Raw genomic sequence first — 72089 nt, forward strand, 5'->3', positions numbered from 1 at the left:
ATTTTTTTATCTGCTAGTGAGAGGTTTTATGTGTGCACCTGGTGCAAAGAGCTCCTGACTCTCAGAGAATGAGTCTGATCTCTAGAGTGGCAGTCCTGGAGGAGCACAGGCATAGAGAGAGTTAAATAGATGAGAACTTCAGGGACATAGTAACCAACGCTAGTCTGGCAGCCTTGATGCTTCCTTGGAGGAGGAAGGTCTCCTGGTTGGAAAGTATTACCCTGGTGAAACAGGAAGTGATCCTATAGCAAGAACCTACTCTCCAGGTAATGCATTGTCCTCTTGCACTGAGGACTAGTGATGTAGCCAGAAATGAATTTTTTTGGGGGGCCCAAGGTTAAAATGGGTGGGCAGTTGAAATACAAGTCTAGGCCCTACTATTTGTACTTTTATCAATAAATAATGCCTTAGAGTGCATCTGACAAGGGATTTCTAAGTAGTTTTATCATGAGTGATGGTTTAAAATATTTTAATTCTATTATTTCAAGCACTTGCAAACATTAAAAATACATTATTAATCCATATTAACTTATTTTATATTTTTTGCAGTTTATAAATACACATCATGCACAAATAACAGAAGTTTAACAGAACATCAGATCCAATAACATAATAAAATAAATATCATTGTATTCGTTTATGAATTCACTTTCCAAAAATGCAGAGAATATCATAACTACAATAAAACCACAATATTCATAATAATCATCATAAGAACTTAAGATTTGCAACATGTGCAGAACAGAGCTAGAACATGCAAAAAAAATATTCAAATGCTGGTGCCACATCAATGACAGCAAAACAAACTCCCTCCCATGCCAAACACTTTGTGAAGTCAGACAAATTCCTACAAAAAAAAAAAAAAGAAAACATCTAGAACCTTCCCATGCTATACCATAATAGCAGTAATTCTCAGGACTCAAAACAGCAGGAACTTTATCTACAAAAAGGCAGCAAAGGCAAACATTACCCCAAGCCCTAGAACACTAATACACTACGTAGTAAGCATACAGAACAATCCAAACTGCTATAAATTCCTACTGGAAACTACACACTAGCCAAATCACTGCACTTCTGTCACACATGTGCAACACAGACAGAGCCTTATATAATACAGAATAAGGGACTACAAATTAGAAACAAACATGCAGACACAACTGAAATGGAAAGCCTGAGAAACCAGCCTCAGCCTCTGTGAACACTGGAATACTGAAGAAACAGCAAAATACAAATATATAAGAAATGCACATTCCCAAAGATGGCATACTCCAATTACTGAAAGTCAAAATTTTTTTTTACCTTTGTTGTCTGATCTTATTTTTCTAATCAATTGCCCAGTCTCTTTGTTCCCCTTGTCTATCTTTTCCTAATTCCTTTTTCAGGATCTCTTTTATTCTGTTTCTTCTCTCTCCTCTTGTCTTCTCTCCTTCCTCCTTCATACACACACAGATTCTCTATCACATGCACTCTCTAAAACACATGCTTTCTCTCACACAGGCTCCCACTCTTGCATGCTCTCACTGTCACATGCAAGCTCTCACTCACAGGTTCCCACTCTCTCACACACACACACACATACACACAGGCTTGCGCTCTCACAGCCAGGTTCCCATTCCCCCTCACAGACACATTTAAGCTCTCATTCTTATATTCTCTTTCATACACAGGTTCACATTCCCACATAAACATACAGGCCTGGAGTTGCAAAGCATGCCCTCAGGCCTGGTTAGGAGCTCGGAGGCATGGTCCCATCTAAGGTAGGATGTGAGCCCTTGGGCTGTGGCACGGCTCAGGGAAGAGCCCCAAGACACACCGAGGGAGGTGAGCTGGTACGAGCACAGGTCGAACAGAAGCGTGGCTGGAGAGAATACAAGGCGAGGATTATCCGGAACAGGAACTAGGCAGGATCAGCCCTCCACTGGACCTACACGCACCAATGAGATCCAGCAATGCAGTGCTGATCTCGAGTAGCCCTCCGGCCACTCAATAACCTTTCTGGACCTGTCGCTAGGGAACGACGAGTGCGTGAGGCCAGACGGAGGCTGAGGGCAGAAACAAGACTTGCACGAAGAATCAGGATACTCGGAGGATTCAGACGTAGACTTGGATACTCAAACAAGGACTCAGGATACTTAGAAGACTCGGAGGACTCAGCCAAGGATTCAGGATACTCAGGAGACTCGGACAAGGATTCAAAATACTCAGAAGACTCAGACAAGGATTCAGGCAACTCAGACGTTTCAGGCAAGGATTCAAGAGCACACCCTACACAGCCGCCCATGGCTGGTTGCGGACCACGATGAACGCGAAGTAGACACCAGGCGAAGATGTGGAACTTGAGACTGGAACATGGCGAAGATTCAGTAGAGGCCTGCACCGGGGCATGCCCTACACAGCCGCCTGTGGCTGGTCGCAGACCACGCTGGAGCAGAGAAGTTTCTGGCAGAGTCTTAGGCATGGATGGATGCAGGCACAAGGGAACTCCGTAGATTGGGAACAAGATACTCAGGAACAAGGCTTTAAAAACAGAAGTCTCCCGGAGGCTTGGGCTACAGATGAGAAGAAGGCCTTGTAACACAAGGCGCCCTACACAGCCATTCCATGGGTTGGTCACGGACCACGAAATGCCACACCAAGAGAGGTAGGGGGACAAGAGACCTGGGAACTGGAAGAAGAGCTGAAGATGAGATGGTGTTGCATTCATGCCTATTCTTGCCCTCGCTTCACCCTCTCTACCTTAGAGGCGACTCCCTTCGGGTCTGACGGACAGATGCTGCCACGGCTTCTCCTCGCCATTCTTCCTGGAATCCCCGGGCTGGTCTGTCGCTGCGGATCCGCCATGTTGCTGGTGACATAAGGGCGCGCGCGAGCACGCGCTCCAGAGTTTGTAACGGCAAGGGTGCAAACCTTGGGGGCGTCCCCCCGTAGTGACGTCATCCGCTTCCACCTTACAAGGTCTTTGCTTGCAACTACGAAGCAACTACGAATTGAGTTAGCAAGGGGTTTGATTGTGGGGATCATTCCGACCTGCTTCATCCTCTGCTGCTCTGCCTCCACCACCTTACCTAGGGGTACCCGCTCCTCGGGGGCCCCCGCTCTCTCTTCTTGATTTCAGATTGCTAAGACGGGATCCGCTACTCGCTCCACGAGGGCCTACGACCCTGAATGCTCAGAAGACTCCTTACTACCTGGAAGCGATCGCAGACATGAATACTGTGAGTTCTATTACAGATAGGAACCGGTACTCGCTCCACGAGGGCCTATGTTCCTAATCTCCGAAGAATCCCTTCTGTCTAAGATGTTATCGCAGGTACGGAAATCGGGAGTCATTATTATAGATTGCAGATAGGAACCGGTACTCACTCCACGAGGGCCCATGTTCCTAAATCCTTTCTCAACTCTCTTCTATATCAGAAGATGGCTTTCTCCCTTCCAAGGCCGCTCCAAAATCGGAGCAGTCTTGGAGGGAACCTTTTTTAGCTCCCCCCCATTTTCCCTCCCTTCCCCTATCTAACCCACCCCCCAGCCCTACCTAAATCCCCCCCTACCTTATTTCGCCGAGTTACACCTGCCTCTGGCTCTGGCAGGCTTAACTTGCGTGCGCCCGCCAGCTGCTGGCGCACGAACCTCCAGCAGGAGGACTCGGGAATGCCCTGGACGGCCCCACCCATTTTTGAAAGCCCCGGGACATATGCTCGTCCCGGGGCTTGTGCGCGCCGCAGAGCCTATGTAAAATAGGCTTGGCACGTGCAGGGGTAGGTTTTCGGGGGTTACGCGCGTATATTACGCATGTAACCTTTTGAAAATTTACCCCTTAGAGAATAGCCGCTGCTATTACTGGCATCAGTAGCATGGGATCTACTTAGTGTTTGGGTACTTGCCAGGTACTTGTATCCTGGATTGCCAAGTGTTGGAAACAGGATGCTGGGCTTGATGGACCCTTGGTCTGACCCAGTCATGGCAATTTGTTATGAATTCATTGCCAAAAGATGTGGTTAAGGCAGTTAGTGTAGTTGAGTTTAAAAAAGGTTTTGGATAGGGATGTGAATCGTTTTTCAACGATTAAAATTATCGTCCGATAATGTTTATATCGTCTTAAATCGTTATAGAACACGATACAATAGAAATTCTAACGATTTATCGTTAAAAATCGTTAAATCGTGTTAGTGCGCACTAACTCGAGTTAGTGCGCACTAACTCCCCGTTAGTGCGCACTAACTCGATTTAGTGCGCACTAACTGAAAATGATACAAATAAACACTTTCCAGGTCACTGAAGGTCAGTTAGGAATGAATATGTGTTCCTATTGGCTGGCTGCCCTCTTATCTATTGATGTTACCACTGAGGTGATGGTTGGGGGATGGGAAATGGAACTGGAAACTAACGAACACCAACAGAAAATGAAACAGTGTTCACACTTCCCAGGTCAGTAAAGGTCACTTAGGAATGAATATGTATGTATGTATTCCTATTGGCTGGCTGTGCTCTTATCTATTGATGTTACCAATATGGTTGGGGGGATGTGAAATGGAAACAGTTGGAAGCTTGACAAAAAAAGTAATGTAATGATCAGCACTCACCTGACTAGAACTTGTTTGTTTATTATTTTTGTTAGCAGGCACCTGAAATGCTAGTGCATGTTGAATTTGCCAATCACTGTGCATTTTAGAAAGGTGGTCCTGGCTGGAACTGTACACAGTTCAAATATATGTAATTGATTGTTGGTAAGTGTATTTTTTAAGTAGCCACACTGGCACCAGTATGTTTACTTTTCCTCCTACTTAACTCACTAGCTCAGCTTTGTAAGAAGGGCTTCTCTGCTTGTGTGTTGTTTTTGTTTGGTGTGAGGAGAGCAGAAACATCAGATCTTTATTCAATCTACTACAGTCATCTCTTACAGTGCCCTATCCCTATTAATACCAGGAGTGTTGTGATCTTCCTGCACACAGTGCCCTAACCCTGATACCAGTCTGAGACAGCTCCCTCCCTGCATTACTAGTGAGAGGCTGGCTTCACAGACAGGGGGGAGCTGCCTGACCCTCACTCCTGACTTCCCCCATGTCCCAGCTAGTGAATGGGGTGTGGGTGAGGGGGGGGGGGGAGGATGGTGAAGTCTGAGACAGCTCCCTCCCTGCATTACTAGTGAGAGGCTGGCTTCACAGACAGGGGGGGAGCTGCCTGACCCTCACTCCTGACTTCCCCCATGTCCCAGCTAGTGAATGGTGTGTGGGTGAGGGGGGGGGGGGAGGATGGTGAAGTCTGAGACAGCTCCCTCCCTGCATTACTAGTGAGAGGCTGGCTTCACAGACAGGGGGGAGCTGCCTGACCCTCACTCCTGACTTCCCCCATGTCCCAGCTAGTGAATGGTGTGTGGGTGGGGGGGGGGGGGGGAGGATGGTGAAGTCTGAGACAGCTCCCTCCCTGCATTACTAGTGAGAGGCTGGCTTCACAGACAGGGGGGAGCTGCCTGACCCTCACTCCTGACTTCCCCCATGTCCCAGCTAGTGAATGGTGTGTGGGTGAGGGGGGGGGGGGGGAGGATGGTGAAGTCTGAGACAGCTCCCTCCCTGCATTACTAGTGAGAGGCTGGCTTCACAGACAGGGGGGAGCTGCCTGACCCTCACTCCTGACTTCCCCCATGTCCCAGCTAGTGAATGGTGTGTGGGTGAGGGGGGGGGGTGGATGGTGAAGTCTGAGACAGCTCCCTCCCTGCATTACTAGTGAGAGGCTGGCTTCACAGACAGGGGGGAGCTGCCTGACCCTCACTCCTGACTTCCCCCATGTCCCAGCTAGTGAATGGTGTGTGGGTGAGGGGGGGGAGGATGGTGAAGTCTGAGACAGCTCCCTCCCTGCATTACTAGTGAGAGGCTGGCTTCACAGACAGGGGGGAGCTGCCTGACCCTCACTCCTGACTTCCCCCATGTCCCAGCTAGTGAATGGTGTGTGGGTGAGGGGGGGGGGAGGATGGTGAAGTCTGAGACAGCTCCCTCCCTGCATTACTAGTGAGAGGCTGGCTTCACAGACAGGGGGGAGCTGCCTGACCCTCACTCCTGACTTCCCCCATGTCCCAGCTAGTGAATGGTGTGTGGGTGAGGGGGGGGGGGTGGATGGTGAAGTCTGAGACAGCTCCCTCCCTGCATTACTAGTGAGAGGCTGGCTTCACAGACAGGGGGGAGCTGCCTGACCCTCACTCCTGACTTCCCCCATGTCCCAGCTAGTGAATGGTGTGTGGGTGAGGGGGGGGGGGAGGATGGTGAAGTCTGAGACAGCTCCCTCCCTGCATTACTAGTGAGAGGCTGGCTTCACAGACAGGGGGGAGCTGCCTGTCCCTCACTCCTGACTTCCCCCATGTCCCAGCTAGTGAATGGTGTGTGGGTGAGGGGGGGGGGGGGTGGATGGTGAAGTCTGAGACAGCTCCCTCCCTGCATTACTAGTGAGAGGCTGGCTTCACAGACAGGGGGGAGCTGCCTGACCCTCACTCCTCCGGGGTATTGTGATCTTCCTGCACACAGTGCCCTATCCCTGATACCAGGGGTGTTGTGATCTTCCTGCATGCAGTGCCCTATCCCTATTAATACCAGGAGTGTTGTGATCTTCCTGCATGCAGTGCCCTATCCCTATTAATACCAGGAGTGTTGTGATCTTCCTGCATGCAGTGCCCTATCCCTGATACCAGGATGTGTGCAAGAAGATCACAACACCCCCGGTATCAGGAATAGGGCACTGTGTGCAGGAAGATCACAACACCCCCAGTATCAGGAATAGGGCACTGTGTGCAGGAAGATCACAACACCCCTGGTATTAGGGATAGGGCACTGTGTGCAGGAAGATCACAACACTCCTGGTATTAATAGGGATAGGGCACTGTGTGCAGGAAGATCACAATACCCCTGGTATCAGGGTTAGGGCACAAGTTCTAGTCACATTGACTGATCACATTACTTGTTTTGTCAAGCTACCAACTGTTTCCATTTCCCATCCCCCATATACTGTCAGTAGGAAACTTGGTAACATGAATAAATAAGAGGGCAGCCAATAGGAATACATATTCATTCCTAAACTGACCTTAACTGACCTGAAAAGTGTCAAATTGTATCATTTTCAGTTAGTGCGCACTAACTCCCAGTTAGTGCGCACTAATCGGAAAAAACGATTTTTAACGATTTTTTAACTAAAAAATCGTGCCTAAGACGATTTTCTTGCCCTGCCACACGATTTCTATCGTTAAGACGATATGGAAAACGATTCACATCCCTAGTTTTGGATAAATTCCTGATGTACAAGCCCGTAAACTGCTATTAATCAAGTAAACTTAAGGGAATCACCATTGCTTATTAGGGGTGTGCAGACAAAATAATTTGTTTTCATTTTTTGATTCATTTTCAGTCAGATTTTCCCTTGAATTTCGATTCATGAAATGTTTGGTTCATTCCATTTGTGTGAAAAAAAACCAAAATGAGCATTAATAAAAAGTAAACCCCAAAATGGACAAATTGAAAAAGAGTCTTCCCAGGGCCTCTGTTCCCTCCCTCCCAACCATCCTGAAATTTCTGGGGCCAGTATCCCCCCAGCCTCCATTTACCCACTCTGGGTGGGGGATCTGCCAGTGAGGCCTAGGCACAGGCTGAAGCCTTGGCCTTGCATAGGTAGCGGATGAGGTAGATCGCTGTGACTTCAGCCTCAGCCTATGCAGGGCAGGACACCTTGGTCTAGGCCAGAGCCCAAGCACAGGTTCAATGCAACTCCCCAGCTTAGACTATGGGTCCTGATACTGGGGGCTAGGCCCGACACCGGGGCCTTGCCAAGGCCTGAAGCAGCTTTGACAATGTCTTCTTCTTTCTTCTTTTCTTCAACTGACACCATCCACTGGGGTCACACCAGAGTTAATTAACACTGGTGATTTCACCATAGTGGATGGTGCCATTTTGATCTATGGCATTATATAGCAATGTCGTACATCAAAATGGCACCATAAGCTGTGGTGAAACTCTGGCACAATCCCAGCAAAAGGCGTCAGTTGAAGAAAAAAAGAAGAAAGAAGAGGACATCGTCAAAACTCCTCCAAGTCCTGGGCCTGACCCTAAGTTGAGGCTCTTGTGTTGGACCTGAGTCAGGACACGGCATCATGCCTGGGCCCAGGCTGCAGCCTAGGCAGAGGTCCAGGCATTGGGACCTGGCCTCCGGGCTGGGCCCTGGCATCGGGCCTAGGTCCTGGTTGAGGCACAGGTGTTGGAATCCAGCCTCCAGGCCAGGCCTTGGCTTCAGGCCTCAGTCTAGATCGAAGCCCCGGAGTAAGGACTTGGCCTCTGGGCCTGGCTGTGGTGTTATGACTGGGCCCAGGCTCTGGCTGGACTGAAGCCCAGGCATTGAGACCTGGCCTCTGGGTGGAAGCCCCGGCATCAGGACCTGGCCTGGCTGCTTCCGCAGATACCAGACGAATCAGGTTAGTGATTGCTCTGGGGGTCTCAGGTCTCAGCAGAGACCCTGGAGTCATGGTAAGGCCTAGTCCATGGCCCCTGCTTTGGGCTTCAGCCTATGCCCTAGGTGAGGCCTGAGCTTCGGGCCTAGGCCAAGGCTGGCATCATCCTTGGGTGTAGCTCATGATTTCTGCTTTGGTCCTCAGCCTATGTCCTAGGTGAGGCCCCGGCATTGGGCCTATACATAGAAACATAGAAATGACGACAGAAAAAGATCAAACAGCCCATCTAGTCTGCCCAGCAAGCTCCCACACATTTTCCCATACTTATCACAATGGTCCAATGCATTCCTTTAAAACAAATGCAATAAATAAAGTTTTTTTCATTCGGGAGGACCCTCATAGAAACATAGAAACATAGAAATGACGGCAGAAGAAGACCGAACGGCCCATCTAGTCTGCCCAGCAAGCTACGCACTTTATCCATTTTTTTCCCCCTTTTTTTTCTCTCCCACCTGTTACTATTGGCTTCCAGTACCCTCCAGCCCTAATTCCCCTCCACCCCACCACCAATTTAGAGAGCAGCGCCGTATCTGCATCCAAGTGAACGTCCAGCTCAATGAGGGGTAGCAACCGCTGTAACAAGCAGGCCACACCCTTACCCCATACTCTTACCCACCCCTGTTTTATTTTTTTTGTTTGTTTTTTGGGTTTTTGGGTTTTTTGGGGATAGCAGCCCTCCATCCTTCCGCTCCGTGAAGGTGGAACACCAACTACTGGCCACTGGCATCCTGCTCCGTGAATGCCTCTGTGGCTACTGCCGCTCCGTGCAGTGTTTGAATGCCTCTGTGGCTACTGCCGGTCCATGCAGTGTTTTGCTGCCTCCTCTTTATTCACGCCCTCTAGACTTGATGGATCCACAGTGTTTATCCCACGCCCCTTTGAAGTCATTCACAGTTTTAGACTTTACCACTTCCTCCGGAAGGGCATTCCAGGCATCCACCACCCTTTCCGTGAGGAAATACTTCCTGATATTGGTTCTTAGTCTTCCTCCCTGGAGCCTCAGCTCGTGACCTCTGGTTCTGCTGATTTTTTTCTGACGGAAAAGGTTTGTCGTTGTCTTTGGATCATTAAAGTTTTTCAAGTATCTGAAAGTCTGAATCATATCACCCCTGCTCCTCCTTTCCTCCAGGGTGTACATATTTAGATTGTTCAATCTCTCCTCGTATGTCATCCGATGAAGACCCTCCACCTTCCTGGTCGCCCTTCTCTGTACCGCCTCCATCTTGTCCTTGTCTCTTTGTAGATACGGTCTCCAGAACTGAACACAGTACTCCAGGTGAGGCCTCACCAAGGACCTGTACAAGGGGATAATCACTTCCCTTTTCTTACTCGATATTCCTCTCTCTATGCAGCCCAGCATTCTTCTGGCTTTTGCTATCGCCTTGTCGCATTGTTTCGCAGACTTCATATCGTTAGACACTATCACCCCAAGGTCTCTCTCCTGCTCCGTGCACATCAGCCCTTCTCCCCCCATTTTTATAAAATATGGAATATACGATTCATTTCAGCCCCCCCCCCCCCCAGAATGAAACAATATTTCCCTTATTCATCATGTTGTGCGCATTTGTTGTAAATGAATGCATATCCCTATTATTTGTTACCAACTTTAGTAGCATGGGATCTATTTAATGTGTGGGTAATTGCCAAGTACTTGTAGCTTGTATTGGCAAGTACCCAAACAGGATGTGTTGGAAACAGGATGCTGGGCTTGGACTCTTGATCTGACCTAGTATGGCAACATCTTATGCTCTTATGTACTTAAAGATAATTTTCAAAATTTTACACACAAAAATTAACATATACATGCATAAGTAACCTTAACTCGTATATTCCATATTTTATAAAAATCCAAAACACGCACAGATTTTCACTTTTGTGTGCACATATAAACATGTAAAAAAGAAGCAGTCTCGGGATGAGCCAACAGTTTCACGTGTAAATTGCTATTTTAAAAGGCATTTGTGCATATACACTTTCCAACCTACATATTTTTATACCTGCTAATTATCTGATGTAAGTGATATGTGTTTATTGTATGTATAGTACTGACTGAGAGGAAGGTGTGGGGGTAGTACAAGCTGAAGAACCAGAGAGTCAATGCACTGCAGAAGGATTGGGTGGACTGGTGGACTAATTAATAAAATTGGTAATTTCACTGACATGCGCATGTTATAAAATACAGCAATTTATGCGCGTAAATGGGAACTTACAGAGGTAAATTCTACTTTACTTGCACAATGGGTATGTAAAGTATGTGGTATCGATGCAGAGCATGCATTCATGCGTAAGCCTCTATATTCATGTATTTTGCAGGGTAGAGATATGCATATTTTATAAAACGTGTATATATTTGTGTGTCTTAAAATACTATGGTAAATCTACGTGCAGCCATATACGCCATTGCACGCAGTTGTTTGAAAGTTATCCTCCCTCTTTCTAAAATCAAAAACATGCGCATAATTATAATTTGTGAACATGTGTGTGCATCTACTCCCATTCAGGCATCAATGTACACATGTATGTCATGCAAGGTTTCACATGCTCCGAATAATTTTCAAAGTGGACCTAGGGGTGTAAATCTGCTTTGAAAATTATGGCTGATGTCTTTGGGTACTTTATACACGTGGACTTCAGCCCTAAGCACCATGTTATGAAATTGGGTTCTTGCAGGTTGGTACTATAGAGAAATGTGATAGTGATTCACAGTGCCATTATAATGCACCAGGGCCATTCAGTGATTTGATTGGCTGGATGGCCCTGGTGCATTATAAAGGCAAGATCTATTGGTCAGGTAACAACGTAGTACTGATAATATATTTATAAAGTTAAACTCTGTTTTCTCAGCCATAGGAACCTGCACTAGTGTATGACCTATATCTAGTAAAACATAGGGAAATTATTATTTGCCCTGCCTAATGATTTTTTGATGAAATGTGAATGAAAAAGTAGGGAGAAGTTATGCAGTTTGTGATAAAAATACATTTAGATGACTGAATCATATTTTTTTACCATCATTTTCTATCCATAGCTCAGTGAGAACATTTTATTGATGATTCATACATAAATGTGTCCAATTTATGCAAGTTATCAGCATGTGGGCAAGTTACCGTGCATGCAAATTTACACATGGCATTGAAATGTGTACTTGCAGATTGCACTCTTCCTGGCCAAATGAAAGGCTATTAAATCTTAATGTGCACAGAAAATGAAAAATGCGACAATGAACCCTGAACTTAAAAATAAAAGTGTGGGCTGCATTTTCCATATCTGGGAATCATAGTGTTAATGACGCTTCTGAATATGCCACAGTTTGTGTATAATGTGACAGTGAATTTGCTTTGAAATTTCTCAGGAGAATTGCAAAGTGATTCCACCTACAAATCTCATCCACATTTGTTTTAATCAAAATTGTAGACTCCTCAGGGATTCTGCAATTTGCAACTTTTCATACAAGGTTTTAATGAATGCCCAGAAAAGCTTCATGCATTTTTGTGGGAGGATTGCCTACTATTATATCTCTTTTAATTGGTTGTGTGTGAGAGGGTATGTCTACTAATATTTGGCATGGCCCCCATTATTTAATGGGAGCTATTCACTAATAACACAGCTTGATATACGTTAACATGTAGTAATGCATGTTGGGGGCTGATAAATAGATCCCTAGGATAGTTGGGAACAGTCTGAAAATACCCATCTATACAGGGGTCAGAACTATAGGGGGAGGATATTATAACATTTTTTTAACTTATGTATTTTTTAGCACAGCATTACAATGCCTCTAAGAAGAAAGCCATATATACTTTTGTGAAGTTTGCATGGTGTTTTCTGTCTTTATTTTCATGAGAGCTTCTTCTATTCAGTCTCTATGGCAAAGATAATTTGAAAATTGGACTGTGTTTTATGATGGCATCAAGAGAGGCCTGCATTCAAAGATACTCCAACAGGAACTACTGTATCAAAAGGGCCGTAGCATTTTCATTATTGCTAAAGAACAGTGCAGAGTGCCTTGATCAAATAAAGCTTTTAGATGCATCGCATTTCAGAGCAGCGGTGCAATTACCTCCTGACCGAAGGGTGATGAATGACTACCTGGCCTGTCGGAAGATGTTAAAAAAGACATTGTTTGCTGAGACTTTTAGCTGAATGGGTTTTAAAGATGTATTTTTATCATCTGGTTTTATAGTCTGTTTATTGCCTACATTAGGCTGATTTTAACTGCTTTCTATTGTTAGACAGATAATATGACTTCCTTACTAAGGGCAATTTTCAAAGACTTTCATAGGGTTTGAGCATATAAAATGGGCTTTTGTGCATGGTAAGCGAATATTCAGAAGAGCAGGAATACACATGAATAATAGCTATCACATGGAAAAGGATATGCATTCAAAGAGGGCATTTTGAGGGCATTCCAGAGCATGGTTTGAAAGTACGCACGCATTTCCATATTTTAGAAATGGACTACACTCATCCATCATCAGATATGTGCACATGTTTTATAGCTGCTAATCAGGTTGCAGACATTAAATCTGACTTCACTTTTGTCTACAGTTTTTGGTAGGGGTTTGGTGGAAGATGTGGGTGAACTTTGGAGAGTGTGGGTATACAGGTAAAGGTCAGGGTTAACGAATGGAAATCTCGATGAACTGGTGAGACCGCACCTTGAATACTGTGTACAATTCTGGTCGCCGCATCTCAAAAAAGATATAGTTGTGATGGAAAAAGTACAGAGAAGGGCGACCAAAATGATAAAGGGGATGGAACAGCTCCCCTATGAGGAAAGATTAAAGAGGTTAGAGCTGTTCAGCTTGGAGAAGAGATGGCTGAGGAGGGATATGATAGAGGTCTTTAAGATCATGAGTGGTGTTGATCGAGATGTGAATCAGTTATTTACATTTTCGGATAATAGAAGGACTAGGGGGCATTCCATGAAGTTAGCAAGTAGCACATTTAAGACTAATCGGAGAAAATTATTTTTCACTCAATGCACAATTAAGCTCTGGAATTTGTTGTCAGTGGATGTGGTTAGTGCAGTTAGTGTAGCTGGGTTCAAAAAAGGTTTGGATAAGTTCTTGGAGGAGAAGTCCATTAACTGCTATTAATCAAGTTTACTTAGGGAATGTCCTCTGCTATTACTGGCATCAGTAGCATGGGATCTTCTTGGTGTTTGGGTACTTGCCAGGTTCTTGTGGCCTGGTTTGGCCTTTGTTGGAAACAGGATGTTGGGCTTGATGTACCCTTGGTCTGATCCAGCATGGCAATTTCTTATGTTCTTAAAATTGACATGTGGAGAGTATTTTCAATAGTGTACATAACATAGCACATACACTCATGGAGTAATTTCAAAAGGATTTATTATTGCGACTGTCACTGCTCGATGTTTCCACTCCACCCTCCTTATCTCCTTGGCGACTTCCTCTTGCTCAAATGGAAGGTTGGCTGCCGCAGCGTCATTCTGCCGACTCCCTCCGGCGTCCCCGGAGCGGCTCGACGCTGCAAACTGCCATGATTCACAAGAGCCTAAGGGTGTGCACACGGCGCGGCCCCGACTGATGTATCAGCAGTGGCGCGAACCTCAGGGGCGTTCCCCTGAGATGACGTCATCCGTACCGGATATATAAGGTCTCAGAAATTGCTAACTAATTGAGTTAGCAAGGGTTACTCTACCTAAGCTGCTCTGCTTCCTCGGACTTACCAGGGGTACCCGCTCCTCGGGGGCCTTGCTCTCTCTTTGTTTTTCAGGTCACAGGTCTAGAACGGGTAGATGTGAATTGGTTATTTACTCTTTCACATAATAGAAAGACTAGGTGGCACTCCATGAAGTTAGCTTGTGGCACATTTAAAACTAATTGGAGAAAGTTCTTTTTCACTCAACGCACAATTAAACTCTGGAATTTGTTGCCAGAGGATGTGGTTAGTGCAGTTAGTATAGCTGTGTTTAAAAAAGGATTGGATAAGTTCTTGGAGGAGAAGTCCATTACCTGCTATTAATTAAGCTGACTTGGAAAATAGCCACTGCTATTACTAGCAACAGTAACAAGGAATAGACTTAGTTTTTGGGTACTTGCCATGTTCTTATGGCCTGGATTGACCACTGTTGGACACAGGATGCTGGGTTGATAGACCCTTGGTCTGACCCAGTATGGCATGTTCTTATGTTCTTATGTCTTTCATGTGTGTATGAAGAAATGCTGTCAGTATTTATAATGGCCTAATAAAGTGGAATGTTTAAGTTGTAGTTGCATAGCCTGTATATTAAAAAGCATAAGGGATGTTCTTTGTTAGGGCCTATCTAGGGTGACCATATAGCTCCATGAGAAAAGCAAGATTATTGCACTGGCTGCTTTAAAAATTACCTTTGCATATATGACTAAGTAGCTCCTTGTCAATGGAAAATAAAATGAACCAGGTTCTGGCTTACCCCAATGCATGCAATGAGACATAGTTCTGCTTTTCTTAGGGAAATCAATAGAGAAATCAGAACAATATTTCTATGAATGCAATGGGGTAAAACCAGGACTGGATTGGCTTGTCCCTGGTTACCCTAGGCTTATCTCCTCTGCCACTTTCCACTTCAACAAGTCCCCACAGATAGGAAATGTGTCTTGTGTCCCAGCAGTGCAAATAACATTTGAGGTCTCTTGGTGTTTTTTATGTTTCTAGCCACTTTCATTATTCTTCAAAGGATAGGGCCTTGTGTTTGTGTCAGTGGTAAACTGTGACCCAAATACATGCAGCATAGTCAAAGTGCTCTGTCTCCTTAGAAATTTATAATCCCTTGTTATACCACTGGCCGCGGCCGTCCGCAGCAGGCTCAAATCACCTCATGCCTATCTGGCCCTCCACTTCTGGTGCTCTTGCAGCGGTGGCCAGTCACCACCGCCGCGTTTCTCCCGGCTCTCTGCACTCCAAGTGGCGACCGGGACGCCGCCGACCAGCGCTCCGATCCTGGACCTCTCTAGGTGCGCATGCGTGCTACCTGCCCTGCTTTTAAAGGGACCATGGTGGGAACTCCGGATTCGTCCCCACCTGATGACATCATTGACCTGGGATATTTAAGCCTCAACTGTAGCCTCCACTAACTGACTTGGCAACGAGTTCCATGGTTCCTATTGGTGCCATACTTTCTCCATGGACCGATTGTTCTTGTCATCGGACCTCTGCGCTTTTCCTTCCATGTCCCTGTCTCAGTGCTTCCCGCTTCAAGGGCCCTAGCTCAGCACAACCTAACTGGACTCCTTCTCAGCGCTTCCCGCTCCTCTGAGCCAGGCTCAGTGCAACCTTACCCGGACTCTCTCTCCGCACTTCCCGCTCCGCGGGCCCTGGCTCAGTGCAATCCAACTGGACTCTTTCTCAGCACTTCTCGCTCCACGGGCCCCGGTTCAGCGCAACCTAACGGGACTCTCTCTCTCAGCGCTTCCTGCTCTGCAGGTCCTGGCTCAGCGCAACCTAACCTGGACTCTCTCTCAGCGCTTCCCGCTCCTTGGGGGCCAGACTACTTGTGAGTTCCAACAGCAGTGCCCGCTGCTCCTGTGAATCCCCATGGTACTTCCCCTTCGTTATAAGACCTTCTCTCTCCAGGAGTTGGCTCAGTGCAGTACACCTTCAGACTGTGTCTTGGAGCCCCGCTCCTTGGAGCAGTCCTCTATGCTGCTACTCTAGAAGATCTTGTCACCAGCTGGCTCAGCGCAACCTAACCTGGACTCTCTCTCAGCGCTTCCCGCTCCTTGGGGCCTGTCTACTTGTGAGTTCCAACAGCAGTGCCCGCTGCTCCTGTGAATCCCCATGGTACTTCCCCTTCGTTATAGGACCTTCTCTCTCCAGGAGTTGGCTCAGTGCAGTACACCTTCAGACTGTGTCTTGGAGCCCCGCTCCTTGGAGCAGTCCTCTATGCTACTACTCTAGAAGATCTTGTCACCAGCTTTCCATGTCCCAGGCAGTACCCCTGCACTGTTACTCTCCAGGCACCAGCTACAGCGGGTTACCCGCTCTAGTCCTTATCCAGCGTATTACAGTTCGTGTCTCCGCATCTGCACCTCCTCTCCTCGAGGCCACTCCCATGTGGTCCTGCTGTACTCCCTTAAGAGCTGCAGTGGCCTTGCATTTCCTGAGACTCTTTCTCCTCCTCCCTCCAAGAGTGCTCCTGTCTCAAACTGTGCCTAACCTCTCTGACACTCGCTGCACTCACTCGCCTACCCTCTCCAGGACCAGCCACACAGGGGCGCTCCTAAATCCTATCTGCCCCAGCACCCAAGGGCTCAACCTACAGAGGACGAGGATCGGCACAGGTGAAGTTCCAGCTTGCTTCTGTTCCTGGCCAGCCTTACCTCCCGATAGTGGGGACCTGTGGGGCCCAACCCTTCAGGTAGCAACAACCCCACTTCAGTCCAAGGGTCCACAATTCCTAACAGATTGCCTAGTCCATGGACCCAGCAGAGGCCTCAGCGATTCAGGCCATTCCCAGCCTGGCACAAAAGATTATCGAACAGCAAAAGATCCTGGAAACCTTAGCAGCTACAGTAGAGAATTTAAGTAACCGACTGGACACCGCTGCAGTGGTGACTACACTGTCCTCCAAACCTAATACCTTGGCCTCCATGCCGATTACACGGCCAACGGTTCCTTTACCGGCACCTCCTCGATTCTCTGGGAACCCCCTGTTGTGCAGCGGATTCCTAATTCAATGTAATATGCATTTTTGCCTGCAACCTGCCTCCTTCCAAGATGTCATTACAAAAACCACTTATATCCTCTCCCTTCTGGATGGCAAGGCCTTGGCCTGGGCTTTGCCTCTTTGGGAGCGAGCGGACCTGGTCCTCTGAGATCTGCCCGGGTTTCTTGCCTTGCTCTGCTCCATGTTCAACAACTCTGGTAGATACTCTGCCTCTGGTTCCACGCTTCTACATCTCCGGCAAGGTGCCTGGTTCTTAGCTGACTATGTCATAGAGTTCCGCACTCTGGCTTCCGAGCTCCATTGGGACCTTGATTGCCTTCGAGCCATCTTTCTGGAGGGTTTAAACCCCCGTATCAAAGACGAGTTGGCGGCCCATGAGTTGTCTTCATTCTTTGATTCCCTAATTGACCTCGCTGGTCGTATCGATCAGCATCTCCAGGAGTGTTCACAAGAAGCCCAAGCAACCAAAAAGCCTACGGCAAGCTTGCACCGTGCTCAATGCTCTCCATTTCTCAGGGTGAACTCGCTTCCCCAAAATAAGACAGGAGAGGAGCCTATGCAAATGGGTCGGGGTAAGCTCTCACTCGAAGAACGACGCCGACGCCAACGGTCGGGCCTTTGTCTTTACTGCGGTAACTCCGGACACGCTCTACCCGCCTGTCTCATGCGTCCGGGAAACTCACGGGCCTAGGTTCAGCAGGAGGACTTACCTCAACTCCACTTCTGGTGCTCTCGCAGTGATGGCCAGTCATCACCGCCACATTGATCCAGGCTCTCTGCACTCCACGTGGCGGTCAGGACGCTGCCGACCAGCCCTCTGATTTTGGGCCTCTCTAGGCATGTGCGTGCACTACCTGCCCTGCTTATAAAGAGACCATGGTGGGAACTCCAGGTTCGTCCCCGCCTGATGACATCATTGACCCGGGATATTTAAACCTCAACTGTAGCCTCCACTAACCGACTTGGCAATGAGTTTCATAGTCCCTATTGGTGCCATACTTTCTCCACAGACCGATTGTTCCTGTCATCGGACCTCTGCACTTCTCCTTCCGGGTATCTCTCTCAGCTCTTCCCGCTCCATGGGCCCTGGCTCTGCACAAGCTAACTGGACTCTTTCTCAGCGCTTCCTGCTCCTCAGGGTCTGGATCAGCGCAACCTTACCCGGACTCTCTCTCTGCCCATTCCGCGGGCCCTGGCTCAGTACAAGCTAACTGGACTCTTTCTCAGCGCTTCCCGCTCCGTTCGCCCCGGTTCAGCACAATCTAACGGGACTCTCTCTCTCTCTGCGCTTCCTGCTCTGCGGTCCTGGTTCAGCCCAACCTAACCTGGACTCTCTCCCAGCGCTTCCAGCTCCTCAGGGCCAGACTCACAAGTCTACTTGTGAGTTACAAAGGCAGTGCCCGCTGCTCCTGGGAATCCCCACAGTACTTCTCCTTGAGGACTTTTGCTACAGTGCCTTCTCTCTCTGGGAGTTGGCTCAGCGCAGTGCACCTACAGACTCGGCCTCGGAGCCCCGCTCCTCAGGGGAACCCTCTACGCTGTTACTCCAGAAGATCTTGTCATCGGCTTGCCGTGTCCCAGGCAGTACCCCTGCACTGCTACTCTCCAGGCACCGGTACAGTGGGTTCCCCGCTCTAGCCCTTATCCAGTGTATTACAGTTCGTGTCTCCACATCTGCACCTCCTCTCCTCAAGGCTACTCCCACGTGATCCTGCTCTACTCCCTTCAGAACTGCAATGGCCTTGCACTCCCTCTCTCTCCTCCTCCCTTCGAGAGTGCTTCTGTCTCGAACTGTGCCTAATCTCTCTGACACTCTCTGCACGCACTGCCTACCCTCTCCGGTACCAGCCATACAGGGGCGCTCCTAAGTCCTACTGGCCCCGGCACCCAAGGGCTCAACCTGCGGGGAACGAGGGTCAGCACAGGTGAAGTTCCTGTTGCCTCTGTTCCCGGCCAGCCTCACCTCCCAACGGTGGGGACCTGTGGGGCCCAACCCTTCAAGTAGCAACAATCCCACCTCTGGCCAAGGGCCCACCATTCCTAACATCCTCAAGCACTCTGCAGCCTGGCTTAAGCCCTCCCTCTGCCAAAAGGAATTCCAGCTGGAGTGTAAAGCAGGTTCTGGCTATATAGAATGCTAGGGCCATTAATATCTCAGTACCACAAACTAGTAATTAGGTCTATCTAGTGTAACATGCATCCCATATGAACCAAAGTACAGAACACACTGATTGTCAGTGTTTGATATTGTTTCATTTCTTTTTGTAGAGGAGCCAGATGATGAGCATCCTGGACCTGCACCTAGATGACCCTCAAAGGCAGTACCAGCATCTGCAGGTAATTCCTGACTCCTCGGATGAGGAGGAAGGGGGAGCCCATGAACAGCTGGAACAGCCTGAAGAGGAAGAGGAGCAGCAGTGGCAGGAAGAGGAGCCGGAGGACACACTGGCTGATTGCTCGCAGGACAGCAGTGCTTCTGACCAGCCTGAACCTGAACTGGTTGCCAGTCAGGCTGAGAGACTGTTATTACAGCAAAGCTCCAGCCTCTTGGATGCTATCTCAGGCCTGCCTGATGTGGTGAGGCAGGAAGCAGAGTTTCTCCATGACACCATCAGGGAGGAATCACAAGCCCTCTGTGATACCATCAGAGAGGAAGGAAGGGGGATTCAGCAGGGGATACGGGACTTTTGCCAGGCAACAGATGAACAAACTGCAGTGTGGAGGGAGATGCTGCAGAGGATGCTGCCTGTGCAGCTGCAGCCACCAGTGGCCCCATGGCCTGTCATGGTGCCCTGGATACATTACCCTCTACCTTATGGGCCACATTTCCCATGGATGGTACCTGCCCGTGCTGAAGAGCCCGCTGTGGGACAGCCACCTGCCCCTCATCCTGCAGCAGGCTATCCATGGATGGCACCACCACCCCCGCCTGCACCACCTGCCATGCTTCCCCCACCACCACCAGAGCCGCTGCAGCCTTCCGCTGTATCTTTCTGCAGCCATGAACTAGAACTGCCCCATCCTCCTTTGCCCTCTGAGGGTAGCATGAGCAGTGGCAGGAGTCCACTGCGCAGGAGCTCCAGGTTAGGGCCGCCTAAGCTTCCTGAAGCCAGAAAAAGAGGATGGCCAAGGAAGTGATATTTTAGTTTCTTATCCTTTATTAATCTGCATGTTTATGTAAATGCACTTTTTTAACATAAGCACTTTATTGTAAATAAATCCACTATCACCTTCTGAAATGGCTTTCTATGAGAGTGTTGTATAGCCTGCCTTTGACTCAAGCGATGGATTTTTTGCAATTCATCCTGAGTCAGATGCTCTTCCTCCTCCTCATTCTCTTGATGGGCCTCCTCTGGAGAAGGCATGTGTCTGATAAGTGCAAAGTTATGTAGCATACAGCAGGCTAGAAAGATCTTGCACAATTTAGGAGAGCTTTAAAGAAGGCATCCGCCAGATATTTCTAGACAGCGGAAGCGTGATTTAAGTAAGCCAGATGTTCACTCTATGACAGCCCTGGTCTTACGGTGTGCCCTGTTGTAGCAACACTCAGCGGCAGTTGCAGTGGTGGCAATGGGGATCATGAACCAGGTTTTCAGTAGATGGCCTCTGTCACCTGTACGATAAGACACAGAAAATCTGAGTTACATATGGCTTCTGGGCTTCAATGTGGCACAGCTCACAGGGCTAGTTTAGAGGAGCCCTGCAGTGGCACCCTAACTATAAGGGTGACAAAAAGAAAGCAGGGAACTATGTATGTTAGGTGGGTAGCTTATAACCTAGAAGCCATCCCCAGTGATGTGTCCTTGCTGGAAGTGGTCATGAATTCTGGATTGTGATAGAATGTAGGCATCGTGAGTGGATCCTGGAAAGCGGGGCACCACATTGGTGATGATGCCCTTGTGTTGCAGACCACTTGCATGTTTAGAGAGTGGAATCCCTTGCTGTTGCGGTACGTGGCCTCATCTCTTCCTGGTGCCCTATGGGCAAGTGAGTGCAATCTATAGCTCCCAAGACTGAGAGGAAGCATGTAATTTGATAGAAATCAGTCATTATTTGTTGTTGTTGTTCCTGTCTTCTGGAGGGGAAGGAGATAAAGTGTCTTGTTTTCCTGAGCAAGGCAGCCAGGACCTGCTCTAGACACCTTGAGGTGACAGACTGGGTGATTCCAGATGTTATTCCTAGCGGTGTTTGGAAGATGCCAGTAGCAAAAAAGGCCAAGGTGTTAGTCACCTTGATGTTTACTGGCAAGTCGGGATGTGAATCGTGTGCCCGATCGTCTTAACGATCGGGTTCGGCTGGAGGGAGAAAAAAATCTGATCGGTGGAGATGTGAATCGGAATCGGTTCTGATTCACATCGTTAATTTTTTTTTTAGTGAGGCCCGACCCTTTAAAATTGACCCCTTACCTTCCCCCACCCTCCTGAACCCCCCCAAAACTTTTTATGACTACCTGGTGGTCCAGTGGAGGCGCGGGGACCGATCTCCCGCTCTTGGGCCATCGGCACCATTTTGGCTGCCACTCAAAAATGGCGCCGATGGCCCGATAAAAAAAAAACCCACCCGACCCTTTAAAAATGACCCCTTAGCTTCCCCCACCCTCCCGATCCCCCCAAAACATTTTAAAATTACCTGGTGGTCCAGTGGTGGTCCCGAGAGTGATCTCCCGTTCTCGGGCTGTTGGCTGCCACTCATAAAGATGGCGCCGATGGCCCTTTGCCTTACCATGTGACAGGGTATCCATGCCATTGGCCGGCTCCTGTCACATGGTAGGAGCACTGGATGGCGGCAGCCATTTTCCCAAGGGAAGTGAGAGGAGCCGTGAACAAGGTGAGGCAAACGGAGCAAAGCCATCTAGCGCCGACGGATGCAACAAGGTGCAAAGGTCCACAGATAGATTAGATGTGTAAGTAATGTCTTTAGACCTGTGTGTAATAGGGATGTGCAGCAGGGACGGATTCATCCCATTCGGTATTCGTATTCATCAGGACCCAAATCCGTTGCATCCATTCTCGGGGGACTCTGATCCGTTCATTAGTTACATATATATTCATTTCCCAAAAAACCCCATCCCAACCCTTTAAATTTAATTAACTACAACCCCCCACCCTCCTGACCCCTCCCCCCCAAGACTTGTCAAATTTCTCTGGTGGTCCAGTGGGGGTCCTGGAGCGATTTCCTGCACTCGGGCCTTTGGCTGCTGGTATTCAAAATGGCGCCGATAGCCTTTACCCTCACTATGTCACAGGGGCTACCGGTGCCATTGGTTGGACCCTGTCACATGGTAGGAGCACAAGATGGCACCAGCCATCCATTACTCCTACCATGTGACAGGCACCGACCAATGGCACCGGTAGCCCCTGTGACATAGTGAGGGCAAAGGTTATCGGTGCCATTTTGAATACCTGCAGCCGACAGCCCGACTGCAGGAGATCGCTCCAGGAACCCCACTGGACCCCCAGGGACTTTTGGAAAGTCTTGGGGAGGTCAGGAGGGTGGGGGTTTATTCGTTAGTGATACATTGTATTCGTGGGGGTTCGCCATACGTTTCGTGACCCCCACGAATACAATGAATATGGCATATACATTGCTGATTGCCAATACTTTGCAAACGAATGCACACCCCTAGTGTGTAATATCTTATTTATTTATTTATTTATTTTTAACTTTTCTATACCGATGCTCCTGTACAGGATACATATCGCACCGGTTTACATGGAACTGAAAACCGTCGCCGGAAGGCGTATAGGGATGTGAATCGTTTTTTGACGATTTAAAATATCGTCCGATATATTTTAAATCGTCAAAAATTGTTAGAGTCGATATTTAATAGGAATTCCCCCGATTTATCGTCAAAAATCGTAAATCGGGGGAAGGGGGAGGGGAAGGGGGAGGGCGGGAAAACCGGCACACTAAAACATCCCTAAAACCCACCCCGACCCTTTAAAATAAATCCCCCACCCTCCTGAACCCCCCCCCCCCAAATGTCTTAAATTACCTGGGGTCCAGTGGGGGGGTCCCGTTGTGACCTTCAACTCTCGGGCCACGGGTGCGTTGATAGAAAAATGGCGCCGGCGCTACCTTTGCCCTGTCATATGACGCTACCTTTGCCCTGTCATATGACAGGGCAAAGGTAGCGTCAAGATGCCATTTTGCCATACGGCAATATGGCGCCGGCCGTACGGCAACACGATTCGAGTGCAGGAGGTAGTTCCCGGACCCCCACTGGACTTTTGGCAAGTCTTGTGGGGGTCAGGATGCCCCCCCAAGCTGGCCAAAAGTCCCTGGGGGTCCAGCGGGGGTCCGGGAGCGATCTCCTACGCTCGTGACGTCGGGGGATAGGAACCAAAATGGCGCCGGCGCTACCTTTGCCCTGTCATTTATTTATTTATTTATTTATTTATTTATTTATAGATTCTTTTATACCGCGGTACGTATAGACATACATCACCTCGGTTTACAGTGAAACAATAAATTAGCAACAGGCTTTATATGTAACAGTTTAAAAAACAGTAAAACATTTAACAGCAACAGGCTTTACAGAAACAAGGGTTTTAAAGATAATATGCATACATCATTAAATATCAAACAATAAAATATAAATAACCATGTATTCGCAGGAGCAAATTAACTGTCAGCAGCGAGACCAATGTCACATTGAATACAATAGCCTAAATTGAGTAACAGTGGGGGGTATGGAATAGCAGAATGTAAATACAAAATGCGAGGAAAAGAACTTGGAGTCAGTGAGGAATAATAAGGGATAGCTGAATTTTTAGGTTAGATGAGATTCATAGAGTGAATGCTTGTTCAAACAACCATGTTTTAAGGTTTTGTTTGAAGGTTTTGTGACAGGATTCAAGACGCAGGTCCAACGGCATATTGTTCCAGATTTTGATACCCGCTATGGAGAATGATCGGTCTATGGTGGAAACGTGTTTGATGTGTTTTAGTGGATGGACAGCTAATTTCGCTTGGTGAATATTTCTAATTGGTCTGTTGGAGGTGCGAAAAATGAGCTGATCAGAGAACCATTGCATCTCTTGGTTGTGAATTGATTTGTGGATGAGTGAGAGAACTTTAAAAGTAATTCTGAAGGATACGGGATACCTTTGCCCTGTCATATGACAGGGCAAAGGTAGCGCCGGCGCCATTTTTCTATCAACGCACCCGTGGCCCGAGAGTGGAAGGTCACAACGGGACCCCCCCACTGGACCCCAGGTAATTTAAGACATTTGGGGGGGGGGGCTCGGGAGGGTGGGGGATTTATTTTAAAGGGTCGGGGTGGGTTTTAGGGATGTTTTAGTGTGCCGGTTTTCCCGCCCTCCCCGATTTACGATTTACACGATATTTACAGAAACAAAACCGCGACGATTCGATTCCCTCCCCCCCCCCAGCCGAAATCGATCGTTAAGACGATCGATCACACGATACACATCTCTAGTATACAATGAAACATAGGAACCAAGAACGTGCCAATACCAATATGCGTATACGATGAAACATAGGAACCAAGCACGTGCGGGGAAAATAAAGCAGATATGTGAAAAACTTTAGCAACATAAGAGAATACACTATCATATAATGTGGTAGATATAACATAATATTAAAATGAGTAAATTTAATAATAATAAGAATGGGAACGAGGCCTATATCTTATATAATATGTCATTTTAACTGTGCCAGTGATATTCATTATTTCATGTGGACTATTCATGAGAGCTGTACCAGTAACATATACCATTGTACACTGTCTTGGATGAAAGTTTATTTTCAAAAAGGCAGTTAATAAATTATTTGCCTCTCAAATCTCCTACATTTTTTTTGAAGGGGTGAATAAACATATGGACAAAATAAACCGATGGATGTGGTGTATTTGAGAGGTTTCTAAGAAAACTAAAAAGTCATGGGATAGGAGGTGAAGTCCTTCTGTGGATTGCAAGTTGGTTAAAAGACAGGAAACAGAGAGTAGGATTAAATGGTCAGTATTCACAGTGGAAAAAGGTAAAAAGTGGAGTGCCTCAAGGATTCGTACAACGAGTGAGGTGATCAAATTTGCTGATGACACAAAATTATGCAAAGTAGTTAAATCTCAAACGGATTATGAGGATTTGCAGGAGAATCTTGCGAGACTGGAAGATTGGGCTTCTAAATGGCAGATGAAATTTAATGTGGACAAATGCAAAGAGATGCATAAAAGGAAAAATAACCCTTGCTGTATTACACAATGATAGGTTCTATCTTAGGAGTTACCACCCAGGAAAGACATCTAGGCATCATAGTAGATAATACAATGAAATCGTCGGCCCATTGTGCTGTGGCAATCATAAAAGCAAACAGAATGTTAGGAATTATTAAGAACGGAAGGGAAAATAAAACAGAGGATGTTATAATGCCTCTGTATTGCTCCATGGTGAAGACTGCACCTTTAATACTGTGTGCAGTTCTGGTCAGCACATTTCAAAAAGGCTATAGCTGCACTGGAGAAAGTGCAGAGAAAGGCGACCAAAATGATAAGGGGCATGGAATGGCTGCCCTATGAGGAGGATAGACTAAAGAGATTAGGGCTGTTCAGTTTGGAGAAGAGACAACTGAGGGGGGATATGATAGAAGTCTACAAAATCATGAAAGAACAAGTTAATGTAAATCGGTTATTTACTCTCTCAGATAATAGAAGGACCAAGGAGTATTCCATGAAGTTAGCAAGTAGCTCATTTAAAACAAATTGAAGTAAATTATTTCATTCAGTTCATAGCTACTGCATAGCTACCAGAGGATGTGGTTACAGCAGTTAGTGTGACTGGGTTTAAAATAGGTTTGGATAAGTTCCTAGAGGATAAATCCATAAACTGCTATGATGATAATTAATAAGCCATAGTAGCTTGTGATGTATATAATGTTTGGGTACTTGCCAAGTACTTGTGACTTGGATTGGCCAATGTTGGAAACAGGATACTGGGCTTGATGGACCCTTGATCTGACCCAATATGGCATATCTTATGTTCTTATGTTCTTATATAAAATACCCATGGCATGTTTCAAAGTGAAAGAGCACATATACTTTCACCAAGAAAACTGATGCAAAGTCCCACCAATGCGGACAGTCTGAAAATTGACCCCTTAAATTGTGACAGGATGCTTATTAAATATAGCCTTATTAGAGCATACATACTAATGTCTTTCTATTGTCAATGAATAAAAATCTATATATAATAGTTGTTAATTCAATGGCAGTCAATATTCAAAAGATTTTGGTGTCTAACCTATGAAGTTAAGCACCAAAATCTTCCTAAATGAAAATACCCCCTCATAAGCATCTATGTTTAGGTGCCTAAATTAACAAGATCCCTAACTTTAGGTCCTTAAAAGTGAGAGACAAGTTGGTAGAGTTAGGAAGAAAATTTAGGCATCTAGTGCTGATCTTCAGGACTAATTGATGAAGCCAAAATTAGAGATAGTTGCCCCCAATATAGGTGCTCTCCCTGTGCCCAGTGATCAGCTTCTCTTACACCCTCTCCCTGAGATAGGATGACCACCCTCCCACCCTCATACTTAATAATCTACCCTATAATTATTATCAAAAATGTGGTATTCGCTTAGTGGATAATTTTCAAAGGAGTTACATGTGTAAATATAACATACTATCATAGCAACTTTCAAAAACCATTTCCTCGAATAAAGTGCACTTACATGAGTAAATCCTATGAAAAATTCAATGGTATATAATGTAGCAATTTTCAGAAGCCCACTTACTCAAGTAAAGTGCATTTACTCGAGTAAAACCTGTTGTATGGGTGGCCTCGAAAGGCCTTGCATTCTGTTACAAAGGGAGTGTTTTAGTGTGCCCTTGGGCCTCAGCCCGACCCCAGACGGATCCAGGACAGAACCGAGGGTTGGCGTCATGTCCCAGGATGGCAGAGACACGGTCTTACCCTCTGCCGGGCCTGCAAGTTCCCAGCGCCAACAACAAGATGATGTTGGTAGGTGAATGGTCCTCCAATCGTTCCGAGCCCTTTCAGACCTGCCGCTTGGATCGGCATGGAGCAGCAGGCCTTCCTGAAAATGAGGGCAGACGGAGGCCTTGACACGAAGACATAACACCAAGGCTGTTGTGAAGACATGACACCAAAGCTATTGAAGACATGACACCAAGGCTGTTGGGATGGCATCAGAGACGAGCCTGAGGAGGCTGGTCACGGACTACGAGGAGAGCAACACGAGCGCAGGAAAGGATCCAGTCGAGGCGGGACTTCGACGACAGAGCTGGTGTCACCCGAAGCACCACAAAGGCTGGCAGCACAGGACAGCTCAAGAGCACAGGACAACAGTCCACTGCCGGCATCTCCCAAGACGGAGAAGCGTCACCCAGAGATCCACGACCGGCAGAACAGAAGGCTCCAGAGCACTGGAACAAGGACACCAAGGAATCAGGAACATCAGGAAGCGGGACGTCAGATGACGAGACACCAGGGCATCTGGATGGGGACCTCAGGCAAAGAAGACATGGCGAGGCGAGACGAAACGAAGAGCTCCACGGAAAAGACAAGGACCTGTCGGAGTGCTGGCAGGCAGGAGCCTCCAGGGCTAAAGAACTCTGATGCAAGGCCACGAGGAAATGCAGGAACAGCCCTTTTATAGGGCTGAAGCAGGAAACAGTCTCAAGGTGGGGCCCAGGGCATATCTGGCCATGGGCCCTTTAAATATAGCAGAGAGGCGCAGCCGCGCACCTAGAGGGAAGCAGGAAGCTGTGCAGGACCGTGGACAGAGGTCCTGCACCGACGTCGACGTCAGAAGCAGCAGGGCTGGGCCTGAAAGCAGGCCCCGACAATGGCAACGGCTCCTGCCACTGCAGGAGGCCCCGAGGGCAGCTCCAGCTGCCAATCCAGCTCGGGGCTCCGGCCTTCAGCCCCCCAAAGATGACCAGACGTCAGCAGCGGCTCCCGCCATGATGGCAAACATCGGCGGCTCCGCTCCCCACCAAAGCAGGGCAGGATAGGCGGCCTCCAGGCCACAAGAGAAAACATAGTCCGCGGCTCCGGCCGTGAGGGAGGCCCAATGTCAACGGTGACCAGCCACGTCGGGAAGGCAGCAGCACGGAGGTAAGGAGCCTGCTCGCGGGGAGTAGCCCCGCTGGCAGGGTTCATAACAAAACCCAGTTTTACTCGAGTAATGCTTTCTAAAACCAGGCCCTCATACTGTACTGTTCATGCCAAGTTACATTAAAACATACACAAGTTGAAAAACAGACTCAGAAACAGACAATGATCCGACCAGCACCCACATCTCCCTGCCACCCATCCAGATTCTGCAGAGGGTCTTAATTCTTTGAAGGCAGGGACAACATAATTTCGATATCCTCCTGCTGGCACTGCTGGCCAATGTTGAATGAAGTCATTTGCCAACAAGTAGCACCATTCAGCATAGCATCAGCGATGCCAGTATGAGGGAGATAATCTCCATCCTGCTACCAAAAAACTAAAAGCCTCTGGAATCATGAGTGGAATGCAACAGGGCAGTAGGTGGGTAGAGGACCAGGATCTTCATGGTCTGGATGGAATAGCTGGAAGGCTATCCACCCATTTTATGTATTGGCCAGCTTAGGGAAGGAGATCAAGGCTTGGGGGAAGGGTGCTCACAATTCAAAGGGTTGGGTTTTACATATTGGGGTTTGAGTTGGAGGGACTTTCAGAGGGGAGGGACAGTCAGATGCCCATTTTGAGCATGGCTAAGCATCCTAATTTTAGGTGGCTAGATCTAAATGAGTTTTCAGCCAAACCTAGATGCCTAGTTTGGGGGCTGATAAATCACCTAAATCTCAGTGACCTAGGTTAGACACTCACTCTTTAAACATGGTGCGGGCCATCCAGTGCTCCTACCATGTGACAGGGGCTGGCCAATGGCACGGATACCCTGTCACATGGTAAGGGCAAAGGGTCATCGGTGCCATTTTGATTAGTAGCAGCCGACGGCCCGTGAGATCGCTCCCAGGACCCCCATTGGACCACCAGGTACTTTTAAAAAGTTTTTTTTGGGGTGGGGGAAGCTAAAGGATGTGTTTTAAAGGGTCAGGGTGGGTTTTTTGTTTATCGGCTCGGGCACAGCCGATAAAAAAAAACCCAATCGGACCGCACGAAAAAGATTTCACTGTATTCTCCGAACCCGGAATCAGAACCAATTCCGGTTCCGATTCACATCTCTATTGAAAAGTATTATTGTATGTTAGGTGTTGGGAGTTCAGATAATGTCAGTATATAAATAGATTACCATACGATGCACTTATGACTGCATATTTACCACATCAGATGAGGAAATCATGCTGTCAAATGGCCCAAGAAACACATTGTACCTTCGTTGCCAAGGTTTCCTAGTGAGTCACATTAAAATGAAGCTGTGAGAAAATTACTCGCTGCTATTTTGACCTTCGCCTGTTGCAATGATTTGGTATTTGGCGGGGAAAGACTTATGTTTCTCACACAAGTTTCTGAGCAATGGGGTTACAGGGGGAGTTTAATTTGGACACGACCATCTGCAAATGAAGCACCGTTTGTTGGTTCTGTTCGACGTTTCTTTTTGACATTCCTGATAACGTGCACTGAAGGAAGGGCCTGAGCAGGAAGCATTCTGGCACTAATGCTGTGCATCTACGACAGTTATCACACAGTTCACAGTCAACTCTATAAATAATGAGCTGCCTGCATGGGAGAAAAATTTCCATGACGTAAAATAAAGGCCGGCATACCAAAGACTGAGCAGAGTGCTTCATGCTATCAAAACTATTGGGAAGCATATCAAAAACACGTGCCCTGTGCTGCATCCAGTGGATCACGATTCTTCTTTACTTCTTATGCATACATAACACCAGCCTTTTTTTGTTTATTATTATTATTTATGGCCTCTATTCTGTGAAATTCAAAATTTGTGCAAAAAATATTGGAGTAAATCTCAGAATGACAGTGCTGAATAGTCCCCAGCCCTCTTCAATATAGTTTTTGGCAGCATCATTAAAAAAAAAATGCATCAGGCCTTATTGCGTCGAGTATTCGGCCATTTGCGCAGCTCCGCCATTCTGCAGTGCATAGATTTGTTTAGGTTGCAGTTATTTGTGCACACATTCTACAATGAAGACAACAGCTCAAAGATGTTCCTGCTCAAATTGATTTTAAATGTCTTTTGCAGAAAAATGTTTCATTTTACCTGAGCTTTTTACCTGACTGAACTGTTGTCAATCCCAATGCTTCAAAAATCATGAGATTTTCACATTTTGTCTTTGTAATTTTGTAACTGTGATCAATCCTAAATTTTCAGGGAATTTCAAATAAGTGTCACTGCTAAAGATGCCTCTGCTGCCTGATCTTGAATAGGTTTCTTATCTTTCTTTTACTCACATATCATAAACTCTTGGAAGCAGGAACCTTAAATCCAGGTTAGTTATCTTTCATAGCACTGTGCAGAGCTATATAAACAGAATTATTATTGCAGCAGTGTCAATATTAATATTAGTAGTATAATATAATACAGCAGCTATACCATAAAACACATAATAGAAATTAAAATGTGTAAATATACAACATATGCATGGAACAGTAGCATTTCAATTACCTTCCACTACACTGAATTACAACAGCTGACTGGAACAGCACAGGAAAGATGCTGCTGTTTGTTTTACAATTCATAATTATTTTCAGTTTGGCTCAGACTTGTAACACCACTACAGTTTGTCTTTCACACTATCAGTGCTCTTAACAAGTCACTGCGCGTTGTGCATTTGATACAGTTTTCTATCCTCATATGGCTGAAACATCTTTAGGCAGCAGCGTTAGTTGCCAGGTGGTGCATGAGTGATACACATGGGAGGGAATTACAGAACCTAAAATGTCATTTACTCTGCTTAATATGGAATTATGCTTGCTAATGAGTGAAAGGGAAGTCGAGTCACCCGTCTCTGTGGAATCAAAATGGCAGGTCAGTGCAGCACATTATACATAGAGTGATGGTAACTGCGAATTACACAAGTCGTGACTCTACTAGTGACGTTTGGTAATTCAGTTAGCATGGCACTAATGAAGATTGAGTGGATTTCTGAAATGACCACCTAATGATTTATTGGCCATGAAAATGTTGATTTGTGTGCATGACCTTCCTGTCTAGTATCCTGATTTGTTACTTGGGACTGCTTGGCATATATGCTGTATAATGCAGTGCCAGGCGTTTTAGTGAAATCAGTTTCACTCGAGCTGCATTACAGGAGTGAGCAGTGGATATGGTATACCTCTAGGTATACCATATCCACCATATCTAACTCAGTCAACCCAAGATGGTTGACTGAGTTAGAAAGTGGTTGCGTAATAGCCAGGAGTAATGGTAAATGGAGTTCACACCAAGGAAAAGGCAGCTCTTAGTGGAGTGCCTCAGCAATGTCCTGAAGTCAGGTGGCTTCAAAATGTTCATGTGTGATATTACTGAGGGATTAATAGGAAAGACATTCCTGTTCTCAGACGATACTAAATCTGCAATACAGTAGACACATCAGATGCAGCAGACAAAATGAGGAATGATATAGGAAATCTTCAAGAGAGGTTCAGTGCTTGGAAGCTAAGATTTAATTAGAGAAAGTTCCCCTTCTATCAAACCCTACAAGCTCATCTATACAATGAATAGAGCATTCTCCCTCGCCGCCCCCACTCTTTGGAACTCCCTCCCTCCAGATCTCCGCACAGAAACATCCACACCAAAATTCAAAAAGAAACTAAAAATATTGCTCTTTCAACAAGCCTACCCTCACTCTACTCCCTCCATATGATATATGAAAACCATTTGTCCATATGACTGTTGACTCTCTTGTAAATATATTGTACATTAGTTCACAATTATTATTAATTTGTTTACCTTGTCTCTTGTAATACCCATTAACTTTAATTGTATAGTTACTGTTCCATGTAAAGGCTCCGCCTATTAGTTCTGAGCTAAATGTACACTGATATGATGTGCAAACGGTTGTCGGTATATAAAAAATGTTAAATAAATAAATAAATAAGGGGCAATTGTCAAAATGCCCGCATTAATGCAAAATCTAAAGGTACTTTTTACTCAATTTTTGCATCAATTTTCAAAAGAAAAGAATGCACTTACTTTTACTTTGAAAACTGCCTAAGGGAAACGTATTTTAGGATTGTCTGAGAACTGTGCATATCTCTGTTGCTGAGATTTGCATCTTCTTGTTCCAGCCAAAACTATATGCAACATTTTGAAAATCCAAAACTATGAGGAGAACTTTTAAACAAATGCACAAGGCAGTATATATGCATGTATATGGCCACATGTAGTTTTAGCATAGCATTTTATAACCCATGCATATGATATCTGTGCATTTTATAAAATGCATATCTTTTCTCTTCAACAGACTTGTGTATATAGGCTTACGTGTGAACCCATGTGTAACCCTTGAAGTTCAATTTTCTTTATGACTTCTTGTGTCTGAAACCTGCACTTTGATTCCCAACCCAGTATCAGAAATGAATCCACACGCTCTTTAGTGAGTAACAGTTTTATCTTTACTGGAATGAATGACTGAAATAAATCTGTTCACTTCCTAAGCATCTGCATTTGTCATATAAACACATGTATATAGTACAAGAGAAAACTCAACTTTGTCATAAACTCATGTTAAGTATTTCAACCAGAATCAGCATGTGATATAGCACCCGACCTTAAGCAGTCTCTGAACAAGCAAAGTCCCAGATTGTATCCTACTGTGTGTCCATTTGAATTTAGAGCTGAAGAGAGCGTCAGTACTGCTGCTTCAACTGCCAAATCCACAATACAGCAGCCTCTATCCGAAAGAAGAGCTTCAAATCCTGACAGGGCACAGTTCAACTACTCCCAAGTCGTCACAGCAGGGTTCCAGAAAAGAGAACCTTAATCAGTACAGATAATATTTATTAATTCAGAGCAGGGCAGGAACTCTGTTCAAGCTGAGCAGTGATCTGTTTGCACATGCTCAGACAATCCAATTTTTATAAATCTCTTTAGGTAAAGTAAAAACAACTTCAATACATCTCAAAACAATGTTAACTAACATAAATACATTACACATGAATACAATTATAGAGGGCTGCTCACCTTAATCAGTACAGATAATATTTATTAATTCAGAGCAGGGCAGGAACTCTGTTCAAGCTGAGCAGTGATCTGTTTGCACATGCTCAGACAATCCAATTTTGAATCTCCTTTCCCCCCCCAGCTCTTAAAGAGACAGCACTCTATTGTCAGTCTTTTCATGTCACAATGATGATTCAACATTTCTCTGCCCTAGTTCCTAGAGGTATGTTACATGGTCCCCTCCTAAAACCTGACGTCCCCGGCAGGTATTTATGTCCACAGCTTATATATTAACTCTGTTTGTTTGCTCAATATCTCTTGCATCATACTACTTAGTTGCTGCATGGATATACACGTCTCCAATGGATTCCTTGAATATGACTGTCTCAATATGTTGTGGCTGTGCAACCCCTTGGGCAATTGCACTTCAAAGTCATCGAATCTACTAGGCAGTCTCCTTGGTCTCTGCGATCTTTGAGGTAACGGTAGAAGTCCTATTTTGGTCATTGATTCATCAAGAGTTTTCCTCTTCCCCGAGGAGGATGCACTCTGTTCTTCATTGACTGAGCTGTTCAAATCGCATGAATTGTTATGATTTACTGGTATACTAACTTCCACAGGATCCTCTTCCCATGACTCTGGATGAAACTCCTCCGCATTAGGATTTAATGTTCCATTTGACTGAATTTCACCAGTAATTGGACTCTCTTCCAGTTCAGCTGGATCTGAACTTCCGCTCTCCATGATAGAGCCATCCATACTATCCTCAGCGTCCTCCTTCTGCTTTTTCATCAATTGCTTGGTACTATTGAATGGTTCACAGTGAATATCAGCCTCTTCTCTTCCAGAAATAAATCCACAGGGGCGCAGTAGATCCCTGTGTAACGTCCTTTCGGGTCCATCCCCTGTTTCTGGCTCACCACATAGACTGGTATACCTTCAATTTGTTTTACCACAATATACACTGAAGACTCCCACCGATCAGCCAATTGTGCTTGCCCCTCAACTTCACATTCTTGACCAATACTCTATCACCCTCTTCCACTGAGGATGGCATTACTTTCGCATCCCATCTGCGTTTGTTGGCTAGTTGATGTTTCTCAGCTTCCTGAGTAGCCAGCTCGTATGCATACTTCAACCTCTGACGTAACTCTCGTACATATTGGTGATGAGTTTTTAGCGTTATGACCCACTGGACTGATGCCGAAGCATAAGTCTATTGGAAGTCGAGGTTCTCTTCCAAACATGAGAAAAAACGGAGAAATTCCAGTACTGTCATTCCGAATACAATTATAGGCATTGTACTAGTGGCCGAACATATTTTCTCCAATGTTCCTTACGCTTATCCTCTAATGTACCCAACATTTCTATTAAGGTTCTATTGAAGCGTTCTACTGATTTCCTCGAGGGTGATATGGAGTGGTTCTGGATTTTAGTGCCGCTATTTACATAGCTTCTGAAATGAGTTCAGATTCAAAATTGGCTCCTTGGTCACTATGGATTCGTTTTGGAAATCCATAGTGGCAGATGAAATTCTCCCACGGGTAACAGCAACAGTTCTTGCAGTCTGATCTCTAGTGGGATATGCCTGAGCATACTTAGTAAAAGTGATCCGTGACTACCAAAACATTTCGTGTATCCTTGTCGTCAGGCTCTAAGGTAAGGAAGTCAATGCAAACTAGCTCCATGGGGGCGGTAAGCTTTTATATTTACCAAGGGGGCTGCTTTTTCTGCTCTAGCTTTTCTCCGCACACATCTTTCGCATGTCTTCACCCATTGCTCTACCCCATGTGCCATTCTCGGCCAATAAAAACGTACACGTGCTAAGTCCAAGGTCCGTTCACAACCCAGATGGCCAGTTTTCATCATGTACCCCCTCCAGAGCTCTATGACGATATTTTCTTGGAATCACAAGTTGTTGGTGTGGTCCTCCACTCCTCATCACTTTTCTGAAAAGTACTCCCTCTTGAAGGACATAGTTTTTGCCATTCTCTGAAGAATAATCGCAATTCTGGATGCTCCCGATTCCTGTCTCGATCTTCAAATTTCTCACCTCTCTCCAGCATCATTATGACTTGGATAAACATGGATCTTCCCTCTGGAACACTCTCCAGTCACCCAAGGTAAACCCAGGTAGGGTGGGTTGTCCAGGCCACAGGTCCGGGTCATCACAATCATCTGGAACAGCATCTCCTCCTGCAGGTAAGATTTCCACCAAGGCACCAGGGCTGCACTCAACTTGGAAGTAGAATGAGGTTTAATGGGAGTGTCGTAGTCTCCCGAATCTTCAGAAATATGTGTCAAAATAGAGACATCATGCTTCTGGAATGCCGCCTTACATATTACCTTAGATAGAGTGTCCATTCCTTCTTGATCTGTCTTCACACGAGATAGCATCTTGGCAACCCTCTCCTCATATTTCAAAAATTCTTCATCAATCTTCTTCAGGATCATGTGGTCTCCTAGACAACCCGTCAGCATCTATATTGGCTTACCAGATTTGTATCCGATGTCCAAAGTTGTACAGGGAGAGGGATGCTAACCATCGATGACCTGTGGCATCCAGTTTAGCCAGTCGTCAGGACGTACGTCAGAGGGTTATTATCTGTCACTACTTAAACTCTGCACCATATAGATAATCATGAAATTTTTCACAAACTGCCCATTTAAGGGCTAAAAATTCCAATTTGTGGATAGGGTAATTCCGTTCACTTTTAGTGAGCCCACGACTGGCATATGAAATCACTCGCAGTTTTCCTTCTTGAATTTGGTAAAGTGCAGCGCCTAGCCCTGTAGTGCTGGCATCAGTGTGTAATACATAAGGTAGCTTTCCAATTTGCAAAAGCCCACACAGGGGCAACCGTGAGTTTTTCCTTTATAATTTCGAATGCTTTCTGACATTCTGAGGGTCCACCGCGTACCCAATAGCTGCTGACTTTGAATCCGGGCTTCTTTCCTATCCTTTCGACTGTTTGTTAGTCCCACCAACAGATTACTGAGCGGCTTCACCAAGCGTGAGTATTGATTCACGAATCTTCGGTAATAGCCCGCAAATCCTAGAAAAGATCGCAGCTCTCTCTAATGTTTTTAGGTTGTGGCCACTTAGTAATGGCTGAAATTTTCTCTCATCGGGGAGCACCCCCTTCTCTGAGATATGATGACCCAAATATTTCACTGACTTCTGAAAGAATTTACATTTAGATGGAGAGAGCTTCAATCCACATTTCAACAGTCGTTGTAACACCCTCATCAATCGGTCCTCATGCTCTTCCAGTGTGTTCCGAGAATATTATAAGATCATCCAAGAAGGCCACAACTTCATGTAGATTAATATCAGTCATTACTTTCTCTATCATTCTTTGAAAACTTGCTGGGAGCATTGTCAGTCCTTGAGCCATTCCTCTTAAACTGCCAGTTTCCAAAGGGCGTGGTAAATGCAGTTTTAGGCCTATCCATTTCTTCTACCTCAATCTGATAGTACCCACTCTTGAGATCTAGTACTGAGAACCACTTGCTACCTGATAGGAGAGTGAATGTCTCCTCAATTCGAGGCAACGGATAGGAGTCTTTTCTGGTTATGTTGTTCAATTTACGATAATCAACAAACCATCCTCAAGGTACCATTCTTCTTTCTAACCAATACCACAGGTGAAGCATAAGGGCTATCAGACTCCTCAATCACTCCTGTGGCTAATAGCTCCTTCCGGTGCTGCCTGAGATCCTCAAAGTCAGCTGGGGATACATGACGTGTGCGCTCTTTAAATGGAGTTGGATCTCAACAGGTGATTTTATGCATTATTCCTGGAATACATCCAATATCAAGGTCATGACAGGAAAATGCTCCTTTTGCTCTGATTAATTCTCTTTTCTATATGCGTTTAAACTCTTCAGATATTGGAGAATCTCCGAAGGTCTAGCGACACCTTCTCAGACTCCAGTTACCCTCTCCAATAGATTCTAGTTTAGCACCATCCTTATAGGGTCGAGCCTGTAACGTTCATGGTCCTCACTATATCGACTGGCTCACCTACACCCAATGTCCTTCTAGGAGGCAAACTGATGCTACAATCCGATATATTCTTCAATAGCACCCTAGCCTTTTGGTGTGCGACTTACTGCCAGTTCGGATGAGTTGAGGTTGTACTAGTAAGCCTCCGGGTAGTAGAGGATAATTTTCTGAAGCCTCAAGCAATATGGACACAAACCTCTGACCATGTCTGGGCATTCTCAGAATGCATTCCACTTCCTTCGCTTCATCCCTTTCGAACACTATTGGTCTGGTGCTGGTCAATCTAGCCATCATTGGCCTAGTAACTCTTTGATTGGAACTTTGATGAGAAACATAGGTCCTGATATTGTAGTTACCCAATTTTTGTCCCATGGCTAACTCCTTAAGGTAATTTGGGCCAGCCAGTTCTTTACAGTCATGTATTAGATGTCTGAGAATATTCGTTCCCACTATTAAAGGCAGGGTTTGTTCTTTTGATCGGGGACAGACTAGAGCAAGGACAGAATATTTGTTCCCACTTCCCAGGCCCTCCTTGGGAAACTGTACTTCAACTTCAATATACCCCAGATAAGGAAACAGGTTGACCTCCTGCACCCGTAACACAAAGTAAGTCTTCTAGCGGGTATAGCTTCCGATGTGATAAATAGTCTTAATAGAAGGTTGTGTTATGCACGTCACTTGAGAGCCAGTGTCCACTAAGCAAGGGCACTGCACACCATCCAAATAAGCGGTTGCAGAACAAAACCTTTCCACGAGGCGTTTCAAAACATCATCTGGTAGAGGACATGGTGGGATATGATCACTGGATATTTTTTCTTTTGGGACTTATCTGAATTGCATTTGGTGCCTTTGTCTGCCCCTCGCAAAAGCACCTTTTTAGTTTAAAGGAGTATTTGAAACCTGCCGTAATGCTGGGTTATTTTTTTTTTTTCAAATTTTTCCCGCAATTTCTGTTGACTAGAGCAGCATTTACAGGATTGATGCATTCTCCCATCATGTGTCCATTCTCTCCACAGTTATAGCAAAATGAAAGTATCTTGGGATGATGCCTCCCTTTTTGAGGCATCTTCTCTACCCAAGAGTTTCTTCGCATCATGCTGTTTGCAACAGGGCTATTTACTATTTCTGAATTGGCAGCTCTACAATGAGTGATCAATGGGGCGAGCAAAACATGATCTTCTCCTGAAAATGTTCCCAACTCAGATCCCACCTTAAACTCACTTGCCTCTGGTGTCATATGTTGAGCAATGCTTATGTCATTTGCTAGGTAGTCCTGCTTACAGGTTTAATCTGGGTAACTCCCAATTGACGTATCCTCCTAGATTCTTTTCAGTTTCTTCTTTCTTCCTCATCGTTCTGATTTTAAATAGCAGCTCCGAGTACTGTGGCAGTTTTCTTCGACTGTCTCTCTAATAAGTCCCTCAATTGCAGTCGGGTAATCAGGGTCTCCTCCCAGCACCCACGTACAAACTGGTTGTAGTAACTTCCTGTCTGGGGCGAGCCCAAAGAAAATTCCCCGCTCCACGACTTTCTGTAACAGGACCTGAAGCCCTTCTCAAATAGTCTGAAGATTTTTCTTTGCCATTCTGGAAAGGTTTCAATAAATTGAAAAAAGAATTCCTCTCCATTAGTTTACACTGCCATATGCCTTCTCCAGTTCCTCTAAACACTGCTCTGTTGTGGCGCTTTATCTATGTAAGAGACAATATTTAAAGCTGGAGGAAGGAGACTTTCAATTAATTTCCTTTTTTTTTGCACCTGCGGTGAGATCTGGATCCTGCAGTAATTGCTTAATTTGAATATGCCAAGTTTCATAGTCTCCTTCATTACCTAGGTTTAGGGACATTTCCAGAGAAACTTTAATTTTGTAGTACGTATGATTCAACTCTGCGCCCTTTTCCTTAGGAGTTTTGATCACATGCTCCACTATAACCTTTGAAACATCCGCAGGAATAGAAATTGGTGGAATGGAATATTGAGAAGAATTGACTGCCACAGGATTTTGGGTTAGCATAGCATCCAAGCACTTGGGGACTCTTTTTTGGCTTTTAACTGGAGTCTGCAATATACTCTGGGGTGATTGATCTATATCTCGTGTTTCTTTTTCTTGTGACCCCAAACTCTCAATCATGAGAGCAGATGTTCTTTTCTCAGATCTTGAATATTGATTTTATGACTGTCAGCTATATATGCTAATTCTTCTTGAAGTCGATCTGTCATATCTAAAAGTATGTCACTCACTAGTGGGTCAGTGCATGCTTCAGGGGACATTGACTCAACATCTGTTCTGATACTGTCTCATCTAAGACAGGTAAAATTATCCACTGACTGTCCAGTTCCCCTTTTAAGCTCATTCTTTCTAAAATAATTATAGAAAGCGGTTCTTCAAACTCACACAAAACTTGATCAGATGACTCAGCTCTTAAACGTTTCAATTTTGTAACTACACCGCTGGGCTTAATGCATCTTCTACACTTGCTAAAGATATTTCAGGATTTACAGAACTCAGAATAACAGATCTATCAGGAATACAATCATAGTACTTGCAATACTCCATTTTGTATGAGAAAGAAACAAAGAGAATACTGTGCTCACTTCACTAATGATGCTGGGTCGCTCAGTAGCAGGTCAGACAGAGAGAAGAGAAAAAAAAAAACACTGCCCCACGTTGATGCGCCAGAATTTGTTGTAACCCTTGAAGTTCAATTTCTTTATGACTTCTTGTGTCTGAAACCTGCACTTTGATTCCCAACCCAGTATCAGAAATGAATCCACACGCTCTTTAGTGAGTAACAGTTTTATCTTACTGGAATGAATGACTGAAATAAATCTGTTCACTTCCTAAGCATCTGCATTTGTCATATAAACACATGTATATAGTACAAGAGAAAACTCAACTTTGTCATAAACTCATGTTAAGTATTTCAACCAGAATCAGCATGTGATATAGCACCCGACCTTAAGCAGTCTCTGAACAAGCAAAGTCCCAGATTGTATCCTACTGTGTGTCATACTTGAATTTAGAGCTGAAGAGGGCGTCAGTACTGCTGCTTCAACTGCCAAATCCACAATACAGCAGCCTCTATCCGAAAGAAGAGCTTCAAATCCTGACAGGGCACAGTTCATACTACTCCCAAGTCGTCCACAGCAGGGTTCCAGAAAAGAGAACCTTAATCAGTACAGGATAATATTTATTAATTCAGAGCAGGGCAGGAACTCTGTTCAAGCTGAGCAGTGATCTGTTTGCACATGCTCAGACAATCCAATTTTTTATAAATCTCTTTAGGTAAAGTAAAAACAACTTCAATACATTCAAAACAATGTAACTAACATAAATACATTACACATGAATACAATTATAGAGGGCTGCTCACCTTAATCAGTACAGATAATATTTATTAATTCAGAGCAGGGCAGGAACTCTGTTCAAGCTGAGCAGTGATCTGTTTTGCACATGCTCAGACAATCCAATTTTGAATCTCCTTTCCCCCCCAGCTCTTAAAGAGACCAGCACTCTATGTCAGTCTTTTCATGTCACAATGATGATTCAACATTTCTCTGCCCTAGTTCCTAGAGGTATGTTACAACTGCAATGCATGAACGTGGAAAATTCAATGCATTCAGAATGTACATACTTTTCCTACCTATCTTAAAATATATGCCATGTATATATATGCATAAAATGAAATAGGATTTACTCAAGTATATCATGATTACAGGTGCACTTTGGCTAAAATTTAAAACATTGTGCACGTCAAGGAAATTGCCCAGTTTTACCAAATAGTCCACCAGTTCACTGAGTCTTTTTTTCAGGTCATCGAGACCTTCCTAGTTCCTTAGCCCGAACCCACCTCCCAGTTAACCAGACCTTCTACCTGGCCAGTAGTACACAATAAACACATTTAATAATCACTTACACTAGATAATTAGCAGGTGTAAAAATGCACATTAAGTTGGCAAATGTTTTGCACATACGTGCCCTTTAAAATAGCAGCTTATGCATGTATGGACTGGCCCCCATCACAGAATGTCCCGTTGCGCACCCACCTCTCTTTTATCATGCGAAATGAATACATGCGTGTATTTTCTAATTTTATAAAATATGGAATACACGAGCAGAGGCTACTTACGCACATGTTATGCTAGTAACTAGTCATTTTTGCACCACATACATTTTTGAAAATTCACCTGTGAGCGCATAGTTATTGTGTCCATAGAGGAAGTCCAGAGAAGGTTAAACAAAAAGTTGCAGATTCTTCACTACAGATTCCTAATATGAAAAGACAGCGTACCCTAGAAATAGAGTGAGGGAAATTAACAGAGGCATTCACATATTAAATTCCTGCCCATAATTCCAATATATGCAAATAGCTGGCTTATCTTTGTATATTTTTTGGCTAATGTAGATCCTTTATTCCTAACAGTATAATCTAACTATACTACTAACATATTTCTATTTGTTCTTTGAAACGGAATACTATCAATGGTTATCACACTTTTATATCTTTTAAATAGTATTAATAAGCTTGGCTGTTGGCAGTTTGTCCTTTGTGCCTGCGATAATATAATAAACTATATATACTGAGATATAAACCAATTGCTAGTTTTTCTATATCACAATTAAATTAACATTCGTTATAGTAATATTTGCTGTAAAGTGTCAATTTCAGCCCACTTAAGAAATTTATGTTGGCTAAAGTTTATTTGTTAAAAAAATGTATAGTTTGCTGCATCCAAGGTTTCTATGTGGGGAACAGAAGCAATGAAAACAGACATAGTAAACCGAACGAAACACGAGCCACCTTCAGAATGTGCCATTTGAATGGTTACTCCTTACATATTGTCATATAAGTTATGTGACAGGTCTTTCCTCACCCCAGCAAATCTAATGCTGAGATACAGCACGAGGCCATAAAACCTTCTCCTCACCCTCTATGAACCCTGCTGCCCAAAAGCCTGGGTAAATAAAGTGTTTAGATGTTTCCTAAATGTTTTCAAAACTTCAGCCTGCTCAGGCAAGGAGTTGCAAAGAACTGGACCTGCATCTACAAAGATTTTATCAGGACTCTCTGCAAGGCGGGCCACTCTAACAGGAAGGATATATCCAGTACATTCTTACCTAAAGATCTTAAAGTGCAAGATGGCCTATAAGGATTTAATGTGGGAGCAGCAAAGCACAAGGCCTTGTGAATCAAGGTAAAGACATTGAACCTGATGCCATTTCAGTAAGTAGCTATTGGAGGGAACCCACCACCGGAGAAATGTGATCTTTCAATTTGACTCCTGTTAGTTTCCTTGCAGTCGCTTTCTGAGCAACGTGAAGGGTCGGGACAGTAATTCTGAGTAAGCCTAAATATACCGAGTTACAGCAGTCTAAAGATATTATTAACACCAATGTCGGAAGCACAGAGCTGAAATTTTCAAAGGAATTAAAAAGGCTTAACTTACACAGAAGACAACTTGAAGAAGGCACTCTTAACTACCATCTAAGCTGCATGCAGAATGACAGGGAGACACCAAAAATAATGCCAAGATTATGACAACCTGAAATTGGTATTGGACAGTGTTTCAAAATGGAAAATAGAAGGAAGCTTGTTCCAGAATAATATAACCGAAACCATATCTCTGTTTTCCGGTGATTTAGTGCCAGTTTATTATCAATTAGACAGAGTCTGATAGAAGATAAACAGGAAACCTTACCAAAAGCCCTCATCTATAGGGAAAAAAACTGGATGCAATTGGCATAAAGGCAATACCCAACCCCAAGATTGGCCAGCAGATTGCAGAGAGGAGAGATTATACATATTGAAAAGCATGGCCGACAGGGCTAAACCCTTGGGGCACACCAGTATTCAGAGGGAAAAAGTTGGAGGAAGATTGTTGCGTGTCCCGGCCGCGTTGGTGCCATGACTGGGCCTGCTCACCTCGCGTTGCCCTCGACCAGTGCCGGCCTTGCTGCTGCCGCTAACTCCCGGCATCCCCAACGCTCACCGCAGCCTGCCTCGTCTGCTTCCTCGCTCCAGGCCTCACAGCAGAGCTCTCGCCAGGGCTCCGCGTCTTTGGCCGTCTCAGCCCCGACCCTAGGTGCGCGCGTAGCTGACGTCTCTGTATTTAAAGGGCCGAGCGCGGGAAACCCGAACAAGACGCGAAGTGATGACATCACCGCTTAAACCTATTTAAAGCAAGGCCCTGTCCCCAGTACCCCACCTTGGCAATCGGATTGACCCCATTGGTGTACTAGTTTGCCTTCTTGTGTTCTCTTGTTCAAGTGTCTTTTTGTTCAGCGTCTCTTTGTTCAGCGTCTCTTTGTTCCAGCATCTCCTCGTTCCCAGCGTCTCCTCGTTCCCAGTGTCTCCGTGTGTTCCTGTATTCTTCCCAGGTAGTACCTCTTCAGACTGACCTCTGGTACTGATCTGCCTGCCTGACCATTCTCTTTTCTGCTGCCTGGAACTGACCACTGCCTGCCTGACCATTCTCTTGCCTGCCGCCTCGAACTGACCACTTGCCTACCTGACTATTCTCTTGTCTGCCACCAGGAACCGACCCTCGCTTGCCTTGACTACGCTCGGACTGACTCTGGTATTGACCCCTGCTTTGGCTGACTACTCCTGGACTGATACTCTGGCTCTGACCCTTGCGCTTCACTCAGACACTCTCTTCTGGCCTACTGTGACTACCAGACCGACCTGCTTGGACTCTGCCCACAGCCTTCCTCCGACTAGACCCTTCCTGAACTGTTACCTCCCTGAGGCCTCCGGAGTCTCCAGTCCAGGTCTGGTCCATCATCTCTGCATCAGCTGCGCACCCTTACTCGTGTTGGGCACACCTCTGCGCTATCTCTCCGGGAGACCACCAGAGGCCCACCTAAGTCTAGGCGGTCCAGGTACCCAAGGGCTCAACCTGCGAAACCCCAGACTGTTATTGGTGAAGCTCCAGCGAGCCTCTGTCTCCTCATGTGCTCCGCCTCCTGGTGGCAGGCATTCTCTGGGTCCGACCAGAGGGCCGTACCAATCCTGCACCAGGCCAAGGGTCCACCTCCAGCGCAACAGGATCTTGATAATATAAAAGGTTCACAATGTTAAAGGAGAAACAGTGGCTTACTTCTAAATTGGAACATTTGGAAAATCAAGTACAGGGGAGGAATTTCCCCAAAGATCCATTAATTGCCCCTAAAGAAATGTGGAAGAAATATTTGGCAGATATCTTGAAGATGCCAGATCGAGTTTTTCCACTTGTTTCAAGAGTTTATTACATACCAATTTTAAGAAAGAAACTGTTGATCAAAATGATATACAGGTTCTTTCTCCAATTGAGAAGTCCCAGTTAGATATTACTGCTATTCTGGAAACGTCTCAGAAGGATTTGGTTAAACCAGCAACTTTAATTGTTTCCTTTCTTATGGAGTCAGACACTGGATCCTTAAAATGGTTTTTCACCATCGTATAGAATGTTTTTTGAATATGAAAATTCGTGCTTATCCAGATTTGGCAAAGCAGAAAAGGAGAAGGCAGTTCCTATTATTAAGACCTAAGGTTTTGGAGTCGGGAAACTTTTTTTAGTTAAAGTTCTCTTGTAACGTATTATTAAACATCGGTATGTCTCCTATACCTTTTTTCTACCATCACAATTATCTGCTTTTCTGAGTAATACATTTTCCTCTATCTTTTGTTCTTCTCCTAATGCTTAGTTAGGATGTGAATGTCTATTAATGATGCTCGTTCATAAATATTGGCCTCTTAGTTGTGCTAGTTTTCTTTTTTTCATTGGTATTATCCGCGCTGTCCTGAAGTTGTGACATTGGAATTCCCTTAATTGAGGACATGGACTATATGAGACAATAATTTTCCTTTTCCTTTATTGCTCGCTTCTTAAATTTAGTCCTGCAGCACTATTGGAAGGTCAGAGAGTTTTTCCATGAGAGCAAAAAAAATACTTGTGTTTCACTGGTCAGCTAGAGGGGAAAGAACTTTGATTGGAGTTGGTAAAGATTCATAGTACACAGACCAGATTTCCTTGAAGAAACGCCGTTTGCGAGGAGAAAAATGACAGTACAGGGAGCCAAATTCCAGTTGGTATAGTTCAGTCATTAAAGTTGACCATAGGTCTCCCGTATATGCTTCTGTGCACATTTTTGTTTGATATGCATCCTCCATGGGATGTGTAGGGGATTCCCCACTAAAATGAATGAGCTTAGTACAGGGACTATAGTGGAATCTTCCAGGCATTAAAGCACACCCTCCCCCCTGGTGTGAGCCTTTAATAGAGTAGTCTTCGAGGGGAATAGAGACTCTAGTGAGAGACAGAATTTCAGCCTTCAAGGAGGACATGAATGCACGAGCTCTGTTCTCTGAGAGAGAAAAATTCCAAAGAAGAACAAGAACATAAGATCATTAAGAAATTTCATAATGGGTCAAACCAAATGTCCATCAAGCCCTGCAATACATGCTGCCTTCAGCAGTGGCTAATCCAGATGATAAGTACCTGGCAGAATTCCAAAGAACAAATCCAGTCCTCTTTGTAACCAGGGATAAGCAGTGGTTTCCTAAGTGTGCATGGTTAACAAGGTGAGAAGCCTTTCATTGATATTAGAGCAGTTTCATTACAGGCTCTCCAGAGGTATTCTGAAATCCAAAAGTTGCAGACAGCTGTGCACCAAGAAGGGATGAATGAGAAACAGAGTGTGGACTAACTTGCATCAAAATTTCAGCATACCCAGGGGTGGCTCATGGTAATCTGCTGCTGTTTGAGCGAAGGATGAAATGGTGACCCCCCCCCCCCCCACCCCTGTGGCCTGATGCAGGTAAAATCACCCAGGGCAGGGGGAAGGCAATGGAGGGTGGCTTGCCCAAGGTCACAAGGAATGGCAATAGGATTTTAACCCTGGCTTCCCTTCTTTTTCCAGCCCACTGCTCTAATCACTCAGTTTTGGGCCCATTATTTTTTTGTTCTGTCTTCGGCGTCAACACTAGGGCATGCCAGAGAAATGTTTAATGAGGTGGGGCAGCTTTTGGCCTCCCTACCTCCTGGGTCTAGAAATAGGACTCCTCCATTCCCTATTGCCTGCCTCCCACCCTTCTCTAGGATCTGCCCCCTGGGGGTGTGCCGCGCGCATGTTATAAAATCCAGGGTCGACGCGCGCAAGGGGAGCCCCGATGGCTTTCCCCATTCCCTCCAAGGCCACTACGAAATCGGAGCGGCCTTGGAGGGAACTTTTTTTTGGACCCCCCCCCCCCTTTCCCTCCCTTCCCCTATCTAACCCACCCCCCGACCCTACCTAAACCCCCCCCCCCCACCTTATTCAATGGAGTTACGCCTGCCTCTGGCAGGCTTAACTTGCGCACGCCGGCAGGCTGCCGGCACGCAAATCCCCGGCACGCGCTGATGTGCCAGAGGACTTGAGAACGTCCCCGGCCCTGCCCCCAGACCACCACCATGCCCCCAGCCACGCCCCCGATCCACCTGTTTTCAAAAGTCCAGGATCATACGCGCGTCCCGGGGCTTGCGCGCGCCGCCGAGCCTATGCAAAATAGGCTTGGCACGCAGAAGGGTAGGTTTTCAGGGGTTACACATGTATCTTACGCGCGTAACCCTTTGAAAATCTACCCCATGTCACTCTACTATTTTTACCACTGTAAGAGGAGGGGAGCACTTTTTAAAAAAAATTTATTTATGCATATTTTCAAATACATTTCAAGAAAACACTTGAATTGCAATCTGTTAGAGACATAAGAATATCATGATCCCAAGAAAGGGAAGAAAAGAAAAAAAAAAAGGATACCTACCTAAAGATCCCGCTGAATATTCTTGTTTAAAGTTATCCGGCTACATATAGCCGGATAACGTTAACCCTAACCAGCTACTGGTTGAATATGGCCAGTTGGATGTAAAGTTATCCGGCCTCATAAGATATAGAGGTAAGTAGCTCACCTTCCAAAAAAGGTCCGGCACCCTCCCGACCTAAACATTTAATAATTTGTCTCCCTCTACAACCACCTTCCCTCCCCAACTCAGGGATGAAACCCCTCCCACCCACCTGTTACCTTTAAACTGGACCCCATCGCCCTGCCGGGATCGCTGTGTTCAGCACTTCCAGCATTACTTAGGAGTAAAAGTTACCCTTCCAGCAGGATCACCTAAGCAAAGCTGGAAGCGGCTGGAATGGCAGTGAGCACAGCGATCCCGGCAGGAGGATGGGAACCTTTTAAAGGTAACATCATCCTGGGAAGGGGGAGGGAGGGAGGCTATGGGGGGGGAAGCAAATTGTTAAATGTTTAGGTGGGGAGGGTGCTGGGAGACCCGCAACCTTTTTTTTGGAAGGTGCACGACTTACCTGGATATCTCTGAAGAGGAAGAGGTGAAGAAGAGGAGGTAATAATAGGACACGCCCACAAACGGAGCAGTCAGGCCAGAGAGGTACAGGAGGCACCACCAAATAGCTTAGGTCAGGCCGATTAGATACCAGGTAGAGAAAAGCCGGACAGCAGAGCAAAGGAAGGAAGGGGTGGGAGAAGTGAAAGGCAGGAACTCCCCAAAACATGTGCATCCTTTAAAGGAGGTAAAGCACACTGAAGAAAAGAAGGAGATATAAAAGGAGGAGAAAGTGCAGAAGGAGCTGGAAAGTAGGACCCCAAAAGATAATGGCAGGTGTATGCTCACATCAGTAGATGTGGCTCTTCACTTTTGCTAGAAGAAGGAAGGCAGTCTACTTATGTTTAGGTTTCTGAGTGTTTATTTATTTATTTATAGACTTTTCTTTGCCGACATTCGTGAGGCACATCATACCGGCTTACATTGAACTGAAAGGAGGAAAATACAATGAACAGAATAACATGTCATAGTTAAATGCAAAAGGTGTAAGATATAAGCATCGTAAAAACATTCTGAGATTATATATAATAACATAAAAGAACTAAATAGCTAAGGAGAAAAAAGGCAGAAAGAAAGAGAAACTTTGTACAAACTAAGAAAACTTTATCTTTAACAATGAGAAAGTGGTACAGGGGTTATGAAGTGCAGCAAAGTTCCAGGGGGGCAGGGTAGGGGCACAGATGGAAAAGGAGAAGAGCAAGGGGGGAGGGGCACGGGGGGGGGGGGGGGGGAGGGCAGGTAGTGGAGATTCTTAGAAAGGTCCATTTAGAAAGGTCCATTTAGGAGAAGTCTACGTATTGGTTGAGTCAGTGTATGCCTGCTTGAAGAGCCATGTTTTGACTCCTTTTTTGAATTTGTTGAGTGATGGTTCTATTCGGAGGGAAGGGGGGAGGGAGTTCCAGAGGTAGGTGCTAGCTATGGAGAAAGCCCTTTCTCTGGTGAGGGACAGATGCGCAGTCTCCAGGGAAGGAATGTGTAGGGTACCTGCATGAGCACTTCTTGTGGGGCGGTTGGAAGTGCCCCACACTGGCTAAAAGACAGGAAACAGAGAGTAGGATTGAATGGGCAATTTTCTCACTGGAAGGGAGTGGACAGTGGAGTGCCTCAGGGATCTGTATTGGGACCCTTACTGTTCAATATATTTATAAATGATCTGGAAAGAAATACGACGAGTGAGATAATCAAATTTGCAGATGACACAAAATTGTTCAGAGTAGTTAAATCACAAGCAGATTGTGATAAATTGCAGGAAGACCTTGTGAGACTGGAAAATTGGGCATCCAAATGGCAGATGAAATTTAATGTGGATCAGTGCAAGGTGATGCATATAGGGAAAAATAACCCATGCTATAATTACACAATGTTGGGTTCCATATTAGGTGCTACAACCCAAGAAAGAGATCTAGGTGCCATAGTGGATAACACATTGAAATCGTCGGTGCAGTGTGCTGCGGCAGTCAAAAAAGCAAACAGAATGTTGGGAATTATTAGAAAAGGAATGATGAATAAACGGAAAATGTCATAATGCCTCTGTATCGCTCCATGGTGAGACCGCACCTTGAATACTGTGTACAATTCTGGTCGCCGCATCTCAAAAAAGATATAATTGCGATGGAGAAGGTACAGAGAAGGGCTACCAAAATGATAAGGGGAATGGAACAACTCCCCTATGAGGAAAGACTAAAGAGGTTAGGACTTTTCAGCTTGGAGAAGAGACGACTGAGGGGGGGATATGATAGAGGTGTTTAAAATCATGAGAGGTCTAGAACGGGTAGATGTGAATCGGTTATTTACTCTTTCGGATAGTAGAAAGACTAGGGGGCACTCCATGAAGTTAGCATGGGGCACATTTAAAACTAATCGGAGAAAGTTCTTTTTTACTCAATGCACAATTAAACTCTGGAATTTGTTGCCAGAGAATGTGGTTCGTGCAGTTTAGTATAGCTGTGTTTAAAAAAGGATTGGATAAGTTCTTGGAGGAGAAGTCCATTACCTGCTATTAAGTTCACTTAGAGAATAGCCACTGCCATTAGCAATGGTAACATGGAATAGACTTAGTTTTTGGGTACTTGCCAGGTTCTTATGGCCTGGATTGGCCACTGTTGGAAACAGGATGCTGGGCTTGATGGACCCTTGGTCTGACCCAGTATGGCAATTTCTTATGTTCTTATGTAAGCGAGGCATTTCTTCCAGCCAGGTGTGATTGAGTTGGTATAATGAGCAGTGAAGAATGGTGAGTGTTTTGTATTGTGAACTGAAGGAGATAGGCAGCCAGTGCAGGTCTTTTAAAATTGGAGTGATGTGTTGTGTTTTGCGGGTGTTTGTTATGATTCTGGCCATGGAATTTTGGAGGATCTGGAGTGGCTTGATAGTGGTAGCAGGGAGGCCGAGTAGGAGGGCGTTACAATAGTCCAGTTTTGACAGCACAGTAGTCTGGATTACAGTTTGGAAATCGTTGGTGTGGAGCAGAGGTTTGAGTTTCCTGAGGATATTTAATTTGTTGAAGCCTCCCTTTATGAGGGATTTGATGTAAGGTTTAAAGTTTAGTTGATGGTCGATAAGGACGCCCAAGTCTCTTACAGCCTGTAATTTGTGTTGTGGAGCAGTTGTGTTCTGAGGTGAGTCGTGGGGAGAGCAGTCAAGATGGGTGGAAATGATGAGTAGTTCTGTTTTTGCAGCATTTAGAGCTAGGTGTAGGTTGGATAGCATTGACGTTATTGAAGAGAGGCAAGATTCCCAGAAGTGCATGGATTCCTCAATGGATTTTTGGATTGGGATAAGAATCTGCACATCGTCTGCGTAAAGGAAAAATTTGAGGCCTAAGTCAGATAGTAATTGGCAGAGGGGTAGGAGGTATATATTGAAAAGGGTTGATGATAAAGATGAACCTTGGGGGGACACCTTGTGTGATATGGATGTGTGAGGATTGGTGTCTGTCAATTTTTACTATGTATTCTCTATGGTTAAGATAGGAGGAGAACCATGAAAGTGCGGTGTCAGCAATACCTATTTCAGCCAGGCGGGTCATTAGGATTTGATGATTGACAGTGTCGAACGCTGCCGAGATATCTAGGAGGGCGAGCAAGTATGAGGTTCCATGGTCCATACCTTTGAGGATGGTATCTATCATTGATAGTAGTAGGGTTTCTGTATTGCGTGTTGACTAAAGTGAAAGGTCATGAATAAAGGCTGGAGTCTTGGGTCTCTGTGTTTCCAGCCTGGGAAAGCTGCTCGGCTATCCCGCAGGGAAGTAGATGTGTCCATCCCTTTCACTTCACATGACTGGAGCAACACCTCTCCAAAATGTTGGATCAAACCTTGGCAGCCTCCCAGAGTCCATAGATACAGAATCAGCATTACATCTGGAGGGGGGAGGGGGATTTTCTGCAAGAACACATATTAGAAACACACAGTATAAGAGTCCACTGAAGCTGCTTTGCAGTGTTGTCCTACAGGACATATTATTTCAGTGGAGTTTGTAGGAAATCAGGCCTATTGGATACAGCACCATTTAAAAAATATGAAGGCAGTCCTAAGCCAGAATCTTATAGGAGGGTGAGGTATTTGGTGGAGCAGTATCACATTTCAGGTCAGGGGAGTTGTAGGATAAGGGGAAGAGAGGGGAGCCTGCTGCAGAACATCCACGTTTTCTGAAAAAAGCAAAAGAGATATATGTGCACCAACAATACAGAATGCTCATGTTTGCATCTTTCCCATGTCTAGTACCTTTGTGGCCAGCAGGTTAAACTCCTAGATGCGCACGATCTGTGTCAGAGGACCTCACAGCTGCCACTCAGGAAAATAAACTGGAGTAGGCAGGTGATGGCTTCATCCTGGATGCTCTGTCACACACACTTACAGGGAATATAGCCTGAAGAGTCTACAAAGCGTAGAAGGACTGGCCCCCTAGATGGTGCCTCATTCAGCCCCAGCATGTCCATCCTATGACACCTAGGAGTAATTTGGCAGCCCTGTGTCAGGAAAGCACCAGCATCCAAGCATCAACCCCTTCTATGAGCACCTTGCAGTGCTGGGACAGTAACCCCTGGATGACACAGCCTATGTGGGCTGGAGTTCTTTACTTAGAACTTTGAGGCCAAGCAAAGTAATAGTTGACATCAGAGAAGCCATAGAAGTCCTCACAGCTGTTCATGCTGAAGCCTCAAAATGCTTTAGTGTTTATTGGAAAGGCTTAACCACATTATTTATTTATTTATTTAGAGTTTTTATATACCGACCTTCTCGATATACATAATCGAATCAGGTCGGTTTCCATAAAACAAAACTTTCCCAAGTAAGGCGTTACATTAAACAATAAAACAGAGTATTGAACTAAAGCGTACAGCATAACATAAACAATAAACTGCGAATAGAACAATAAAACGTAAATCAATAAATATAAATCTTATATATAGATATATATACATAAATATATATATATAAATAAATATATATAAATAAATAAATATAAATAAATAAATTAGTGACAACAATGGTCATTACCATACGCAAACAGAACAAATTCCGATGACCAACAGCAGCACCATGTGCCCCATCCATCCACTGAAAATATTCCTGCTATCTTTTCCACGGCATACATCCACACCATGCAGGAGTGGCCATTTAGCTCATGGACCAGAGGTGGAAAAGTTGTAGCAGGGCATCCAGCCTTCTATGAGAGACCTAACTCTGAAAAGCTTCAGGATTGTCTTTAATGCAACCCCTATGTTTTAGACACTGCTATCTGAGGCCTTGCAGGACATAGCGCAGCATTTCAGCATACTCCTTGCATTTGAGTGGAACTTGAGGGAAGGGTTTTTATTTGCAATTATAAGATTTTTACTTTACGCAATGTTTGAAAAAGAGTTACCATTTGTGAACCTTTCATTTGAAATATATTTGTTTGTTTAAATATATGTGAAATGTTTTTAAAGCATTCAACTGTGTATTGGTGTTTCTTCTTTTTCTCTCCCTCCCAATCCCCCCCCCAATAACTCCCTTGACCTCTATTCCACACCTCTCACAACAGCCCAATCTCCTCCATTAGTAACTGATAATGCATCCTGCTAGATAACCCCTTGACATGTTAGAGGAAGATGTTAAAAGTTATGCCCTCAGCTAGTAAATGCTATGCCCTCAGCTAGTAAATGCTAAATAGCATCTGAGGAGAGCATAAAGTGTTATTTAATGTAAGGTAGTCATTTATAAACCTACAAATAAATTTCTACAAATAAAGACTGCTCAAGACAGAACAATACTGCACAAAAAAACTTCCACTAGGAAGGTACATAAACAAAATACAATATTGATACAGTCATAAAAAATAAACAAATAATGCCAAAGGTTGATAAAGAGAAAACCCTTAAAATCCGAACTTGGGAGCAGAACCATAAACTGTCCAGAGTACAATAAAATGTAAGCACAATTATAATGGATAAATAAATAATAAAGAATACATACAACTATAATAAATATCATATGAACCGTTAGGATCCTAGCTTGGGAATTAAACAGTAAACTATCTAATATAAAACAAGATAGCTATCCAATGTAAGACAAAAGCACAGGCTAAACCAGACATAGGAGAACAATTCAGACCTTAAACTTTAAGATTAAAATTAAGAAGAGAAAATGCAGGAAAATAACAAGTTTTCAGTTGCCTTCTAAATAATCACTATTCAAAAGACTCTTCTAAATTATCCCAAAAGTACAGTACAATGCCTGAAAATGGTTGTTTCTAGACCCTGATAATTTCATGCTTTTAATGAGGGTTAACAAAGAAAACCCTCTTGAGCAGATCTCAAGAAATGAGTGTGTGGATACCAAATTAGGAAATCCTTGAGATAGTTTCTTTTCAGGTCTCTAAAAGGTATAATACAAAGTTCAAAATGCACTCAATGAATAATAGTAATCAGTGCAACTTCTTTCAAAAAGCAATTACATTGGACCTTTTCTTGGTGCCAATGATTTTATTTATTTATTTTATTTAAAGAATCTTCTATACCGATGTTAGTCGAAACATCACCTCGGTTTAAATGGAACAAAAGCAACGGAAATTACAAGTAACAGGGGAAGGGTAGGGGGTACAAAAAACCAATAGGAGAGCAGAGAAGCATAGGAACAATTAACAAGTGAACTATAATGTCATAAGAACAAGTTCATAGTCAAATTCAGGTCATGATCCATCACAATTCAATATTCATCAAGGGTGTTGGGGAAAGGCTTGTTTCAATAGCCAGGTTTTGAGCTGGGCTCTGAATTTGGTGATGCAAGGTTCAAGTCTGAGGTGGGTTGGGAGTGAGTTCCAGTGCATAGGTCCAGCAATGGAGAGCGCCCGATCCCTTGTAGCTGTGAGGTGTGCTTTCTTTAGGGATGGCACATGGAGAGACCCTTTGTTAGTGGTCCTTGTCGGTTGATTCGAGCAGGCAAATTGGAGGGGATCTACCAGCCAGTTGGAGTGATGGGAATATAAGGCTTTATGGATAATGGTCAGGGATTTAAAGAGGATGCAGGAGGGAATAGGGAGCCAGTGTAGGTCCTTCAGTATAGGGGAAATATGGTCGTATTTATGAGCGTTGGAGAGGGTTCTGGCTACAGTGTTATGTAGCATTTGGAGGGGCTTTAAGGAGGAGTAGGGTAGGCCAAGAAAGAGGGAGTTACAGTAATCCATCTTGGATGCCAGTGTAGCCTGGACGACAGTGCGGAAGTCACTAGCGTGAAGGAGAGGTTCAGGTTTTTTAAGACTTTAAGTTTGAAGAAACCCTCTTTGAGTATGGCACTGATATGTTTGGGCGAGGGTGTAGTGGGAGGACTCAGCATTGCCTATTTTCACTGTGAATTTCCTATTGTCGAGGTAGGATGAGAACCACTTAAGGGCTGTGCCGGAAAGGCCAATGTCGGTTAGGCGGGCAAGGAGGTGGGTGTGATTTATGGTGTCAAAAGCTGCTGAAATGTCCAGTAGAGCAAGAAAGTAGCTGTGACCTTGATCCATTCCTCTGAGTAAGTAGTCTGTCAAGGAAAGTAAGAGGGTCTCAGTGTTGAGGTGTTTACGGAAGCCAAATTGAGAAGGATGGAGAAGGTTGTGAGTTTCAAGGAATTCTGTAAGTTGCGAGTTGACGACCTTCTCCATGATTTTTGAGATGAAAGGGAGATTGGAGATAGGGTGAAAGTTGGCAGGGCCCTTGGGGTCAAGTGCGGGTTTTTTGAGCAGAGGTTTGACCACAGCATGCTTGAGTGGGTCAGGGACAATGCCTGAAGAGAGGGAGCAATTGATAACATATGCAATGGGTTTGGAAATGATGTCAGGTATGGTGAGGAGGGCTTTGGTGGGGATAGTGTCTGATGGATGAGTCGCAGGTTCATCTTTTTGAGGATAGATGTGATTTCAGTGGATGAAACGAGTTCAAGGTCGTTAAAGGAGGACAAGGGTGGGACAGTGCCTGTGTCAGCTGGGAGCGAGGAGGGAGTAGAGGGAAATCGGAGAAGGATGGTTGCGATTTTGTCATGAAAGTAGCGTCCCAGTTCTTCACATTTGCTGCTAGCTTTGCTGTCAGGAATGGGGGGGGGGGGGTGTTTGGTAAGGGAAGAAACATAGGCGAAGAGGGCTTTGGGGTTATATTTGTAGTCGTGGATTCTTAGGGCGTAGTAGTCTCGTTTGGTTTTAAGGGTGGCTAGCCTGTAGTGAGGATTTGATTATGGATGCTTTTTGCGGGGATGGGTCTTTACGCCATGTGCGTTCTTTCTGCCTGAGCTCATATTTCATTAGTTTGAGGTCTGGGGAGTACCATGGGTTTTGTTTTTTTGCAGATAGTTTAGTTTTATGTGTGGTGATAGGGCACAGTTTGTTTGCGATATCTAAGGTGATGTGGCTCCAAGAGTCTAGGGCTGTGTTTGGAGTTGAGCAGTTAAGTTTCAGAGAAGAGCTGGCGAAGGCTGAAGTGAGGTCCTCACTGGGGCAGGATTTTCTGTAAGCAAAAGATGTGGTGGAGGGGGGATTTGGATGGTTTGGGTATCTTTATAGAGATGGAGTATTTGACAATAGCGTGATCGGACCATGGGACAGGGGTACAGCGTGGTTTAGAGGTAGGCTAATGCTGGAGTTGACAAAGAGGAGGTCCAGGGTGTGCCCTGGACCTCCTGATCTGCAGTTTGGAACAGTCTAAATGTGAGAAGACTAGAGCATGCATTACCATATTAAAATTCTATCTATGGATGCCACTGGTGAACTAAAGACATATTTCTAAAAGCTTTCTTTGAAGCATCAGGATATGATCTCCATTTTTTAAGGAGAGTCCAAGATGACATCAGGATTATGAACCTGGGTCTTTGGGATAATTTTGATACCATCTAATTTGTTTTATGGTCATATTGCTTTACGACCAAATTATTTTATGGCCATAAAACAACTTGGTGCCAGTTGGCGCTGAGAACAGGTGGCATTTTTTAACCAGAACTGGTGGGGCAGTAGCAACTGCTGGCTTTTACACACATATGTAAGCAGATTTTGAAACATGCTCATGCGAGGGACATTCCCAGTTTTTCCTGTTAGTCCACCAGTTTGCCAAGTCAGTCTGGAGGTCATCCAGACCCCTCTGGTTCTTCATTTTGCATGTCCCCCTTTTGACCCAAACCCCTTACCCTGTCATGTAAGCCCTAAAATGGGAGCTCTGTGGCCTCCAGGTTTAAAATATGAAGCTATGTATGCAACTGTTGGCCCCGCCCCGGAACACCCAGGCCACGCCTCTTCTCCACCCCCTTATTTTTGGCTTTTTAAATTTGTGCTTCTCGCGTGTGGACCACATGCACATGTATATGAAAATTTTAGCAAGAGCAACACTTAAAATCGACCCCTTAGAGAAGAGGTAATTTTGCAATTAAATAATACCAATTTAACAGGGTCATTTATCAAATAGCATTAGGACCTTATCACGGGTGTTAGGGTCCTAACGCCTGTGATAATGCCATAAAGAATACGATAATGCATCGTGAGACCATGACTGCAAATTTTAAAAATGTAGTCAAAAGGGAGGAGTTTATGAAAATGAAGGGTGTTTAATGTTGTATGTGATAGCATAATGCTGGAAATAACTCAGGCAGGAGAGAGAGAGAGAGAGAGCCTCTGAGAGGCACACATATTAGTCAACTTATTCAACTTTATATCACTATAAGAGGGTAAACTAATAACTCGAGGTGAGGTTTTGGTGGTGGCCTAGGTTCTGGGGGCATTTTGACATGCACAGTCAGAGGTACGAACAGCACAGTACACATCGGTTTGATGCACTCTCTACCTAGCTGCTATCAAGCTAGGTAGAGAGTACAATGTACAAATCTCATCTTTGTGTTCCTTTCATCATTCCAAATCACATCAAATCTTCACTGATGTGTACCGTGCTGTTCGTACCTCTGACTGTGCATGTAAAACTGCCCCCCAAAACCCTAGCCTACCATCAAAACCTCACCCCGAGTTATTAGTTTACCCTCTTATAGTGATATAAATAGTTTACTTGTATGAGATGCTTATAAACAGATTCTCTCTCTTTCTCTCTCTCTCATCTCAAATATGTCTTCTTTATTTAACAATGCATTCCCAAGGGTTGGTGTTTTGAGCAGAAAATAACAAGTATGGATTGCATTTTCAAATCTAGTTGCATGATCAGTGGAAAAGTAAACTTCAGATAAAGCAGGTATAAGGTCCGAGGTTAACCATGTACCCACAGCAAGTTTCAGAGGGAAAGTTGATGTGAGCTTGCTCTGTACGAAACTTGTTGCAAAATTCATGGATAAAAAACTGCAGCAGACTTGGTCCCGGTGTGGACAGTCCAGAATAACTGGCCTCATGTTGGTGATTAATTAGCACACCTGAGGTCTTCATATTGAAACCATTACAGCCCAGAAGGCTACAAATTTAGTACTGTTCTTCATGTTACTTCCAGTGGAAAAATGCAACTAGAGTTATTAACCAAATAAACAGGAGACATAGCAGCTCTGAATAATACTCGGGATAAAAGAAAGAATACTGAGTCCCAGTAAAACATTCTGGGGCTCCACTTTTCCACTTTTTAAGAAAGAAAAAAAAGGAGAGAGAACAAAGGCTACGGTTGGTAAATGTGCTTTAAGTCCTTGTAACATCTGCTGTTTATAATCCATTATTATTAGAGATGTGACTCGTGTGATCGATCGTCTTAACGATCGATTTCGGCTGGGAGGGGGAGGGAATCGGATCATCGCCGTTTGGGTTTTTTAAATATCGTGAAAATCGTGTAAATCGAAAACCAGCACACTAAAACATCCCTAAAACCCACCCCGACCCTTTAAAATAAATCCCCCACCCTCCCGAACCCCCCCCCCCCAAAAAATGCCTTAAATTACCTGGGGTCCAGTGGGGTGGAGGGGGGGGAAACCGGCACACTAAAACAACCCTAAAACCCACCCCGACCCTTTAAAATAAATCCCCCACCCTCCTGAACCCCCCCAAAATGCCTTAAATTACCTGGGGTCCAGAGGAAGGGTCCCGGTGTGATCTTTTACTCTCGGACCTCCGGTGCTTGTAGAAATGGCGCCGGCGCTACCTTTGCCTTGTCATATGACAGGTCAAAGGTAGCGCCGGCGCCATTTTGTTTTTTGTCGCCCGAGGTCAGGAGCATAGGAGATCACTCCCGGACCCCCGCTGGACCCCCAGGGACTTTTGGCCAGCTTGGGGGGGCCTCCTGACCCCCACAAGACTTGCCAAAAGTCCAGAGGGGGTCCGGGAACGACTTCCTGCATGCGAATCGTTTTTCCGTACGGAAAATGGCGCCGGCCATATGTATGGCCGGCGCCATTTTGTGCCGCCGCCTTTTTGCGCTGCCATTTTGTGCAAAATGGCGCCGGCCGTAGACAACACGATTCGACTGCAGGAGGTCGTTCCGGACCCCCGCTGGACTTTTGGCAAGTCTTGGGGGGGTCAGGAGGCCCCCCCAAGCTGGTCAAAAGTCACACTGTCACAATGTCACAATATCATTAGTGTCTGCAAAACACTCTGACATTCCTTCTGCTAGTGTGACAGTGTGACAGCAGCCCTGCAGGCATATTTTAAGTCCTGCTAATTGAATTGCCCCTGAGGCAGCTCTATGAGCGAAACTCGGCCAGAGTCGGGCATTGAAATAAAGGGCTTCTTCTGATCGTCCGATTCTCATTGTCTTTACTGTATCACAGCCAGCTGGATCGGCTTCCGATTTGTTTTTTGGGTCCAAATATTTCTCAAATACAGTCTTCTTGGAAAAACCTATTAAATGTTTCTCTGGGGCAGTTTCATCTTATTGAATTCAAACATGCCCATAGCACTGTTTTATGTCTGTGTCCTACCTAAAGAGAAAAAGCCTGCCATTATTTTCCCATGATGCAGCAGTGCTCACATTTATCTAAATGAAATGTGTTTCCTGATATAGATGTTCACTTACTAAAGCGTTAGCACGAATGCCAGGGTCTCAAAGGATACTCATAAAAACTGTGATAATGCTTCTGACACTGCATACTGTGTGACCTGAAGCTGAAACATTTGGACAGGTTAGCTTCTTTCTTATTGCAGTCTATCTTTTTATTTTATACAATTTCAAGTATTGGCCTCAAATCTTTGTGCATACTTTGAAAGACCCCCCGCAGGGCATTTCTGGCTGAAATCAAACAGTGTTTGTTTACTGTTGTGATTTTGTAGTTGAATGTAATCATTATCTACCACATAATTAATTTGTTCTATAAACAAACCTACTTATTGCCTCTCCTTGGACAAGATGTTTTATTAAACAAATAGCGATGTTATCGTAAGAACTGCCAGTTGAAACCACTGTGACTAAATAATTGAACAAAAAAAAAAAGAGTATTTTCTGTTACCTTTCTAGGTCAGTGCAGCAGTTTAATTGAAAAATGGGCAACAAATCCTTGACAAATCAGCAGTGTGTCTTAAGACTTATTCACCGAAGTTGGCCTACAAAGTGGGCAAAGCCCTTGAATTATGAGTGAGAATTCTGAGGCAGAGGGGTCTTTGTTAGAGCTGATTGTCTTAAAAAAGGTCATGTTCTTTCTGCAGGGTAGAATGTTCTCTGCTGCATAGTATACATTTTATAATTAAATAAAATCCCCAAACCAAAAGGCACTACCGAAAAGTAACTTCAGAAAACTCATATTCAAAGTAAATTCATTGAAGCTTTGTCATGCTGCTCATTTAATGTTAGGAAGAATTGGTAATTGGTAAACAGATAAGCAGTAAGACAAAAGAGAATTAATTTTGCATAATTAACAAAGGGAAAAAACTGCAGAAGAAAAGAATAAAAATACATACACGTGTCTCAGAACTTCACTGTTGGTAAACCATTCAAAACAACTGGCAATGACATATATGGCATTAAGTAAATATTTTTATGAAATATAGAAAAATACAGCCCGTCCAGTCTGCCCATCAACAAAGATTTTACAAAGAGATTTATTTATGTATTTATTTATCAGGTTTTATATACCGTCATTAAGAAAATATTCCATCACAATGGTTTTTCAAAATACTTAAAATTCAAAAAATAATAATAATAATAATAATAATAATAAAAGAATAAATAAATACATATTATCGATAACAGTATTTCATAAAATTCAGACATTCAGAGATCATTATTGATAAGCCAGGGAGTGATAAAGCTATTCGGATCAGAAGTTAAACTAAACTAAAGGTACTCTGGTAACTGTACCCAGATATTTGGCGGAACATACCCAAGTGTTCTACTGAATATACGCAGCTAAGAGCATCCAGGCTGTTGAAACTGTGTACCCTTGGACAGGGACGAGGGTTGGTACTACCACTGGGGCCCCAATGATCCTCGTTGCCGGCTGATGGCACAGGTGAGAACGACCCAGCTGGAGCTTCACTATACCAGCCCTCGTTCTCCTCAGGTTGAGCCCTTGGGTGCTGGGGCCAGCAGGTCTTAGGTGCAGGTCGCCTTGAAGAGGACTGGAGCGGCAGCAGGCAAAGACAAAGTCAAGAGTCTGGGTCATGGCTGGCAGCAGAGGTGCAGAACAAGAGTCCAATCTGAATATCCGGGGCAGGCAGCAGACAGGCAAGGAGAGGAACCAAGCCAAGGGTCACGACAGGCAGCAGACAAGCAGAGACGAAGAAGCAAGCCAAAGTCAGAACCAAGAGTTTAAGCCGAGGAGGGAAGCACAGGAAACTGGAGGATGAGGAGAGGGATGGAGTCAGGAACACAGGTACGGGCAGGAACGCATGGAACTGGAATGCCAGGAACAGGACTCAGGAACCAAGGACAGGAACAGGAAACAGGACCAGGACCAGGATCAGGAACAGAATACTGGAACTTGAAGATGTCAGGAACAGCAACTAGCACTCCGAGGAGGTGACCTATTGCCAATGCAAGGATCTGGGGACTGAGGCAGGGTTTAAATACCCCTCAGTCCTGACGTATCCATCAGGGCTGAAGTTTCCCACCATGGCCCCTTTAAGAGGCAGGATCTTCCGCACGCTCGCGCCTAGAGAGAGCCCCGCTGGAAGGAGGTTGCCAGTGTTCAGAGCTGTGTGGGAGGCCACTGCTGGGCCAGCTCCAGAGCGGGGCACATTGCACCAGCCAGAGGAGTAACTGCGTCGCATTGGAGGAGGTAGGGGGGACCAGCTGTGGCCTGCCAAGACCGGGAGCCACAACAGTACCCCCCTTATGCCCCCTCACAGAAGGGCCATGTTTGTTGGGGTGAGTGCGATGAAAGTGCTGGAGCAGAGACTTATCCAGGATATTCGATGATGGCTCCCAGGAGTTTTTCCTCAAGACCAAATCCTTCCCAGGAAATCAAATACGCCCAACATCTGTGATTTTGTCGCACATCCAGAATCTCCTTGATTTGATAGACAGGATCCTCTGCAGAGACAACCTCCGGAGTCTTGGTTGGGGCATAAAATGAGGAAAACACCAATGGTTCTAACAGGGATACGTGAAAGGAGTTATGTATCTTTAAAACTAGGTGGAAGGCTTAAGCAGTAAGTCACGGTCCCAGCCGCTCACTGATGGAAAACAGTCCAATGTATTCTTGGGGCCAGCCTCATCAAAGGAACCCGAAGACGAATGTGGCAGGTGCTTAGCCACACCCCGGTCCCCCGACTAAACAGCGGAGCTGGCGACGGTGGTTTACCGCCAGTCACTTGGCTGGTTGGCGGCCTTTAGAAGGTTGGCATTGGTGGTGTCCCACAAGTCGTGGAGTGGTGTTGAGCCATGAGCTGGGCCGCTGGGGAAGGCATGGTTAGAGGCAAGGTAAAGGAAGACTAGGTTGCTTGTCGAAGGCCACCTGGAAGGGAGAAGACCCAGTGCAGTGTTCATGTGTATTGTGTGAGAATTCCACCCAAGGTAATAACAGTGCCCAGTCATCTTGACGGCTCCCAACAAAAGAGGCGGATGAAGGATTTCAATCCTTGATTGATCCGTTCAGCTTGACCATTCCCCTGAGGATGGAAGGCAGAAGTGAAGTCCAATTGCACCCCAAAACTTCTCACATAAGGACCGCCAGTATTTTGGCCGTAAATGGGGGACCATGGTCGGATGCGATGTGCTGGGGAAGGCCATGGAGGTGAAAGAAGTACTGAGTGAATAGTCATGCCAATTCAGGCACAGACGGCAGCTTGGGTAGCAAAACAAAATGTGCCGTCTTTGAGAATCTGTCGACCACTACCCCAGATCACATGGTTGCCCTGGGAAGAGGGCAAGTCTACCACAAAGTCTGTGGAGATGTGGTCCATGATTCTCTGGGAGCTGGAAGAGGCTGCAGGAGCACCCACGGGTGACCGGGCAGTGGCTTCTTTGTGCACAAGTCGGACAGGAACTGACATAAGCTTGAACATCCTGGGCCATCCGAGGCCACCAACAGTAGCATGACAAAAGTTCTAAGGTACGGGCCCTGCCCGGATGTCCAGCGGTGAGCGAGTCGTGACCTACTGACAGCTACCAACATGGTGTTGGTAGCTGTCAGTAGGACTCTGCCAGGGTCCAGGATGTAGCAAGGTAAGTCCGTAACATCCTCTGTGTCATGAAGTCTGGACAGGGTATCTTCCCTGGTGTTCTTATCGCTGGTCGGTAGTGTAGTACTAATTTGAACCAGCTGAAGCAGAGGGACCAGTGGGCCTGGCGAGGGTTCAAAAGCTGTGCCTTGCTGAGATATTCTAGATTTTATGATCAGTGTATACAGTGATGGGATGTTGCGCCCCTTCCAACCACTGCTTCCATTTTCCAATGCCATCTTTTTGGCCAGAAGCTCCTTATCCCCGATTCCGTAATTCCTCTCCGCAAGGGAGAATTTGCGGGAGCATGGCAGCAAGGCTCCCTGAGTGGAGAACTGGCTGATTATTGCCCCTACCTCTACGTCAGAGGCGTCTACCTCCACAATCAATGGACAAGCAGGATCGGGTGACAGAGACAGGGATCTTGCAGGAAGGCCAGTTTACAAGTAGATGCCCTTTACAAGCCCTTTACAAGCAAAGACCAAGGGATCTCCACCACTGCTTCTCTTCTGTGGTTAAGTGACTTCGGCCTCTATCTACATGGGCTCCTCACTGCAAACCGGCGAAACCTCGGAGGTGGTTGGAGAGACCAGAGGCCAAGAGAAGGATGGAGCCAGGGAACCACCTGGCATCCCAGCTTTCGCTCCCTCAAGCATTACTGAAGATGCCGATCAATTCAGCCTGCTAGGTCAAGGAGTGCCTCCAGTTCCTCAGGCAAACTCCCGGGTGGCCAACTATCCTTTATTCTTGAGGCCAGACTCTCGAGAAAAAATACTCCACAGGCTATCCTCCCACCAGTCCAGTTCTGAGGCTAGGGTGCAGAATTCTATGGCGTAAGCCAGAGTACGGAGCCCTGGCGGACGTGGAGCAGCTCGGAGGTGGCAGTGGACTGGCGTCCTGATTCGTCGAACACCTGCCAGAAAGTTTGAACGGAACCGGGGCAGATCCCTGAGGATGGAATCCCTGCGTTCCCCACAATGGCGAGGCCCAGGCCAGAGCTTGCCATCCAGTAAGGAGAGAATGAATCGTGGTTTAACCTGGTCGCTGGGAAATTATGTTGATTGGAGGGAAAACCTCATGCAACAATGGTTCAAAAATCCTCGGCATTGCTTCGGTCCCCGGAATATCGAGGAGGACAGGTAGATGCAAGAGAGGAGATGGTGGTGAAGAATCGCCGGCGGAGGAGCAGAGGCCCCGACATGGATGAAGGATCCAGGCAGTTGGCCAGGTGCTCGACCGTAGCTGTCAAGACATCTAGGCATTGCTGCTGCTGCTGCTGCTGCTGCAAACATTGGGCCAGACCTGGAATGGCCTGTAGACTGGGACAAATCCACCGGGTCCATGGCCCTTGGCAAACTGTTGAAACTGTGGACCCTTGGACCAGGATGAGGGTTGGTACTTCCACTGAGGGTGGCCCCCAATGGTCCTCATCACCGGCTGGCAGTACAGGTGAGAACAACCCGGCTGGAGCTTCACCAATACCAGCCCTCGTTCCTCTCAGGTTGAGGCCCTTTGGTGCCGGGGCCAGCAGGTTTTAGGTGCCGTTCGCCTTGACGAGGACTGGAAGCAGCAACAGACAAAGACAAGGTCAAGAGTCTGGGTCGTGGCTGGCAGCAGAGGTGCAGAACGAGAGTCCAATCCAAAGATCTGGGGCAGGCAGCAGACAGGTAAGGCGAGGAACCAAGCCAAGGGTCACGACAGGCAGCAGATGATCAGAGACGAGGAAGCAAGCCGAAAGTCAGAACCAGGAGATCAAGCCGAAGAGAGAAAGCACAGGAACTAGAGGACGAGGAGAGAACGGAGTCAGGAACACAGGTACAGGCAGGAACACGGGAACTGGAACACTGAACCGGACTCAGGAACCCAAGGAAAGGAACAGGAACAGGACCAGGATTAAGATCAGGGACAGAATACTGGAACTTGAAGACATCAGGAACAGCTACTAGCACTCCGAGGAGGTGAACTGTTGCCAAGGCAAGGATCTGGGGACTGAGGCAGGGTTTAAATACCCCCTCAGTCTTGAAGTCATCCATCGGGGCTGGCTGAAGTTTCCCACAACAGCCCCTTTAAGAGACGGGATCTTCCCCATGCACGTGCCTAGGGAGAGCCCCGCTGGAAGGAGGACGGCAGCGTTCAGAGCCGTGTGGGAGGGCTGCGGCCATCAAGCTCCGGAGCGGGGTACGCCGCGCTGGCCAGAGGAGTAACTGCGCCGCGTGAGAGGTGGTAGGGGGGACCAGCCATGACCTGCCGTGGCCAGGAGCCACAACACATCCAGGTAATGTTAGATTTAATTTCTTTCTTATACTGCTTTTCCAATACAAACCAAAGGCATTTAGGACAGCATATTCTCTCACAAGATTTACCTGGCTAAGGGCCAGATTTGTAAAGACCATTTTGGGGCTGATGCAATATTATGTGCAGAAAGCGGGTGCTGAACAGTCAGCACCTGCTTCTTAACACACCCCCAGGTTGCCCCCTCATGGGGGTGCCATGCAATATTTAAATTAGGGGGTTAGCAAGGAGGCACTAGGGTATGCTTGAGCGCCCCTAACACCTCCTGATAAACGAGAGGCCCGAGCGCATCGGCCGTCTGCCGGTTAGGAAAACCGACGCCGGTTTTCCTAAACTCCGCACAGCCACACAGCCAGAGGGGTTCAGGAAACGGATGCTTGTCAATTGAGCATCCATTTCCTGCACCCGACTGCCGGCGCTTTTTTAACTTTTTTTTTTTTTTGTTAATTTACATTAGGTTTTCCTCCTACATAATATCACAACGCTATTAAGTAGCAGGCAGAATAGAAAAGTTGTTAGGTTCTGGTGCTGAAAACCTTTTTCCTGCTTTAACTTTACTAGTTTCAGGAGTTCCAGCATCAAACAGTATTTTAAGGTTGCTTTGGATAAATTGATCTATAACAATTTCCCTTTAAAATTAAATTCAGTTCAACCACCCCTCCTTTCAGGAATACACGATACTCAACAACATTAAAGCTGATATTAAAGGGTTTCTTAGGCAAATAGGGTTATTGGAAGGATATTAGGCATCATAGGCAAAACTTACAGCTTGCGCCCCTCCCAACCCCACTCTTCCATTGCGGACCTTTCCACACACAATAAAAAATCATGTATCTATAAAAACAGATTTGAAAAAGTCATTCAAAGTACAGGTCCTCTGCGGTAACATGTATGTTATATTTACATGCACTGCTCTGCTGCCAACCAGAAAACCCTACAAATGACACTTGGAGTCTATATGGTATTAAGCCTTATACTCACTATGATACCATTATAATATAAGGGTATATCAGAAGATTCCTCATATAATATAATCACAAAAAAGGAATCAAAATTTTGAACTGCACAATATTTCACAAATATAATTACGTTATTGTTTGTTTATTACCACATATAGAACACAAGAGATACATCAAAGATTTACATACATACTATCATTTTAAAATTCACAATATTATATTTCATCTATACAACATAAAACACAATTGCCCAAATTTTAAAAAGCCCAGCATACATAAAAATCGGGGGATTAGCGCATAGCCAGACCTTGTGATCCGAGCACATTTTATGTTTAATTCTATTTATTAATAAAGTGTGAACAATACAACAAGTATGAGCCAGGGTGTATGGACTCTGGGACACCCTGACAACAAGTATACAATAATACATTCCAATAAGACCTAGAATCCCTGCCCAACCCTTATCCCTCATCAAGACGGGCAACATAGAAATTTAAAACAACTTAATTGGCTAGCACCATCCAACTATAATATGAATTAATATCATTCAAAATTAGACTTCATGCTTGGGGTGAAATATTTTGCAAATATAGGTCCCAGATTTGTAGGAAGGGTTGATGTTTCTGATGAAGTTCCATTTGCTCAACATACTTTTCCAAGAGGCAGGTTTGAAACATAAAATTCTTTAAATGTCCAATGGTAGGAGGGTCACTTGCTTGTCCAATGTTGAAGGATACATTTTTTAGCTAGCAGACGTACCTTCCAGCACCACAATTTTATATATCTGGTGGGAAATGCATAGGATCGCAGATCAAATAAAAACACTTTAACATCTAAAGCTAATATCACAGTTACATACCGAGAAACCATGCCCCAGGGACCCGATCACATCTTGGCATTTCATAGGGATGTGCATCCATTTTCAATGAATGCGCCAATTTAATCCGCAACTAATAGGTCCCTATTCGTTGCATTCATGGGTCCGCGAAACGCATGGCGAACCCCCATGAATGCAACATATCATTAGTTTCATTCTTTTGGTTCCCGGTATTTTAGTGGCCGTTTGAAATAGAAGGACATGTGAGAGTATCCACCAGGGGCAGATTGGCCTACCGGGAGATTGGGTTTCCCCCGTGGGCCGGGACTAGATGTTTATGTGGCCTACTCTGCTCCTGCTCACATTTGAGGGCGCCGGGCCGAAGAAAAGAAGACCGGCGCAGCCAGCCGCCACCGGAGAAATGGAAGACTGCAGCCAGTCGCCGCCGGAGAGCAGGCTGGCGGGGCCGAAGAAAGAAGATCAGCGCAGCCAGCCTTGCCCGAGACCAAGGCCAGCGGGGCCGAAGAAAAGAAATTGGGCACTGCCAGCCGCCACCAGAGAAATGAAGACCAGCACAGGCCAGCCGCCACCAGAGAAATGAAGACCAGCACAGCCAGCCGCCACCAGAGAGCAGGCCGGCGGGGCCGAAGAAAAGAAGATCAGAGCTGCTAGCTGCCGCCGGAGACGAGATGTTCAGCTGGGGGCCTTTGTGTATGTATTTGAGATCGGAAGAGTGCTTACTGTGTATGTGTATGTGAGAAAGGAATGGTGCTTCTGTTTGTGTTTGTGTGTGTGTGTGTTGTGGTGTGTGTGTGGTGTGTATGTGAGAAGGAATGGTGCTTCTGTGTGTGAGACAGGGAAGGTGCTTCATATATGTGAAATAGGGAGGGTGCTTCTGTCTGTGTGTGGTGTATATGTGAGTCAGGGAGAGTGCTTGCGTGTGTCAATGTGTGTGTGTGAGAGAGAGAGATGAAGCATGTTTTTGGCTGGCTTGTGGCTGTGAGAGAGGGCATGTGTGTGATTGAGACTGTTAGTAAGTGAGATAGAAAATCAACCAAAAAAATGAGAGATCAAAACTTGTTATAGTCAATAAGTGTTTACCCATAGGCAAATAAGATACAATATATATAATGATTAATTCTTCTAAACCCGCATCAGCAAGCCCAGACAGCGGATCTCTTACTTTGATAGAGATCGCCAGGTCTTCTCAATCATTTGCGGTTTAAACCAGTCCTGTGAAGGAAAAATACTTTGTATAGTTCTTATATAGGAATCACATCCTTAAGTACAGTATGGAGATGAATTAAGGCATTGACAATATCTCTACAGAGTCTGGCTGCTAATACAGAGCTTTAAAGAGCACAATAAATATGTCACCAAAGGTCAAACTGCTAAACGGAACTTCTGAAAGGCTCAACCACGGCCGAAGTTTCACTTGAGAAGCTTCATCAGGAGCCCAACTTGTCAATTTTCAATTAGACAAATAGCGTCTCCATAGTAATGCAGTTTAACCAACCTTTAAAGAAAAAATACAATAAATTAAATTTCTATAACCACTTAGCTCTCTTGATGGTCACGGAAGGTAGAATCCTTACTCGGAACAGCAATGTCTCTTATTTCTTTCAACGCCGAGCAGAGCCCGATAGTGGACATAGCCTCAATTTAAATCAGGCGGACTTAAGTGAGATAGAACATGTGTGTGATCGAGAGCTTGTGTGTAAGTGAAATAGAGAGAGCATGTGTGTGATTGAAAGCCTGTGTGTAAGAGAGGGTGAGGAGCATTGTGTGATTGAGAGAGACTGGCCAGAGCGGTGACGTGTGTATGTGTGAGGAAGACTGATCCTGGAGATGACTGGTATGTGTGAGAGAGAGAAAGAGGAGAGAGACTAGTTGGGGAGATGATTGGTGTGCGAGAGACAGAAACTGGTCCTGTGGGTGTGACTGGTGTGGGTGTGTGAGAGACAGAAGAGACTGGTTGTGGTCCCTAAGGATGAGGACCGTGAGGACAGCTTCAAGCAGCTACTACTGCTTCTGGTGTGCCTACAAGGGGAAAGGAGTAGGAGAACTGCTGGAGAGAATAAGTAAACATGGCTTTTTAAGTTCATTTTTCTTGATTGACTACCATTTTAATTATTGGGTAGTATATGATGTGTCTGCTGTTTGAAATATTTTATTGGTGTTTGCTAAAGCTTTCAAAATTTGCACGAGTCTTTAATTATTGGATATTCTATTCATCAGCTGTTTTGAAATTATTTTATTAGTATGATTTTACTATTATGATTAATGATTTATATATCTTGATTTTATTGATTGTTTCATGAGGAATGGTGAAATTTTTATTTTTCCATTGTTGCACTGTATAGAGTCTGGCATGATAAGTTACAGTTCAGTTTTTGTTTGCACATTTCTATGTATACTTTATGTGGCTTTATTCTGTATTTGGTGAGGGTTTGTGTTCTGCATGGAAAGACTGAGATGAAGCATTCTTTTAATACGTGGTTTCTCTGTAGGGATCTGTAGTAGCTTGGCCTGTTCTGTTTTTCTGATAGGAGGTGTATTGATATTTTAGATTCTGGTGTAATATTTGTGGTATTCATGCCACTTTGGTGCCACTTTGCCACAGTCTAAGTACTTTGGAGTTCTTTTCCCCTTCTGATAATTGCTGCCTAGACGTTTCATCAGAATTGATAAGAAAACCCCAATTCTGCAGCCAAAACTAGGCTGCAAATACTTTCCCATTGACTTTAATGGCAAAACGAATGAAACTAATGAACAAATTGGTTTTTCCCCCTATGAAACTAATAAAATGAATTTGGGTCCCAGCGAAATGGAAACGGAAATGAAACGAATGTTTTCCTTATGCACATCCCTAGCATTTCAGAGGTTGTTAGATTACATTTGAACACCTGAGACTGAGAATAAAATGTGGAGAGTAACATTGATTGTTATATTACGAGCCCTAGAGAGTTATATAGGAACTCTGATTCCAAGCCCTCACTATCTCCTCCAGTCCAGGGCCCCAATAAGGGTTCCTCAGCATTTTGTACCAGAAGGAGATAGAGTGGTGATCTGGGTCTTCGACATGAAACAATTCCAATTGTATCTCCCGCTGGTCACCACACAAGGGACCGAAGGTAGTGACATAATTGAATGATTGTGAACCCTTGTCTATGTGATATGTTAAATTTGGCACAGAGCTCTTCAAAGGACATAATCAAACCATCTTCAGTGAGAATATTTTGTATAATGCATACACCTATTTCTGAAAGGATCTAGAAGAAGAGCCCAGGCCAAAATCACGTTTCCCAGTATGGGCAGGAAATGAGATATTCGATAGTCAATTTTAGTAATTTTGCAATACCAATGCCACGCTTTTATGATAGGGACTATAAGGATTCTTCGCTGAAGATATTGTGACAATATTAGGTATGTTTATGCAAAATGCTAGCTTTACCCCCTTATTCAGTAAGGGGTAATAGCGCTTTCGAAAACCCACGTCCAACCTCCCGAGACTAATAGCGCCCGCAACATGCAAATGCATGTTGATGGCCCTATTATTTATTTATTTATTTATTTTTGGGTTTTTATATACCGGTCTTCTTACATTGTATGCAAATCAAATCGGTTTTACAGTGAAACACAATAAACTTGCTTGGTAGCATTACATATAACGAGGAAACCTTTTAAATAACAATTTAAATATAAGTCAAACGTATAAGAACAATAAAGTAACATGTTATTAGAAAGATAATCTTAATTATACATATTCCTTGACAGAGGTTAATGAAGAAACCTTAACATGATTAATTTACGTGTGGATGAATCGAACCAATAAAGAGCTTGAGTGCCGGGATGACAAGCAAGGGAGGGGATAGTGGAGGAGGGAAAGAGGGGGATAAGAAGGGGGATAAGAAGGGGGTCAGTAAAGAAGGGGGTCAGTAAAGATGAAGGGTTTATTAGGGAGGGAAAAGAGGTGGGTTTGTTAGGGAGGGACGAGGGTGGGAGTTTACGGGGAGGGAGGGTTTAAAGCATTAAGCGGGAGGAGTTTAAAGGGGGGGGGGAGGGGGGTTATGCGATTAGAGCGAAGCCGAACATAGTTGCAAGATGAAAGTGGCTAGTGAATAATTAGGGGAATGCTTGGCTGAAGAGCCAAGTTTTCAGTTTTTTCTTGAATGCCTGGTGGCAGGGGTCTAGTCTGAGGTCTGGTGGAAGAGAGTTCCAAGAGAAGGACTTGCGGTGGAGAAAGCCCTATTCCTTAGTGGATTTTTGGCTTGGGGGATGAACAAGGTGCCTTGGTAGGCTTTTCTGATTGGTCTTGTTGATTTAATGGTACGTAGCTGATGGGTAAGCTCAATTGGAGCTAAATTGTTTAAGGATTTGTGTATGAGGGTCAGGACTTTGTAAAGGACTCTGTATTTAATTGAAGCCAATGGAGATTGTAAGGATGGGCGTGATGTGGTCTCTCTTATTGGTGTTGGACTTAGTCATTCCCGCGCGATACAGAAAGCAAAAATGTGCAGCCAAGCCACTCATTTTACTTTCAGAAATTAGCGCCTACCCAAAGGTAGGCGCTAATTTCTGCCGGCCACCGGGAAAGTGCACAGAAAGCAGTAAAACTGCTTTTCTGTTGCACCCTCCGACTTAATCTCATGGCGATATTAAGTCGGAGGGTCCCAAAAGTTAAAATATTTTTTAAACAAAATTGAAAATTGAAAATTGAAAATGGGCCCGTGGCTCGCGGGTGAAAAACCGGACACTCAATTTTGCCGCGTCGGTTTCCTAACCCATGGCTGTCAGCGGGTTTGAGAACCGACGCCGGCAAAATGAGCGTCAGCTGTCAAACCTGCTGACAGCTGCCACTCCTGTCCAAAAAAGGAGCCAGGTGTCTTCAAAAGTGGTGTGTGCTGGAATACTCTCTGTATCTCTTCCAAGTGTATTTAGCTTATCTTTCTGGGAATCTTGAAGTTTAGGTAAACCAACTCATTGTAAATAAGCAACAATGTCCCCATCTGCAACTGGAGAACTGCTATATAACCTCTTGTAAAACCTGGCAAAATATGGCCCTGATATCTTTAGTCGAGTTCTTTCTCACCAGAGGTAATTTCACAGCCCTAATGTACTTCTGACTCCTCCAGTGTCTTGTTAGGTTGGCCAGCATCCTAACAGGTTTTATGCCATATTGGTAAAATCTTGCTTTATAGCAACAACAGTGATTTTTAGCTCACTGATGCAAAAGAGAATTTAGTGCATTCTGTACTTCCAAGAAGCTTGCCTTATTGGCAGGTGTCACTTGAACTTCATATCTATACTTAGCAATGAGCACTGTGGACCACTAATACCCCCAAGCTATGTCTAAGCATCCTATAACCGTTCCTCTCAT

At 45.1% G+C, this 72089-nt stretch overlaps 1 long non-coding RNA gene across 1 annotated transcript; it reads right to left on the reverse strand.

Moving 5' to 3' along the window:
- Positions 1–20285: 20285 nt before the first annotated feature.
- LOC115098744 lies at positions 20286–30807 on the reverse strand. Its single transcript, XR_003858601.1, has 2 exons — positions 30747–30807; positions 20286–20763 (listed from the first exon to the last, which is right to left on the reverse strand). It is a non-coding gene; the product is annotated as an uncharacterized LOC115098744 (long non-coding RNA).
- Positions 30808–72089: the final 41282 nt, after the last annotated feature.

This window comes from Rhinatrema bivittatum, chromosome 9 (genome assembly GCF_901001135.1).
Source record: "Rhinatrema bivittatum chromosome 9, aRhiBiv1.1, whole genome shotgun sequence".
NCBI lineage: Eukaryota > Metazoa > Chordata > Amphibia > Gymnophiona > Rhinatrematidae > Rhinatrema > Rhinatrema bivittatum.